We start from the raw sequence: 59,155 nt of genomic DNA, 5'->3' as shown, positions 1-59,155 counted from the left end.
CTCCACACGTGGCATCGGCCCAGCCGCCCGCGAGCAGAGACCCGGGGCCCGGGCATCCCGGAGACGCGCGCGCGCTCCCCGGGCCCGGCAGGTGCCCGCGCCCGCGCCCGCGTAGGGAGGGGTCGCGGGGAGCCCCGCCCAGGTGCCGAGACCCGCGGTGGGGGTGGGGGGTGGGGCGGCGCGCGGTAACCCGGAAGTGGCGGCGGCGGCGGGCGCGCGGGGGCGGGGGCGGCGCGCTGGAGCCATGGCCGCCGCCGCCGCCGCCGCCGCCGCCGCCGCCGGCTTTGTGTGCCGCGCGCGGGCCCCGGCCGCCCGCCCCTCGCCCCGGCCGCGGGGCCGCCGCTGACCCGCCCCGGCTCCGAGCGCCGCGCCCCGCCCCCTCCCGCCCCCTCCCGCCCCCGCCTCCTGCCGCCGGGCGGGCGGGCCGCAGCCGCCCTCCGCGCTCGCTCGCCCGCGCCCTCGCCCGCGCCCGCGCCCGCGCCCGCCCGCCCGCCTGCCCGGCCGCCGCCGCCGCCGCCGCCGCCGGCGGGCTCCCGGCCGCCCCGATGCCCGAGCCCGGCCCCAGGATGAACGGCTTCTCGCTGGGCGAGCTGTGCTGGCTCTTCTGCTGCCCGCCCTGCCCGAGCCGCATCGCCGCCAAGCTGGCCTTCCTGCCGCCCGAGCCCACCTACACGGTGCTGGCGCCCGAGCAGCGCGGCCCCGGCGCCCCGGCCCCGGCCTCCTCCTCCGCCTCCGCCGCCGCCGCCGCCGCCGCCGGGGCCCAGCCCGCGCCGCCGCCGCCCGAGGACGGCGCGGGCCCCGGCGCCTGCAGCCTGCACCTGAGCGAGCGCGCCGACTGGCAGTACTCGCAGCGCGAGCTGGACGCCGTCGAGGTCTTCTTCTCGCGCACCGCCCGGGACAACCGGCTGGGCTGCATGTTCGTGCGCTGCGCGCCCTCCAGCCGCTACACGCTGCTGTTCTCGCACGGCAACGCCGTGGACCTGGGCCAGATGTGCAGCTTCTACATCGGCCTGGGCTCGCGCATCAACTGCAACATCTTCTCCTACGACTACTCCGGCTACGGCGTCAGCTCGGGCAAGCCCTCCGAGAAGAACCTGTACGCCGACATCGACGCCGCCTGGCAGGCGCTGCGCACCCGGTGAGCCCGCGGGGGGGCGGGGGAGGAGGCGGGCGGGGGGGTCCCCCGGCCCCCCACCCCCCCCGCACCTCTCCGGGGTCCCCACCCTCGCCGGCCGCGCGGGGGGGGGGGGGTGGTGGGGCCGGGTGGGTTCGCCTGCCCCCTCCGCTCCTGGCCTTCCCGCTCCCCAAACGCCGCCGGGAGCGCGGATCCCGGGGCTTTGCCCGCTCAGGCACGCCTGGGTGCCGCCGGCCCGGGGCCCTCGTGGCTCCGGTCACCGCCCGCGGCGGCCTGGGGACGCCGCGGGGCCCGGGCAGGAACAACTTGGTTCGTTCGCGCCGAGTTTGTGCGAGCTGGCGGCCGGGGACCGAAGGTCGTCTCACTGCAGTGACCTTGGGCCAGGCGCGGGGGCCGCCAGACCCCGGTCTCAGGCCGGGAACCATCCGGGGGCGACACGGGATGGCTTCCAAAGACTTTCCCGTCGTCAGGTGCTCCGAGGGGCCACGTGTGGGCAGCCCTGGAGGTGGCCAGCCCTGGAGGTGGCCGGAGGGGCGGAGTGGGAAGTTAGTGGGAAGTTAGCCTCCTGGCCAGGAGCTTAGCTGGCGGCCTGTGGGCCTCGCACCTCACAGAGCCTCAGGAACAGGCCCAAGGTGAGTTTGAATCTTCTGGGATGGGGTTTGGGAATCACTTGACCTTGAGTTAGCATTCACAGAAGGACTGGGAAGTAGGTATGGAGGCGGGGCCTTTGGTGGACCAGGCCCAAACCCGGGTCGTGGTGCTCTGGTGAGACAGCACTCAGAAAACTTGAGGTCTGTTCTCCGCGTGGGCACGTGTCTGGCAGGCGGGCCAGTCACGTCGCCCGCTGTGCTCTAGCTGTGGTGTGTGTGACTTTTCGCCCACCCACCCCGGAGCCATGATGGTGACAATACTTGGGATCCTGTCTATCATGTCACCTGGTTTCCTCCCCCGGAAAGAGTCCCCAGGGTACATGCAGTTGGCCCTGTTACGGCGATGGGCACTTGATCTAAAATGTCTTTGCTTGGCTTATGCAGGTGGCCGACAGGAATGAGTTCTGTCTCCTTTCCTGTTCCTGCCATGTTCATAAATTACCCTCTGCCTTTCTGGGAAAACAGCTTGTCCGACAGAAGAACATTTCAGATGCTAATTTGTGTTCCCCTGGAGTCTTGAAGGACTTCTCTTGGCTGATAGTTTTTCGAAAATGACTTGGGCGGAGGAGACTGTATCGTACGTAGATACACTTGAGTCGGGGATCCGCGGTAGATACACTGAGTTGGGATCTGCGGTGGTTGAGAGCCACCTGTTCCTGGAAGGGGTTGCAAAACAGCGTGTCCTACACAGGCAATACATTGCTACAGTGTGCTGTTGGTAAAGGTAGTAAGCATAAGGGTTGGCCTGAAGTCCGTACGTAGATACACTGAGTCGGGGGTCCGCGGTAGATACACTGAGTTGGGATCTGCGGTGGTTGAGAGCCACCTGTTCCTGGAAGGGGTTGCAAAACAGCGTGTCCTACACAGGCAATACATTGCTACAGTGTGCTGTTGGTAAAGGTAGTAAGCATAAGGGTTGGCCTGAAGTCCGTAACAAACGAACCATTAAAGTCCTCCCTTGAGTATCAAGATGTTAGGAGCCCCTGTCCCAGCTTGTGCCAAACTGCATTAGAACTAAAGCCCGTCAGATTCAAGGCTAGCCCTTTGCCCTGAGTATACAGGTGTGGCCGTGTTACCACATAGGCGACGTGTAGTTATTTCCTGGAGACTTTTGCCACATTTAGTTTAATTAAAGGCACGGTTTCTGGATAAACAGTCCGATGCGGTTTTGGATTATCTGACGATGGATCTACATTTTTCCCATGATTTATGTAATTTCATGCCACAATTCACGTCTGGATCGATTCACACTCCTGTAAAACGGGTTAGAATTTATTTTATTTTTTTAATGTTCATTTATTTATGGAGAAAGAGAGGGAGCAAGGGAGGGACAGAGAGAGAGGAGAGAGAGGATCCCAAGCAGGCTCCGCACTGTCAGCACAGAGCCTGATGTGGGGCTTGATGTCACAACCCTGTGATCATGACCAAGAGTCGGACGCTTAACCGACCGAGCCCCCCAGGCGTCCCCAAAGTGGGTTAGAATTTAAAGGCTACAATGAGCGTCTCAGAGGTTGAAGAAACTTCCAAATGATCTTGCCCTGGGCTTTTCAAGCCTCTTCGACAGCGGCCCCCCAGTAACAAATACTACACGTCAGGTCTCTATCGAGCGCACACAGGTAACGTCGGTACCTGTCTGTATCCGTTTACACCCCAAGTGTTTCACAAACCCCTGTTTTTTTCTGTGGGCGACGTACTTGGTATAATGTCTTCCATTCGATTTCATAGTGAAACAATAGCAACAAACGAACAAGAAAAGAGTGCAGGTTGCTGGCCCCTGAATTTGTTTCCTCACTTCTGGCCATTGGTCTTGTGCCCACCTCGTCTGACGGAGGCCAGGGAAGGCCGTCGGACAGGGGACCAGTCTCTTGGCTGCTGGTTTAGTGCCCTACCCACGATGCCATGCGGGCCTATTTATCAGGTTTCTCAAGAGGGGCGTGTATGTGTCTCACTTACTCTGACAACTTAGGAGTCGCCCGATGCGGAAGCTGTTCGGCCCCTTAACGGCCTCCCGTCAGCGGCTCTCCCGTCCTCTGTGCTTCTTGGGCCCCAGGTGGGTTCCCGCAGGAGGACTGTAAGCCTGTAAGTCAGGTGTGCGCATCCCGCTTGCTTCCCCTCAGTACCCGGCCCGGTGCTGGCCTCCCTTCTCCCTCCTGATGCTCGCCTCCGGCCTCTCGAGTGTGCCCTCCTCCTGTGCCGGGAACACTCCATCCTGACCGGGTCCTGATTGGATCCGGAGACCCTTTGTGTCCCTGGGCACCTGGTACCCAGCCCTGCCCTTCCTGTACTTTCTTACCACATCCTGTTACTTAACTGTATTCCCACCAAATTGGAAGTCTCTTGAGGGCAGGAGCTCTGTGTCCTCCTTATGCCCCACAATGCCTTAAAATAATGGCATACATTAAATATTTGTTTAACGACGGGGCGCCTGGGTGGCTCAGTCGGTTGAGCGACTTCAGCTGAGGTCATGATCTCATGGTTTATGAGTTCACGCCCTGCGTCGGGCTCTGTGCTGACGGCTCAGAGCCTGGAGCTTGCTTCAGGTTCTGTCTGTCTGCCTGTCTCTCTCTCTCTGCCCTTCCCCGACTCACACTGTCTCTCCCCATCTCTCAAAAAGATGAATAAATGTTAAAAAAAAATTTTTTTAAAAAATATTTGGTTAGTGAATGGCACATATGGGTGCCCCATAAATAGATAAATGGGGTGAATTCAGTTTTTCCTAGGTTGGGCTCTTAGGAGAAGGAGTTGGGTTTAATTTTCCCTCCAAAGTTTTCACATCCAAGGGTACCACCGTAGGGGGTCATACGACGTACACGCACTGTGTCCGTGACGTGGATGTCCTCGGGATGGCGAAGCGTCTGTGCGTTTTCTTCACCTGTATCTGCCCCCCGTGTGCGCTGTCCCGGGCTGCCTAGTGCTGGGCTGGGGACTTCCCGCGTGGACACTGCCTGGGGCTCACGTGCCTGGGGTAGGTTAGCGGGGCCTCTAAGTGAGGAGCCGTGCGGCGGGCGGGCGAGTCTTCCAGAATAAAGGCTTCCGGAGGAAGGAAACTTGAAGCAAGCAGGGTGTTCGTTGCTGTTGGGCCAGCAGACGATTATTTTAAGCATTTGAACCTCGCTAGCCAAGGTGTGGAAGAGAAGCAGGTTCGCAGGATCCAGGAAGGGTGTGGACACAGTGTGGAGGAAGTCACGTGGCGTCCTGGTCCGTGGGCTGCTCTGAGGAGATGCCACAGCCTGGGTGGTCCTCGGGACCTCACGGTTTGTTCCTCACGCTTCTAGGGGCCGCGGGTCTGTGATCAGGGTGCCAGCGTGGTCGGGGTCCGGTGAGGACCCTCTTCCTGGTTGCAGGCTGCTGGCTTATGTATTTTCACTCGGCTCAAGGGACAAGGGGCCGTTCGCCGCACAACCTCGCCAGAGGGCTCCACGCTCGTGACCCGACCGCCTTCCGGAGGCCCCACCTCCTGACAGTATCACTTTGGGGGTGTGGTTTCAACTTAGGAGTTTTGGGGAGGGGACTCGTGACTGTCTAGCCCCCCCTCCCCGGCAGCCGGTGTGGGAACAGGGAGGCAAGGTGAGAACCTTCTACGAGTGAGGACCTGAGCGTGATCAACGGCTTGACGGTTAGGACGCGCGTGACGTTCGTGTTTTGAGGACGCGCGGTTGGGGGGAACGCGTCGGGACCCCCTGGGGATATTCGCAGACGGGACACTGGAAGCCGGGTGGCCTCCTTGGAAGGCGGTGTGTAACGATCTGGGGGGTGGCTCCTCCGTTGGCTCAGGTGGGCGGAGACGGAGAAGCCCCCTCGACACACGTCCCCGGGGGGGGGGGAGTCCTCGCGGACGTCGGCGTCGTAGGCTGTGCAGAAGTGCGACCCAGGGCTCAGGAAGGTGAGTCAAGCAGATAAGCCAGAGGATGGAGTGTGAGGCAGCCGGGAGCGTCTTCATCCGGAAGAACAGGAGGGGCACCCGCGCTCACCGTCGTCATTCACAGAAGTTGTGGGAACATCCGTCCGACGCGGAGCCTGTGGCGGAGCGAGGCATTTGGTGACAGAAACGCCGACCCAATCAGAGAAAGCCAGTGCAGACAGAGAGAGGTGACGTCCGGTGAGTGCGTGCAAATGGCTAATTAGGAAAGATAACGTTGCAGCCACACTCACTTCCTCTGCCGGCACACCATTAGCCGTTAAACGCACGTGTCGATGCGGGGCTCCGTAGGGTTCGCTCCCCTTGAGCATCCCTACCCGCAGACGCGTTCTTGTTTGCTTTTTTCTCCTTCTTTTTTTGGTGAAAGGTGGGATAGAGTTTAGAGGCATTTCTAAAAAATTTTGTAAGTGTTTTATTTTTGAGCCAGAGACAGAGCATGAACAGGGGACGGTCAGAGAGAGGGAGGCACAGAATCAGAAGCAGGCTCCAGGCTCCGAGCCATCAGCACAGAGCCCGACACGGGGCTCGAACTCACGGACCGCGAGCTCGTGACCTGAGCTGAAGTCAGACTCTACCCACTGAGCCACCCAGGCGCCCCTAGAGGCGTTTTGGATATGTAACCAAGTGTTGCTTTTTGTAACTTCTGTGTCTCTGATTCATAGGATCCGTAATTAGGAAACTGGTAGGTCCCGGGAAGGCTGTAGTGAGTGCCCTCGGGTGGTGGGACCCTTCCAGAGCCCTGTCTGCTGGTTGTGAATGCTGCGTATCGTTTGGCCTCTCCAGATGGGTCTCCCCTGGGAGCAGCAAAGCAGGCCCTTCCCGGGCTGGGGAAATTGCGGACCTGACTTCTCTGTTCTTAAGCCTTGTCAGAGGGGATACTACGGTGCCATTCGGGAAGGATGCTTCGGGTTTCTAGCTGGGCTTGACCGGGGACGAGGAGAACAGATGCGTTAGGGACGGTGTGTGACGTACGGGGAAAGTGCAGTGGTATTTCTAGAAAGGGAGCAGAGTATGGGCAGAGTATGGCTGAAGGCAGCCAGCGTGGGAATATCCCTCTCGGAAGACCGTGACTCTTAATAGATGCGTTGAAAAGTGCGTTTTGGGGTTTGCACAGCGCCTCTCACCTTGCTGTCTCGTCCCCTCTCCCTCCAAGTGCACCTGTTCCACGCCCGGCCGTCCACGCCACCTTCCCCACGCACCCGGCAGGGACGGTTTCTCTCCAGCCCAACGGGATTCGGAGCTTTGGGTCCGTGATTCACGATTATTCTCCACGGTTCTGTTTCACGGGCCTCACTTCCCCCTGGTGATCCCCTTGCGGAAGTCGTGACCAGCGACCCAGTGGGCAGTCAGTCCTGGGCGTGTTCTCTCGGCCAAACGTGTTGGTTTGTACGTAGGGTGCCCTTGGAGGCTCGGGCCGGAAACTGTGATCTGTGTCTTTCCGTAAGGGCAGAAAAGGCCTTTCTGGAGAAGTCACTTGCAGGATACACCCCGAGGGCACTTACGGTGCAGCCTTGGGGCGCCTGGGGGGCTCAGTTGGTTGAACATCTGACTCTTGATTTCAGCTCAGGTCATGACCTCACGGTTCGTGGGATCGAGTCCCGCGTCGGGCTCTGCGTCGGGTGTGGAGCCTGCTTGGGGTTCTCTCCCTCTCTGTCCCGTCACTGCCTCCTCTCTGTCTCTCTCAAAATAAATAAGAATAAACTTAGAAGAAGCCTTCCCTCCCGCTGCTCTCCTCCTCTCCGGATGCAGGACTTCTCCACCCTGTTCCGTGTCGGTAATCCCGCGTAAGACTCGGAGTCTGGCGTTCGGAACGGCGGCGAGAATTCTGGCCGCGTTCTGCTTGGCACTGCGCGGAACCTGTAAATCTCCAGGTGAAGAGGAAGGCTGGTGTGCAGGATGCAGAGTCTCAGCACAGATCCACTTAGGGCGTCACTAATCGGCTGTTCGGAAGACTGCTTTCTTTTTCCACATTGTTCTAAATAGCAGGCTTCCCGGTTTGTCTGAGAGATTTAATTTACAAATGTTAGATAAGCACAGAACCTTTTGAGCCGGGGAGATTCGTCCTGATCCCAGCTGTCCTTCTGGCCCATTATGTCACCTTGAACAAGGCGCCACACGCTTGGGTTTCCTGTTCCGAGAGAGAGAGAGAGAGAGAGAGAGCGGGCCCTGGGACTCTGCCAGCCAAGCTCCCGCCCCTCTGGTTGTGGGGCTGGTGAGGCCCGGTCTCCACGGAGCCCCGGCCTCCACAGGGCTCACTCTCACAAAAGAGCACAGGCCTTGAAAAATAGCCCACAATTCACTTCTTAAAGTGGGTCCGTAGATCAGCGACGTCTTTGCCTTTCTGTGACCACGCGTGTGGGCTCCCACGGCAGGTGACGGGCAGCAGGAAGAGGGCCTCCCCTCCCTCCTGCCCTGCAGCTGATGGCCCCCCCTGGGCTGCTGGGGACAAGTGGCCGGTAGCATGGACTAGGTTCTGAGCAGCCCCCGGGGCAGAGGAGAGTGGGCGGGCGTGGGTAGAGGAGGCAGGAGACACGGGCGAGCCTGTGTCGGCGTGGCTTGTGTGCGGCTGTCAGAGGCCCCCGGCTTGAGGTGACTTCGTGATTTGTGTCTTCATTTAGGCGATTTACAGCCGCACCGATCCCTGGCTCCTTACATCAGAGTAACGCAGCAAGGTTGTCTCAAGGGTGACCTGGAAAGGAATGTTCTCGCGAGTCTGAGCTCTCTCTGGGGCTTTTATGGTTAAGGGCAGAGGCTTTGGAGTCCAGCGGACCTGAGTCTGGCTCCCGCTGGTGCCACCCTTAGCTGCGTGGCCTCGGGCAGGTTTCCCAAGTGAGCCTCCGTGACAGGTGCAGTGGTAACAGTAACAGTAATAGCAAAGTAACAGCATAACCAGCACGTGTTCTAGCACGGCGCCTTCCACGAGGGGAGGGCGCCACGAGTGGGCCGTTTTTATCGTTTACGCTCATCAATACGGTTATTAGAGCCGTAACGACCGCATGTTCAGATCTTGCTGAAGGCCAGGCACTCAGATCAGAAAGACCATTAAAGAAATTGCTTCCTTCCCCGCTCTCCGTAGACGTAAGGCCAACCCTGGCCGGGCCGGCGCGGACGCAGAGAAGGGCAGAGATGTTTCAGTTTGACGCTTTTCCGCCCTTGTCCGTGGGAGACCGCGGGCACGGTGCAAACCCCCAGAGCACCAGACGCCCTCCCCCCCATCCCCCGTGTGCGGTGCTCTTTCGTCTGCACGCATACCCGCGATCAAGGTCACGTATGCGCTCGGCACACGAAGACGTGAGCAACACGAGAGCAGCGCGGTCAGATCCCGTCACGAAAGTTACGTGCACGTGGCCTGTCGGCATCTGTCATTGTGCCGCACCCCCCTTTCTCGCGCCGACGGGAGACGACGCGCGCCCACGCGAGGAGACCCGGTGAGGCGGGTGACGTGGCGTCAGGCCGCTGGTGACCTCCTGGCGATGCGTCGTGGGAGGGAGGGTCGTCTGCCTCCGGATCGCGTTTGCCTGCCGGGATCCGGGGGCATCACTGGGCTCGGTGCCCAGGAGGAGGGCTCTTCGAACGCGCTCGTCTGGGCTCCGGGTGTCCTGTCGTAGCTCTGGGGGGGGGGGTGTGCGTTGGGGTTCCGAATCCGACAGCACCCCCCACCCCCCTCCCCGGGCGTCTGGGTGCCCGCAGGAGGACCGAACAGGAGAGGAAACTTTGCCTGTAACCCGGCACCCTGCGGTCCCTTGGCAAACCCTTCCTCTTCTCCCTCCCCCAGGCCGCTGGCAGGCCGCACTCGCGGGGTGTATGTTCCGGCTGGAACCGGAGACTTCTTGGGGCTTAGAGTGAGGGGTGGGGAGGAGGAGAAGGTGAAAGCCAGCCCCCGCCACCCCCCAGGACGGTCCGGTGGCTCTACACGAACAGGACGACCTCAGCAGGCAGTTGGCCTTCCCTTTCCCTCAAGCTTCCGCGGGACCCGAATCGCACACTTCCTTCGAAAATCCGAGCGCTCCCACGGTGCCTCGTAGGTCTGATTCCTGTTGAGTCTTCGAGGCTCTGTCTTGGAGCTCACACCATTGGCTTGCTTGAGAGCGCTCGAGGACCCCGGCACCGTGGTGAACCTGTTTCCAGAAAGTCCAGGTCATGGCGCTTCGGCCCCCAGCCTGATAGTTGACTGTCGCGTATCAGTGATTTGCTGAGTCACCGGGAAGAGCGTGGCCACAAGATTACCTTTTAACGCAGTGCTGCTTCAGTTGTCCTGGGGGGGAAAAAGGAGCACAGAGAATCCCGTGGTGATCGTTAGTTTGTTTCTTTCGGCTCCATTTCTCAGTGGTTAAAAATGAAGTCGGGGCGGGGCGCCTGGGTGGCTCGGTCGGTTGAGCGGAGCTGAGCTGAGCGTCTGACTTCGGCTCAGGTCACGATCTCGCGGTTCGTGAGTTCGAGCTCCACGTCGGGCTCTGTGCTGACAGCTCGGAGCCTGGAGCCTGCTTCCGATTCTGTACCTCCCTCTCTCTCTGCCCCTCCCCTGCTCACATTCTGTCTCTCTCTCTCTCTCTCTCTCTCTCTCTCAAAAATAAATAAGGATTAAAAAAATTAAAAAAAAAAAAGAAATCTGGGCAGTTCGGTTGCGGGAGGAGTGCGAAGGGAGCCTGTATTCAGTGGGTTTCCAGACGTTAATTATAACTGCGAGCTAAGTCCTCTGCTAGTGTGGTTAGTAATCAAGTGAGAGTTCCTACTTACCCAACACTATTTCTGGCGATTGTCGCGGACAGAACCAGACCATGTGTCGTGAGGATTATAGTGCTGCAAAGGTCTGTGTACAGGAGTTGTATATGCCGGTTTAACTTCAGTATTTTGATTTATCCCTCTTGTCATAAATAACCCAGAGATATTTAAAATTCCCTGTTTTTGGTTGCTGGGTTTTTTTTTGAGTTTTTGAGTTTTATTTATTTTGGGGGGAGGGTGCAGAGAGAGAGAGAGGGAGAGGGAGAGAGAGAACCCCAAGCAGGCTCCACGCTGTCGGCACTGAGCCTGACTTGGGGCTTGATCTCATGAACCTCAAGCTCATGACCTGAGCCGAAATCCAGAGTCAGATGCTTAACCGACTGAGCCACCCGGGCGCCCCTGAAATAGTTTTTTGAGTGAACGTGCTGTCATGTATTTAATTGGATGAAATTAGTTTTTCTCACTCAAACTTCGAGAAAACCCCAGAAAGGACGTCATGATGAGAGGGCCGAAGATGGCAGGAATGTCACCGTGAAGGCTTTCCCCGTGTCTGCCTCTGTCCCTGACGCCCAGCGGGAGCTGGCTGGCCTGGGGTCCCTCCGCCCCTGGGCTGCACCCCCGGGGGGCCCCGCCACCCCTCAGAGTCACGTACTGTAAACACAGCTCGTCACCACTCCGACCTTGTGTCGCCCTGTGTTTTCCGGGTCCCCTCGGGTGCCTCGCTGTCCGTCGCACGTCTGGCCAGCCACACCTTGCTGCTGAGTCATCAGAGCTCGCTCGCCGGATCACAGTTGTCTGGGTCCCACCCACGGGGACGTCCCTGGAGCCTGCTCTCAGCACCCCCGCTTCCTCGTCGCTGGGCCCGTCCCTCGCCCTCCCTGCCCTTCGCCACCGGCTGGGCTCCACAGCCCCCACCGCGGCCGCACCTTGTACGTATCGTGTCGCCTCCCGCGGCGCTCCGCCATCGGGATCTGGAATCAGGAAACATCCCTTTCTGACTCAGTCTCGTGTTCTCTTGCATATGCTTGTTCAGCGAATGTACTAAGGGCCTGTCGTGGAGCAGACATTGTCCCAGAGCAAAACAAGCACAAAACCTCTGGTGCTTGCCTTGCAAGGGGCAGAAACCAAGGAAAAGCAGCCAACCCCGTGATTCTGTAAACAGTATTTGATGAGAACACGGTCCGTGTTGGGGAAAAGGGCGGAGAATGTAGAACGGAGTAGGGTGATGGGCGTCCCGGAGAGTGGGCGCCCACAGTGCGGTTTTCAAAGGTGAGAACGTGCTTCATGCGGAGAGCGACACGTGGCCTGAACTGCCAAGGGGTCAGCCCCGTGGCTCCGTGCAGGTGCAGGAAAGGCCAGGGGACGGAGGCCCTAAGGTTCGTGGAACATCAGGGAAGCCAGTGTGGCCGGAGCAGGGCCACGAGGCGTGCACAGTGGGGGCCGTGAGAACGGGGACACAGTGAAGGGGGGCGGTGGGGGTCCTACGGCGTGTAACGGGGGCCTCGGGGACAGAAGGGACCGGATTTGACGGGTGTCAGTGGTTCTGGGTGATTGTGTTGGTGACGAACAGAGGGCCCGGGTACCGGGGAGGGAGGAAGACGGGTTGGGACTCCCCTGGGGGATCGCGGGTTAGAGGCCATGGTGGCAGCAGACATGATGAGAAGGGCTCGGATCCGGGGTGCTCTTGTGCAGACAGACCACCGGCATTCGCCGAGCCCAGTGGGGACGGGAGGGGCATGGACGAGTCCGAGGGTCTTGGCTGAGCAGCAGGAGGCCGGAGTCGCTCCTCACTGAGGTGGCTGGGGGCTGGCGTGGCTCCCAAGTGCCAAGGCTGGGCCGGGACTCCGGCTGGGGCATTGTCGCCTTTGAGATGCCCATCAGACGTCCAGGGGGTCAAGTGGAGGGGCGACAGGGTGCGAGCCTGGACTTTGGGATGAATTTGGGAATTGTCCCTTCAAAGGAGGAGAGGCCACGAAACCAAAAGCAAATCGGAGAGATTGGGCGTTTGCCTAGAAGAACCCTGCCTGTGTCCCTTGGCCCTCGAGGGAGCCCCACGTGGCAAGGTCAGGGGCTCCCCCGAGTGACGGGTGTCTCCTTGGGGGACAGCACCATGCCGTCTGGTGACATGTGCTCTGCTTGGTGGCTGGTGGCTCCCAGGTCACGCTCTGTGCCTGGAGGGCTGGACCCCCTTGGTCTGTTCCCAGCGCCTGTGTGGTTCCCCGCGGAAGGCACTGCCCACTCCTGGGTCCGGCCATCACCCCCGGGTCCCTTTGGTGCTGCGAGCCTCCTGGCTTCCCCAACTAGCTTCTGGAAAGCCTGACGCTGCTCCCCGGGGACCAGCGTTTCACAGCGTGTAGGGTGTGAGAGCATCTCCGCTACCTTTGCACGATCAGGTGTGGCAAAGACTGTGGTTTTAATTGCCGTGATCCCTGCTGCCCGCCTGTTGTCCCCACGTGTCCCCTCTGAGCTGAACGGGGGACGAGAGCTCCTTGGGGGCCTCCGTAGCCCCCGCTCGCTCTGTGGCCCCTGCTTCCGTTGTCTGCGTTTTCCTCTTGTGTCCACGTTTACCAGGAGCTGCAAAGGTGATTCCTTAACACCCGGGACGGTTGGAACCTGAGGGTGTCGGGAGTGGCCTCTTCCACCCACAGTGTTTTCTGGCCAGGCTCGTTGAAAGGGCCGCCGCCTGTGTGCCTGTGGAGATTGGACAGCCAGGCTCCCCGAGCTCTCTGCCCAGACCGCCCTTCTCCAGCCCGCACACCCCGCTGACCATCCCCCCTGCGCCTGCGGACCGGACCCGTGGTCCCCACAAAGCCCGGGTCCCTTTCTCTGCTCCCACAGCTCTGACCATAGCTCGCTGGCTCTCGTCACTGCTAGTGAGAGCTCCTGGCTGGTTCTGACCACAGCTGACTCGTCTGCAGGAGCACAGTGTCCCTGGGGTGTCCAGGTGGCTCAGTCAGTTAAGCATCCAACTTCGGCTCGGGCGATGATCTCGTGGTTTGTGGGTTCGAGCCCCGTGTCGAGCTCTGTGCTGACAGCTTGGAGCTCGGGACCTGCTTCGGATTCTGTGTCTCCCTCTCCCTCTGCCCCTCCCCCACTCAGGCTCTGTCTCTCTCTCTCTCTCTCTCTTTCAAACATAAATAAACATTAAAAAAAAAAACCCACGTCCTTATCCCCCACCTTCAATGGTTATCAATATTCTGCCATACCTGTGACATGCTTCTGCCCACACCCCTCCCCCATGCGATTATCACCTTCCTGTAGGTCGTCTTTATTGCGAGGAAAAATCCACACCATCGACATGCACAAATCCTATCCTAGCTGTCTGATTTCCCGGCAACCTCTTGCTGTCTGTATCAGCATTCAGACGTGGTGATGAGCCAGCTGCAGAACCAGGCTTACCTGGGTGCGTTGTGGGAGGCGTCCTGGCATTATTGGAGTATGGGTTGCAATACGAGAGTGGATCTCAGGGGGATATTAAATAGATTTAATACCAAATACGTATCAAAGGAAAGGTGCCGGAGTCTCGGCTACTGATTTTCAACATCAGCGTCGTAAAGATTAGATAGATAGACAGACAGACAGGCAGGCAGGCAGAGGTATGGCCCATCTATTTGTAACGAGTGGGGTGCAGTGGAAAGATCACGGGTGGTCCGGAGCTCGGAGACGTGGTCCTGCTTAGGCACTGAGATGCACAGGCACGCGGCGCCTGGTCCTGTCCTGTCTTCGGGCCCCATTTTCTCTCTTCATAAACCAGAGGTTTGCTTGGATGTCAGTTTGGGTTTCGCCATGACTCCCGGAACCTCTTCTTTGTGTGGAGCAAATGTCATACGTTACGTAGTTCTAATCATCGCATCTGTAGGGCAGGGACTGTTGTTGTCTCCAGTTTAGCGATTGGAAGACCAAGGACCAGGAAAAGAGGGACGACTTGACCAGGGTCCCATGGAGTCGAGAGGTGAGCCGGGATTTGGACCCAGGCAGCCTGCTCCTGGAGCTCACGTTCTAAAATCAGATAGTGTTCTCTCCATCAGTGGGCTCCCAGGGTGATGGGCACTGAGCGTCTTGGAAGGTACTCAAGGCTGCACACTGCACACGTGGAAACAGCAGAACTTCTATTTCTGTTCATTATTATTTTTCAGTGTCTGCTTTTTTGCTTTAAATGTTCATAAGGTTTCATACAAAGTTTTAAAAATTTTTTAATGTTTATTTTTGACAGAGAGAGAGAGAGAGAGAATGAGTAGGGGAGGGGCAGAGATAGAGGGAGACACAGAATCGGAAGCAGCCTCCAGGCTCCGAGTTGCCAGCCCAGAGCCCGGCGCGGGGCTCGAACTCGTGGACCGTGAGATCATGACCCGAGCTGAAGTCGGATGCCCAACCGACCGAGGTACCCAGTCACCCCAGGTTTCATACGATGCTTTAAAACACTCATATGTATATATCTATATTTGTACATGCATCGGATACGTGTGCTCATTTTTATTAAAAGACATTTTTTTATTTTTGAGAGAGAGACAGAGAGCAAGGGAGAGAGAGAATCCCCAGCAGGCTCCACGCTCTCACCACGGAGCCTGATGTGGGGCTCAAACCCACAAACTGAGATCACGACCTGAGCTGAAACCAAGAGTCGGACACATAACCGACTGAGCCATCCAGGCGCCCCCTATATGTGCTCATTTTTAGGAAGGAGGAAGCGTGGTGAAAAGTTTGGACACCGGTGGTCTAGACGCATACTGTTACTTAGTGTTTCTTGGACTTCTTCTCTTAGAATCACAGGATCTGAGCAGGCTGAGAAATTTAAATTTTTAGAATTTTCAACCTTACAATTTGCCTGACGTGTGTCAGGTGCTGGGCCAGATGCTTGGTACAATCTTTCATTGTTATTAGGCCTTTTATAGTACAGAAAAAAAAAAAAAACCCTTCCATTTGCATTTAAAAGATGACTTTGAATACCCTTGGAGAGACTTCCCCCCGTGGAATTCTGTATTTTTGTCTAGCAGTATTCTGAAGACACAAAATGTCTCCTGAACCTTTGGAAATCAGCTGAAAAGAAGGAAAGAAAAAAGGACTTGAAAAAGAGGGGCGCCTGGGGGGCTCAGTCAGTCAAGCGTTCAACTTCGGCTCAGGTCGTGATCTCGCGGTTGGTGAGTTCGAGCCCCGGGTTGGGCTCTGTGCCGACAGCGCAGAGCCCAGGACCTGCTTCGGATCCTGTGTCTCCCCCTCTCTCTGCCCGTCCCCGGCTCCTGCTCTGTCTCTCCCCTTCCCTCAAAAATAAACAAACGTGAGAAAATTTTATTAGAAAAAGATTTTCAGAATAGCACCCTGCCTTTCTGAAGGGTGGTGTACCCTCCAGGGCACTTTCCTGTGTGCCCTCTCTGGTCCCGAGAAGCGTTTGGGGAGAAAGGGACTGTCATTTGCACTCGGGACGCTAATACAAGGAGGTTTAGGGAGAGTGAGTGGTCGGCAGTAGCCCGGGGGCTGCGAAGCGGCCGAGGGCCAGGCGTCAGTGTCTTTGTCTGGATGATCAGATTCCTTCCGGCGCGGCCTCTCTGAATGTGCTGCGGCCTGGACACTCTTACAGCTTGCTCTCCGGCGATGTTGTCCGTCGTCCTGTACGGATGGTCCAGCAATGCGGGCTTTCCACATTTTACCTTTTTTTTTTTTTTTTTTTTAGCACATTGGCTTCTATCTCTCGTTCCTGTGTTTATTGTCCTTCCTGAGACTGGCTCTGAAGAGCCATCATGACCTATTTTAATAACACGGAACAGCGTTTTATTCCTGAGCCTTTCAAGGCAGACCCGTTTCCCCTACTGAGCTGCAGGGCTTGTGTTTGCGGACGGGGAGTGAAAAGTCCTTGCGAATCCACCTTGCGAAGCACCTTGGCGTGCTCTAGGCTCGACAGAGCACCTCAGAAAGGCGTCTGGAGTGGAGCCCACCCCGAGGATACAGGGTGGTCCTCGTCCCCGGCTGCCCGAAGCCTAGTACTTGGCATTTCTCAGCAAGGGCTCTTCTGCCTAATCCCAGACGACCCTCTTGACGTGTCCCTGTCCCAACGGGCAGGGGACAGCAAGTGGCGTAAGTCCTTGGAAACCTCTCCACTTTGCGGGTTCTTACCAAGGCGCGAAAGCGACAGGGTCTTTGCAAGCCGACAGCGAGAGGGGCGCAGGCAGCGGAAGGCTGAGGTTTGGAACGGCTGCAGGTGTCTTGCCAGAGTGGACCCCGATGTCAGGTGCCATTCGTAAGGGAAATCGTCTCTCCCCCCCTCCCCCAGCCCCTCGCCCCACAGGAGTTTAGTTTTCCGGAATTGTAGCCGGAGACGTTAAGGGGCAAGGTTGTTCATCTAGTTAACTGTGCCGTGCCCGATGAAGCCCGTGGTGTCTATCGGTGGATTTGAAGGCTCCAGCCCTTCTCTTGCCAGGGAAGCCACTCGAGCGTGTGGTCGCACGATCCTTGGGAGGGACGTGAGGACTGGGGGACTCCAGCGGGTCCCCGTGCCAGTCCATGGTGCCGGGAGACACATTTGCTCATCCACAGCAAGGGAAGAACAATAAGGACAGCGGCGGTGTCTCAGAGCCAGGCGTCTTTAGTGGGTCCAATATTGCTGAGATTTGTGCCGCTCCTGCGTTTTGTTGTCAAAATCACCTTTCACGCCATTTTACTTGGCAGACTGAATCGTCTCCCTGTCTCATTGGAGGAGGGAAGGAAGGGGCAGCCTGGCCGGTGTGTGAAAGCTGGAAAAGTCCAGATCTACTCAGTTAGTCTAGGTCATGCTTGATTCAAGAATTTCTTTATTCTTGAAAAAAAAAAAACTTGGCTACCATCAAGTGCAAAATTTGATCACCGTCGTAGGTTCTCGGTATATTTTCGCGACCCGCTACTAATTATTTAGCTTTTGTGTTTGCTTTAGTAATATAAAGTAAACCTCCGAAAGCTTTCCCTCAGAGAAGAGCTGGGGAGGTGATAGGACTTCCTATCATAGGACTGGGGAAACCTCGGACTGTGTGGTCCTGTCTGTCTCCCCCTTAACTCCCGCCAACCCCCTCCAATCCCCAGGTGGCCGACCACCTGAATCCTGGATTTATCTTTGCCGGTGGTTCCTTGACTACTGGTAGCCATTCAGGCTCAAATGTTGTCTGGATGAATAACTGAATTCACACCTGGAAATCACCAGTTGAATCCTTCTAAGAAGGACAACTTTTTTCTGTGGTTAAGCTCAACTCTTTTACGTTTTCTCTTCCCTGTCCTAATTCTTGGTTCGCTGTTGTGTTGAACCACCGTGCACTTGGAAACCACTATCCTCAGGTACGCTCCCTCAGGGCAAAGCTCGTCTCGGACTTCCCTACAGAATGGAACGCCAGGGGGAGCCTCAGCGAGTGCTGGTACCTAATCATCTCTTTTCGCAGGCTCAGTACCCCCGGTTCTTTCGACCCCTCACGGTTGTGGTGGTCCTCCCTGAATGCGCTCTGGTTTAGCGACATCTCTGAGACTTTTTTTTTTTTTTTATTTTTTTTTTCAACGTTTATTTATTTTTTTGGGGACAGAGAGAGACAGAGCATGAACGGGGGAGGGGCAGAGAGAGAGGGAGACACAGAATCAGAAACAGGCTCCAGGCTCCGGGCCATCAGCTCAGAGCCTGACGCGGGGCTCGAACTCACGGACCGCGAGATCGTGACCTGGCTGAAGTCGGACGCTTAACCGACTGCGCCACCCAGGCGCCCCTACATCTCAGTTTTCAAGGAGTCTTTTTTTTTGGTCCATCGAGGCCTTTTATTTGTATGTACGTGTTACCTCCCTAGAGGAGGAATCCCAGGATTTTCCCTCCTGCGTGTTTTCGTCCGGCTTCTTCATGGTCCGTGATGCCAGCTGAGGCTGTCAGTCCGACGAAACCAGACCGGTGGAACGGGACCAGACGATTACGCGGTTTTTCTAGGTCCTGGAGTCGTACGGCAGACCGGGGGCGGCTCACCCCATACGTGTTTCACCTGCTGCCTGTGGGGTTCCCAGCGGTTTTCCCAGCTCTGTGAGCATCAGTGACCCCAAGCTCCCCAGTGTAACCGTGCTCCATCACCAGGGCCGGAAACCGGACGCTGACTTCGGAGCACGACCTGGTAAGAACCTGGCGTCTGCCTCTCTTTTCGGCGTCGGTGATGCTCCTGAGAGCGTCTGCCGGGACCGTCATGCGCACCCTCACGGGGCCCCCGAAGGATGGCGGGAAGAGCAAACGGTCTTTAAAACACATTTATTTGTAGCTTTTCATACATATTCTTGAACATAGCCTCTGTCGGCCGGAGGCCGGTGAGCATTTGATGGTGGAAAACACCAAAAACAAAACCAAGAGCCCTCCCAAAGCCCTGGTACCTCTGACACTTTTCATCTTTGCCTTGACCGCGGGGCTTAGTTTTAGTACTTCTGTTTTTCCCGTCGTCCGTTCGCTTGGTAAACTAAGAGCGAGACGCACTTAAACAGTGACTTTAAAATCTTTGTCGTCCCGAAGAGCTTAGGATGCCCTCGAGCCGAGTTCCCACACGGTTGCAGTGACACAGTCGGGGGGTTTCACGAGTCTGCTGAGCCGCTGGCCCGACTGGGCGCTCCGGTGGCACATCACCGTCGTGTGGTGCGTGCACTGTGACGCCGGCTCGTCCGGAAGGTGGGCTGGGCTGGGAGAGCAGGGGTTTCTGGAGTCGGCTGATGCTACCGTCCCGACAGCCCCCTCAGAATTGCGCCTCACTCGAAGCTTTGGACCGCTCCCAGCGCCCTCCCCTCAAGTCAGCTGGTTTGCTGTGCACGCGGACTCTTTCCACGTGAGGCCTCAGGCCTGCGCTGCGGCAGTCTTTGAGACCGGCTTTGGAGATTCTAAACGTCGTCTCGTAATTTCAGGCCCCGCGCTTGGCCCGCCAGTATCTCCTTGCCGCTGACCTTATTAATATTCAGTCTTGGTTTTGAGATCAGATTCTGAAATGTAATTACCGTAGATTAGCAGCTGGTGACTTGGAGGACGGTGGCTTCGTTCCAGGGCGATGGTGTCACCCTGCATCCGCCGGAGGCGCGGCCGGTTTGTGAAGGGCGCGGTGAGGGCAGAGAAACTTCGCCGGTCGGTCCCGGGTGTGCCTGCGTTTCGTCCCGCCGACGGCTGTGACCAGCCCCCCTCCTCGTCTTTGTGAAGGAAGGGTGTGTTTGGGGAAGTCCCGGAGAACGTGTCCCGGTAACAAATACGGCGAGGGTCACTGCCGGCACCGGGTCCTACCGACGCGCCAGCGAGAAACGTAGACAGGACGACGTGAGACGTGAGTGACATCCTAGCGACGGAACTTAACGTTTTGACTCAAGCGATACGTGTGTGTAGAGTGATAATAAACAGGGGAGATTATGACAAAAGCCACGGACTCCCCAGCACCCAGGAACGACCTTGGACAGCACTTTGATTTTCTGCTGTGAAACACAAGGATTCTTCTCCATCATCCACTCCTGCTGACTTCCTTTTGCCGTTTCCAGCGTTTGCTGGTTCTTTGGCCTCCATTGGCCGTGTTTGTGATCGCGGGTAAGAAGCTTCTGTTCCAGCCCAGCCCCGTCCGCTCAGTGAGCCCGTGAGCCGGCCCGTCTCCACATGCCCCCTGCCAGCCAGGCTTTCACCGAGGGCCGGGGTCCGCTTGCGTAGTGCCCTCCTGGCATGGCCTCTGGTACCCCGGCCTGCAGGCCCCCCTCTGCCTCTCGAGGTCCCCGTCTCTTTGTCTAGTTCGTTTGACATCCCGGGACATCTCTTTGGCTTGGTGCTGTAGCCTCTGAGTTAGATTTTCTGTGTTAGCATTATGTGTCTTTTGTCTGTCAGTTCATGGTTAGCCTTTGACTTTCCTTTTTCAGAGCACCCTGTTCTTGTTTTATGGATGTGTGTTCTCAGATCCATCAGTATCCCTGCTCTTTTGGTATCCCTTTTTTTTTCTTTTAAGTCCTAAGAGCTGGCCCCTCACTTGTCTGTTCGTGTGAGGCTCGCACTTGGGGCTCCAGTGCCCCCCGTTTTCCTGGTGTGTTGGGTAGTGTCTGTCAGTGATTAGGAGCTTGGTCTCTGCCTCAGACTCAGGTTGAATCCTCGCCGTACCTTTTCCTGCATGGAAAGCACTTTCGTCATGACGACGGCAGCTGCCAGCCAGACGTGTTGAGGTTAGATGAGTCTGTAGCCGCCAAGGTGTTAGAATTATGCCGGATCAGCAGGAGATGCTCAGCACGTGTCTGCTGCCCTGACGGCTGTGTCTGGTGCTCTGTGAGAACTGGGTCGTCGGGTTGGGTGTCCTCATGTGGCATGAGCAGATCTGTCCCTCCCTCCCATGGCCTCTCCCCGAGAGGGAAGGCAGCCTGGGCGTGTTCCCTGAGATGCACATTCTGTTCGCGGGTGGAAGGAGGCCCCGGGGTCAGGATGGGGATGAGTTCACTCAAGGGCAGGAACCAGAAGTCCTCGCTCACCCCAGGGGGCCTTAGGGTCTGGGGGGGGGGGGGAGGGGCGGATCTGTGCGATTCCCTATTTTTAGCTCTGTGCCAGTTTTGAGCCTGAAGCCGTCTGGTGATCCCCGCGGTTCCCAGTTTCCCCGCAGTGTCCTGTCTCCCGGACAACTTTATGCACTCGCTTTCATCCGTCAACAATCGCCACTCCCCTTCTGTGCCCTGGAAAGGCGCCGAAATCTCTTGTGCTCTGATTCTGCCCCATCCTCCCGTCCTCTCTGCCCTGGTGGGCTTGGTCCTTTCTGGACTCAGTGTTTCTTCTTCAGTGGGGTTTGAGGGCAGGCGGCTGGGAAGCAAGTATCAAATGGACTGGGCCCTCATTTTGACCTAGTGGTCAGACGGATCTTAAATTACTGCTTCATAAACCAGTGTTTCTTCTTCTTTTTTTAAACTTTATTTTCTAATGTTTATTTTTTATTTTTGAGAGAGAGAGACAGAGCACAAGCAGGGGAGGTCAGAGAGAGAGGGAGGCACAGAATCCGAAGCAGGCCCCAGGCTCTGAGCTGTCAGCACAGAGCCCGACGCGGGGGCTTGAACTCACGAACCATAAAATCATGACCTGAGCCAAAGTCGGATGCTCAACCGACTGAGCCTCCCCGGTCGCCCCGCGAACCAGTATTTCGCTGTGAACTGTCGAGGTCATCATGTGTGCTGGTGACCAGGGCCGCCCTGGGCACGGCCTGCACTCCGTATGGGGAGACCTTCCTGGGTTTCGTAGGGCGGAATCCCTTGCAGTCTGACTTGCTGTCCAATGATGCAGGGATGGGCAGGATCCTGCCGTTAGGGCCTCCGCTCCTCGTGTCTTTAGGAATGCCGCAATCCAGCGAGAATTCACCACGGGTCGCCTTGGGGACCCCACATCCCCCTCTTGATGGGGGTCCAGAGTGGAGCACACGGAGCCAGACGCACCAAATGACTGTCAAGAGACACTTCGTTAACGTTCAGTGAGAAATCTTAGGGGAGGCGGGTATTTGCACGGTCTCTGTAGGCAAAACCCCAGAGAAGCCGGGTCGCCGAAGGTTCCTCAGGGCGTCGGGAGCCCCCACAGAGGAGATGCTGTTACTTCGAGTGGTGGATAACACGAGTTCCTTCTGATCCTAAAAGCGGGCCAGCTGGAGAGTCACCGGTCAGGGAGGCCCGTCCCCTCGGCGCTGCTCGGGCCTTCGAGCAAAGTTCGTTTTACCTGATTTTTAAAATAAGGCGTTGGAAAGTATTCTGTGTATTGTGCTCTAAGGGAGCTTAAACTATAACAAAAGTCAAGGGCTTAAAATAGGGTAACGCTGGGGGCTTTTGGGAAACCGAGGGGCCCAGGGAGGTGGGCATCTGGCATTTGTGGGGCGCTCACGGTGCAGTGCGGGGAACCTGGTCTCCTGTCCCTCAGCCTCTCTGAGCTCAGGTGGGCCAGGGGGCCGGGGGGCCAGACCGCCCACGGGCAGTGAGCCCAGCCGCCGAGTGTGGGCCCCGCGTTGGGCTCCTGGGCTGGCCCTCCCGGCCACATCTGTGGATGCTGGTTCTGGAGGACATCGCTCGTGGGGACCGTCAGCTGGCAGGGCCCCTCCTCCAGCCCAGACTGCAGGGGCAGGTCCTGAGCCGAGGAAGAGAAGCCAGCAGCCCACGGGACAGACGGCGGGCCGCGCGAGCTTGACCCACGTCGGGGTTCAAGGCAGGAGGTCGGTGGACATTCACCTGCGGCGGGTGGTTCTGAGAAGCAGTTCTTGCTCCACAGTTATTGGGAGTTTTCCCAGCCAGATGGACATTCGGGATAAGTTTGACTTGTCACAGAGTCAAGCGATAGGCCTGAAGTGAGGTCAGGTTTCGATTATCTGGGACTCTCGGGGGCTCCATTCACTCGGAAGGCCTTTGGTTGGCGCGTTAAGGCGCTGTTTAGACAGAAGCCCTGCAGGAAGCCACAGCCCGGGGCCAGCGCGGCCTGGCGTGTGTTACCTCAAGTACCAAAGCCGATAACCATTTGCGATGAAGTCTTTCTCAACGTTTTATGTAATCCTTTTCTGTCCTAGGCAGAAAATACATTGAGGAGCCGGGGTCATCACTATGGAAGTTGGGTTTCGGACCACGTGGTGATTTTTGACCGACCGATTTGTGTCTCGCCGTGAATCATCCGTGAAACAAAGGGAGATACGTTACAGTGAGGGAAAGATAAAAACATGGCCGGAAACATAAAACGGAGCCAGAAGCGGGGTTTAGAAGTGCCTTCCACAGGGACGGCGTGGCCCCCGCTCCGTGGGTCCGTGGGGGTCATGGACGCCCTGCCCTAGGCTCGCTGGAGTGCTTGCTTTATTTTCGTCATCTCATTATTCCTTCACGTGGTTTTCTTCTTGTTTTGAGTGGAATTTGAGGGGGAGGATAGAGACACAGGCCTTCCCCTTCCCCATTTGCGTTATGAGTGCCGTTACGGGTCTTTTTAATCCCGTGCCGAGCAGTCTTCCCTTGTTAGCTGAGTTATGCAACCCCCCACGACGATGTTTTTGTCCTCCGGTTTCTTGGAGGATGACCAGAGTCAGCCACGGCACCGGCAGGAGGAGGCGCCCAGCTACAAAGGGCACGTGTCTCGGCCGCGCCTGGGACGCGTGGGGGTTTCGCTCAGAGGTGTGGGTGCCCGCTGGGTACCAGGCTCTGTCCGGCGGGGGACACAAGAAGGAACAGAGCGTAGCCGACCGAAACCTGCCCCCGGTACTCCCCGTATCTGTCCAGGAAGACTTCTCTGCAGTTTCCGAGAATTAACAGACCCTCGGAAGAGAGGGGGTCTGCGGGCTTTTCCCCCTTGGGCGCCGAGAGTGTGGGGCTCTGGCCGACGTGGCAGGTGGAGAATTCCGCTGCCCGCTATTAGCAGGTGGGGGCGTCTGCCTGTGCGTTAGGCTCTGGCGCCTTGTATTCTAGGTTAACGTCAGTGTCGACTTGGATATTTTGACGGCCATGATGATGCTGATGGTGATGGTGATGATTCTATTATCGTTTTGCCTTTCAACACCCACGCACTTGTCATTTTTACCTGGCCTGTCGTTGGGGTTTTGACTTCTCCTTGATTTAGGAGTTGTATGGAAAGTTTTTTCTGTTTTTTTTTTTTTTTAATTTTAAGATTGTCCCTCCTCTCTTGGTTAACTGCTGCCTTTTCAGAATTTGTAGGATCTTTCTATATGTCTTGTGATTTTTCTCTGATCACCTGTTCTGGTGCTTTGCTGTTTATAGACGGGAGTGTGGAGTGAGGGGTGGGGTCGGCAGGCCTCCCGTGCTCCGGACTCACCCTGGCCGCCAAGGGACAGAGGGGCTGTTGGGGGAGACGTGGAGACGGGGGGGCTCAGGGCCGAGGGGCTCAGCTTTGGAGGCAGGCATCTGATGTGGCTTCAGAGCCGGGCTGTGGCCCCTGCCAGATCGGTGGCCTCGTGTAATTCACCTAGCTGCCGGGAACTTGAAAGAAATGGCTAGTAGCTCCTGGCAGGTTGTTAGGATCAGAGACAAGGTAGGTGGAGTGGAAGTGTGTCTTCCTCTTCGGGAGCTGCCCCCCCCCCCCAGGGGTTCCTTGCTGTTGTGCATAAGCAGGGGAGACCCAGCCTTCCCCAGAGGGAACACCTCTGATCTGGGAGGGTTGAGCCTGTGGGAGCAAGTGCCCCGGAGGAGGGGGGGGGGGGGCAGTGGAGGCAGGTGTGGGCCTCATCCCCTTGGAAAGTGAGTCCACAGGCTTTGAGCCCACGAATCACAAATCCTGGCTCCGATGCCCCATGAACGTGGCTGCAGGCATTGAACACGACGGGACGTCGGCGCTGGGGTGATTTACTGGTCTCCAGATTTCAGGTCCGTTGAGTGAGGGGAGCGTGTTAGGCCCGGGTCTGCCTCTGCCAGACCTCACAGTCAGGCATTCCTATTTTGGCATAAAACCAGCCTATATAACCAGACCACGAGCGTGTAACCCCACGAGGACAAAACCCAACCCCTCCTTGTTCATGCTTGCACGCTGGGAAATATGTGATTCCTTTCTCTCTCTCCCTGATGCCTGGGAAGCCCCCAGAGAGAAAGCGGTCAGCATGTGTGTGTGCAACCAGCAGGGCAAAAAAAGGAAAAAAAAGAGAAAAAAAAAAAGCTTAGCTGAGATACTTCCTCTGTAATACTTGGTTCCGATACTCAGAGTTACGGGAACGTGTAACCTTGCTCATCAATCTTTATGCCAAAGAAGCGAGGTTTAGATTATAATGAGTATTCATGTTTTCATAAACATTTTGGCCATATTGTTTCACTTTTTTTTAATTTGAAGAATTCTAATACGTTGTAGAGGAAGGTGACAATAGGCTTTTTTTTCAAGGTAGAAATACAAATAGACCTTTGGTATTGAAGACATTTAACGTTAGTACTTTATAGAAGATTTTGTTATCGTTTTGATTTCTTTCAAGTTTTGATGAAAAACACAATTCTTTTTAAAAAAAAAATTTTTTTTTTGACAGAGAGACAAAGCATGAGTGGGGGAGGGGCAGAGAGAGAGAGGGGGACACAGAATCGGAAACAGGCTCCAGGCCCCGAGCCGTCAGCACAGAGCCCGAAGTGGGGCTTGAAACCACGCACCGCGAGATCATGACCTGAGCCGAAGTCAGACGCTCAACCGACGGAGCCACCCAGGCGCCCCTTTTTAAATTTTTTTTTTTTTTGAAAAACACCATTCTTGACTAACTTTGAAACTCTGCAGTGAAAATCTCCCTTTTCTGAATTGACTTGCTCTGAGGGAAATTCACAAACCGCGGGTCAGTTGTGAGCAGGCAGTTGGATGAATTAGGAATATTCAGGCAGGAACGTCCTAGGGTGTAAGAAAGGGATTAGGAAGTTCAGCAGGTTCCGGTGCCGGTTGGCGTCCTGGAGCGAGTCTGCGAGACGGGGACTGAGGTCCCAGGGGCTCCAGAGGAAGGGCAAGCCAGCAGGCCAGCCGGCCGCAGCGCTGGTAACAGCTGGGGTGGGGGAGAGCCAGGTGAGCGCCCCGCAGCCGACACGGGAGGTTCTAGATCGGCCTCGGGCCGACGCGGCAGGTTCTAGATCAGCCTCGCCTAGCAGAGCAGAATCCACTTGCACTCAGAACAAAGAAGAGAGCTCAGTCCAGCAGCGGAGTCCCGGGAGCGTGGCCCGAGTTAGCGGGACCCCCAGTGCGTCTGACCCACTACTGTGCTTGGCAAAAGCCTTCCTGTCTCTCAGCATCTCGACCCCGGCCTCCGCGGTGGCCCCAAAGTCCCCCGTGCCACAGAACGCGTGGGTTCCCCCGCCGCGGCCCGGCCTGCTCCCCGAGTGCCCGCTGGGCGGATGGAGAGGGAGGTGTCCACCGCAGGCCCCGGGGTGCGTGTGACACACGCGCCTGGGAGTGTCGCCGTCTGACGTGTCGGCAGCGGCACGGCGGTTTCATTCCAGAGCGAGCACCTGCTCCCTGTCCGTCACCGGCGTTGCACCTTGCACGAGACCCCTCGCTGTCCGAAGGGTGGCGCGTCCTGCCGGAGAAGAGCCACGGCCACGGTAGGGAACACGTGAGGCGCCCACGGGCCGAGAGCAGGGACGCGAACCCGGGCCTGAGGGCTCGCGGGCTCCTTCTCTCAGCTCAGGGCACACGTCTCCGGCCCGTGTTGTCTGCGGGAGGAGCCGGGTCCCCTGCGTCTCCGACCGCGTCTCTGGTGCCTGTGGGACGCGCCAGGGACGGGGCCGTGGCGAGACGGAGACACGGCCCGCGAAGCATGTGGGTGGGACGCGGCGAGCTGGGCGCTTCTGAATTACTCGTGTCCTGGCACACAGTGTTCTTAGCGGCCAAATAAAGGCTTCCGGCTTACGATAAACGGGACGTAGCTTTTGCTTCCTTGTGTTTGTGTGCCGCGTAGTATTTTAATTAAAATATCCCGTGGAAGTTACCTCGAGGCCTTATTTTAGCCTGACTTGGGTAGGAAGTGAGGGCCCCACGTGGGCGACGCCTCGGAGTCACGCAGCTGGGGGTGCTGCCGGCAGTCTGGGTGGCTGGGCCCGGCCCCAGGGTCCCCAGGCCCCCGTCCTCGACGGGCCGGGGCGTGTTTTGGAGTGCGGCCGACCTCTTTCACAACTGCCCTTGAGTGGCCAAATACGGAAATTGGAATTCCGTCACGGTTTTAGTCGCGTGATGGGTGCTGCAGAAGAAAGCTGTCTCTGCCTTTCCACGCTCTCCTCTGCCTTCTGTGATGATCCTGGGGGACTCCTTTTATCTCCAGAAGAACAAGAGGACAGTGGAGTCCTTGAACTGTACTAGGGAGTGGTTTTCCTTTGTTTTTGCTCGGGGAAAAAAAAAAAAAAATCCAGGCAGAGTGGAGAGCTGGTGGGAAGGAGAACACGGTCTTGGGGGGGCAATGAGGTCAAAATTATGTTTAAATAAAATAGAGTTGTGACGTAGATCACCCCTGGACTTCCCTGAAGTCCGTACCTGCCCTCTGAGAAAGATCGCGGGTAGAAGACGTTGCTAGATCTGTAGAACACCGCCTTGGTGACGTGCCTGTCTTCGTGGTCCTCCTCCTTCACATCGCTGGCACATTTTAATGCCTTTGGGTTTTAGACATTTTGCAGGTAAAAAAAAAACAAGTTTTAGGGGCGCCTGGGTGGCTCGGTCAGTTGGGCATCCGACTTCGGCTCAGCTCATGATCTCACGGGTTGTGAGTTCAAGCCCCGCGTCAGGCTCTGTGCCGACAGCTCGGAGCCTGGAGCCTGCTTCGGATTCTGTGTCTCCCTCTCTCTCTCTGCCCCTCTTCTACTCGTGCTCTGTCTCCCTCTCTCTTAAAAATAAATAAACACTGAAAATTTGTTTTAATTTTAAGGGGCTCCTGGGTGGCTCAGTTGATTAAGCGTCTGACATTGGCTCAGGTCATGATCTATGGTTCGTGAGTTTGAGCCCCACATCGGGCTCTGTGCCGATGGCTCGGAGCCTGGAGCTGCTTCGGAATCTGTGCCTCCCTCTCTCTCTGCCCCTCCCCCGCTTACGCTCCGTCTCTCTCCATCAAAAAAAGAATAAACGTTAAAAAAAATTTAAAAAAACCAAGTTTTACCCTTTATTACTCTGTTATTTACTATTTATCGTTTCTACTCTCACAGTAAAAAGTCACTTGGAATCCCAGGAGGGCCGGAGTATTCCTTTGTACTCTTTCAAAAGGGAATAATTGGTCAGATTTAAGAAGAACGTTCCCCCCTTTTTTCTTCCTTTTATTATGATAAAACATACCTGAGTTAAATTTACCATTTCAGCCACTTCCAAGTGTACATTTTTGTGGCTTTGAGAACATTCACACGGTTGTGCAGTTGTCCCCACCATCCGTCTCCAGAACTGTTCGTGACCCCCGACGGAAACTGTTTCCATTAAACAGAATGTTCACTCTGTTTTAAGTTTATTTATTTTGAGAGTGAGAGAAAACGCATGTGGGAGGGGAGGGGGCAGAGAGAAAGAGGGTGAATTCTAAGCAGGCTCCTCACTGTCTGCACAGAGCCCGACACGGTGCTCGAACCCACGAAGCGATCGTGGCCTGAGCCAAGTCAAGAGTCGGACACTTCACCAACTGAGCCACCCAGGTGCCCCAGAATGTTCACTTCTAAAGCACCATTTGCTGGGCCGTCTGGGTGGCCCTGTCGGTTAGGCACTCGACCCTTGGTTTCAGCTCAGGTCATGATCTCACGGTGAGTTCAAGCCCCACGTGTGGCTCTGTGCTGACAGCACAGAGCCTGCTTGGGATTCTCTGTCTCTCTCTCCCTCTCCTTGCCTCTGCCCCACTCATGCTGTCTCTCTCTCTATCTCAAAATAAATAAACTTAAAATAACATAGGACAAAATGCCATTCGCTGCAACTGAAACTCCCAGGTCAGTGCTGTGGATGCCCTGATTCCAGCCTCTGCGCTGAAGGGGGTGGTAACTAACACCACGGGGCGGCCGTGTCCCAGCCCCGTCGGGCAGGCGCCCCGTCACACATGGCGGGGGGGGGGGGGGCGGGGGGGGGGGGGCGGGGCGGGGGGGTGCGGGGGAAGGCGATCCCTGAACAGGTTGGCAGACACGGAGCAGACTGACCCGTCACACAGGCCTGCCCCCTCCGAACCGAACCCATGCCACACCCACGACTGGATGATTCTGCCAGCCTGGGTGCAGTTCCCGGGCACCCTCCTCCTCCCTTCACCTACGCCCATGTTCCGGAGCCGTAAGGTGGCCGCTGCCTTGATAATTACGACTGGGAGTTAAGTCGGTAACCACTCAAAGCTTTAGTTCCATGATCTGTAAAATAAAGCCATCCGTCTGTACCGTCTCCAGGGGCCTTTCCATCCCTGTCCTGTGGCTTGCGATATTTCCGTAATTGACGCTGTGAGCTTTCTGTGTTCTTAAGAGGGATGAAGGGGCAGGTGGAAGGTTCTGGAAGAAGAGTAGGGACACAAAGAGGAAGGACACAGACGGGGTTAGACCCGAGAGAGAGGAAGCAGAGATGCCATCGAGGAGGGACAGGGGGCTTCCTCACTGGGTCTGCCCCAGCAGTGTTGACTTAACAGACCTGTGTTTTTTGTTGGGTTTTTTTTTTTTAATTTTTTTTAAATGTTTATTTACTTTTGAGAGAGAGGCAGAGCATGAGCAGGGGAGGGGCAGAGAGAGAGGGAGACACAGAATCGGAGGCAGGCTCCAGGCTCCGAGCTGTCAGCACAGAGCCAGACCCGGGGCTCGAACTCACGAACGGCGAGATCATGACCTGAGCCGAAGTCGGACGCTCAACCGACTGAGCCACCCGGGCGCCCCTACAGACCCACGTTTTGAGTGGACACAAAGTGCCCTGAAGGGCATCCCCAGTGTGAGTTGGGGGTACCAAGGCGGAGGCGGCCGAGCGATCACAGCAGGTGCAGGGGCCACGTTAGATCCCCGCTCCAGCCATGTCTGGCCGAGGAAACTGGAGAGCCGCCTGGAGAGGGCAGGGAGGAACCTCCGTGGGGTTTCTCTCATCACCTCGTTTAATTCCCGCCTCAGACCTGGGAGGGGGACTCAGGAAGGGGGGCGCAGAGAGGTCGGGCAGTCGGTGCAGGGCAGGGCCAGGATTTCAAGTCCGTTCTTCCCCCTAGCCTGCTGTGCACGTGCTCACCCCCACACCTTCACGTGGCCATGACCTTGTACTGAGCTGCTCATGAAAGTCTGGTTTGAGCCCAGCGTCCAGAGACAGGAACGAACCCCAGGTCTACCCCGGGTCAGACCTCCGGGACACCCAGGACTGAGCGCCGGCTTGAACCGCTCGCCGACCCCTCCCTCAGCTTTGCTTTCGTCCCTGTGATTAAGGAGGGCCTTTCTGTGTGGTGACACAGGTGACCCAGGAGAGGGCACGGATGTCCAGGAGGACGCCGATTGACCATCCGGTTCGGGCTCTGCCCGTCCCTGCGGGAGTGACCCTGGGCGTGGGTTCACACCGCCAGCCGCAGGGCGGGGAGGTGAGGGGGGGGCGCCCTGAAAAGACACAGCGGGTCGGGAACGCCCCGGCCCCGGGATGTGACCGTCTGGCTATACCTGGTGCACAGCAGCCTGTGGGGTGCAGCACCCCAGACCCGGCGCTCGCAGCCCGTGTCGGGCAGGGCAGACTCACCGACTGGATCCAGTGTGTGGACCGCAGCCAGTGTGAGCGCTCGCCTTACACCTCCCCTGCAGTGACGTTGAATAATCGGGACTTGGATTCTGGAGTGTCTCGTTTTAAGAAACCACATTCAGCCTTGGCGACCGGTAGATAACGGAATGAGAGGTTTTAGGTTTCTCTCCCCGCCCGCGGGGATTTCACGAGACGCGCACGTCCCCCTTGGCTGTGCTTCTTGGGCAGGGAACGCGGAACCTGTCAGGCTGTACGTGGCCGAGTGTCCGTCTCTGTATTTGGTGGGACGGGAGTGCTGTTTATTAAATGGCTTTTTTGATCGGATGCCTGTGCAAGATGTTTTACATAAGCCCGCTCTGTAATCCCCTCGCGAAAGTAGGGTAGGTGGGAGTCCAACCGTTTCACGGGTACTTGTGCAGCGGTGGAGGGGCGGGGGGTGGCGGGGACAGCCTCTCCTGGCCTTTCCAGCGCATCAGGTGGTCAGAGAGCACCAGAAGAGTCTGTTATTATGAGAGCAGTTTCATGCACAATTATACTCAAACACGTCCAAGCAAATTATTCCATTTTCATTGTAGCTCATCGAAAAGAGTTCATTTTATGTTCTTTAGGACTCTACCTTTTCCTCTGAAAAATGATTTTTTTAAAAATTAAAATGAAGTCATGCTAGATCTTATTATTATTTATTTAAGTGTAGTTTTATTTATTTTGAGAGAGAGAGAGCGCGTGCACACAGAGGAGGGGCAGAGGGCGAGAATCCACACTGTCAGTGCAGAGCCCCGTCTGGGGCTCGATCTCACGAACCGATCGTGACCTGAGCCAAAACTGAGCGTCGGACCCTCAAGCAACTGAGCCGCCCCGGTGCTCCGGGTCTTAACGTATTTTTGCTTTGACCCAGAGTCAAGAACAAAGTTGTTCCGAGCGTGGGCTTAGGCCTGACGCCCTTTCCTGCACCGCCCTCTGGAAGGAAATGTCATACCCCCATGTGGGTGCACCTTACAGAACTCGGATAACATGTGTCCCGATGTGTTTCGAGACCCGCGAGGAGGTTTTGGAAGGGCTGCGCTGACGGGGCACGCACGTCACCGTGCAAGCCTGCCTGTGACGCCCTCGTGGTCCGTCCCATCGTATTATCGTCATGCTGTCTGTTCAAGAAAAGGACACCTTGTCTTTGAGTTTACAGATTTCAGGTTGGGTCTGTCCGTCTCCACGGGGCCTGGGCCGTGTGCTCCCACCTGCGGCCTCTGCCGACCGCTGTGCTCCCGTGGCTCCGGTGGACCGTGGTCCCGGCCTCCTCTGTGCCCCCGGCAGGAGGGAGAGTGAGGCGCGTCCAGGGCCTGGTCCGTCGAGCACAGACATCCAAACAATTTCAGGAAGATGTTTCTGTGTCTTTTTCTAAAGATTTTATTCTTAAGTGATCTCTCCAGCCAAGGTGGGGCTCGAACTCACAACCCCACGATCAAGAATCACCTGCTGTACCAACTGAGCTGGCCAGGCCCCCCGGGAGATTTTTCCCATAATGACCTTGAGAGTCTGACTTTTACCCTCCCTCGGCTGCTCCACAGTGACTTGAGACTCCGTATCTTCCCAAACTTCTTTTTTTCTTTTTCCTTTTATTGATTTATTTTTTTGTAGGGGGAGAAGGGTGGAGGCAGAGGGAGAGAGGGAGGGAGAGAGAATCCCGATCAAGTTCCATGCTCAGTGCTGAGCCAGACATGGTGCTCGGTCCCACGTCCCTGGGATCGTGACCTGAGTCGAAATCAAGAGCCGGTGTTCGACCAACTGAACCCCCACAAGTGCCTTTTCCCAAACTTTTTTTTTTTTAATTTTTTAACATGTATTTATTTTTGAGAGAGAGCACAAGCGGGGGAGGGGCACACAGAATCCGAAGCAGGCTCCAGGCTCTGAGCTGTCAGCACACAGCCTGATGTGGGGCTCGAACCCATGAGCCGTGAGGTCATGACCTGAGCCGAAGTCGGACACTCAACCGACTGAGCCCCCCAGCTGCCCTGTGTGTTGTTCTTTCTTTCCCCAAAGACTCATAACCGGGGAGCAGTGGTTCGCCCCCAGATCACCGTGCCGTCCAGTGAATGAGGCTGCTTCTAATGTTGCGTTTGGCACATTTTATTTTGCAGCCAGTGTTGGGAGAATACCCTGAGTGAGCATGCCCCAATTGTCAACACTTCCAGAGGCTGTAATCATCTCGTGTATCAATGTCCCTTTTCCCCAAATTCCCTCGATCGGATGAAAAGAAACAGATACGCAGCCGACCTCACTGGCCTCTAAACTTACTAATTTTTTCAAGCAGCGTGAACGCAGCAGCCACTTTAAAACGCGTTTCCTTGCTCTTCACCGTTGGAGTGAACGTGCGAGCGGGTTCGCGAAACATCGTGTGAACGTTAAAGCAAAAGTCTAAACCGACACTGTACTTTTAAAGAGGAAAAGAAACGTGTTTCAGGTGATCGTGCTTTTTTCATCTTTATGACAATTAAACGATGAGGCCTGTGGTTCGGCTTGGGCCACAGAGCGTGAGAGACGGGCTTACCGTTCCCGTGTCCGTGGACGGAGGGTGCCGTGAGCGGTGGTGGTTTTCGGCGGGTCCTGGCGACGCACTCGCTTTCCCCAGTCCTCTTACTTCGAGGCTTTGCCCTGAAGTTTGTTGGGGCTTCTCGGCATCCCCGACCTCGCCTTCCGTTCACGTTCATGTTACCTTGTGTATTTAGCTTTGTCCTATGTCCGAAGGTATTTCCACCAGGAATCCTGGCTCTGAAATATTTAAAATACTGACTTCAAAGGCAGTGGCACCGTGCCAAGCATGCTTCTTGAGGAGATAAGGGGACACACTCTTGACCCAGGGCGAAGTCCAGGTCCCTTAACTTAAACAGGACGCAGGTGTCGTGGGGAGGCTCGGCTTGTCCGTGTTTGTAGACGGATGAGAGAACCCCACGTTAGAACGAAAACAAGCGGCCTTTACGTTCTCGGCGGAGTGATGGTTCCCACAGGACGACCTGCCCGGCTGACCCTGGGTGCGGGGGCTCCTGGGGGCCGACGGGAGCAGAGAAGTGGGCACCCCAAAGCCACTCGTGATGCAGGGAAGGTGGTAGACATTTGGGGAGGTCGGAGGGGGGAGCCTTGTAGGTTCCTGGGGGGCTACTGTGCACATGGCGTTGCCTGCTTCAGTCAGGGTGCCGCCATTTGGGGCCGAGGCTCGCCCCTGGCAAAACGCGGGGGACTTGAGTTCCCTGGGTCGTGTCCGAAGTAACTCTTACCTGACGCCTAGGAAACGATGCTTGCTCTCAGCCTTGACGGATGGACTCCTTCCTCTTTGCTAGTTTGCAGACAGGAGATTCCAGAAGCTCGTACCCAGATCCCCAAGAAGATGCCGATGCCGAACTTTGAGGGCGTGATCTATCCATTGGCATGATAACCACGTATGGAATTGACTTGCGATTTGTGTGAAGACGGTCTTTGGCTAGAACCACGTTCCCTTCCCGGGAAGAAGCGACTCAGGGGTACGATCCCCCCCTCCCCCCGCCGCCCTGAGTGTGGGTATCGTTCCCCTTCCCTTGTGGGACTTCAAGTCTCATTGCCGGTGTGGGACCTGCCACAGAGCGGCCGATCGCACACCCCATCGTGCTGGTGCGTGCTCGGTGAGTGGCTCAGGAGGGAAAAGACCCCACGCAGACCCGTGTTCGGGAGACGTGTGTGAAGGAGGTGGGACCGGAGGGACCCCGAGTTTTCTCGCCGGAGGGAAGGCGTGAGCACGTTCCAGGCAGAAGGTGTTTATGAGACAGGGAGGAGTCTGACTGCCGGAGAAGGTTCGTTCGGAGAGAAAATAAAAGGTTGGTGTGGTAAGGTGGGGCCAGATTATAGAGGTTAATCTGAAGACGTGGGTTTTACCCGAAGGCTAGTGATTTGCTGAAGGGGTGTGATTAGCAAAGGAACATAATACAGGTTTCTTCTTGTCTCTCTGTCTCTCTTTCATTATTGTTGGGTGTTTTTTTAAGATTTTATTTTTAAGTCCTCTCTGCACCCAACGTAGGGCTTGAGCTCACAACCCTGAGATCGAGAGTCGCACGCCCCACCGACTGAGCCGGCCAGGTGCCCTGCTCTGTCTCTCTTTTATTTAGTTAGTTAGTTAATTAACCTATTTATTTATTTTAAAGTTTATTTACTATTGAGAGACAGAGAGAGACAGAGCATGAGCAGGGGAGGGGCAGAGAGAGAGGGAGACACAGACTCCGAAGCAGGCTCCAGGCCCCGAGCCGTCAGCACAGAGCCCGATGCGGGGCTCGAACTCACGAACCGCGAGATCGTGACCTGAGCCGAAGTGGGACGCTCAACCGACTGAGCCACCCGGGCCCCCCTCTCTGTCTCTCTTTTAAAGGAGGGGGTCTGTGGTAGTGGGATGGATGGGGGAGGGGTGGCGTGGAAGTCGTGGTGTGGTGGCTCCTGTGCTGCATCGGGGCGAGGGCGGATCTGAGAGGGGAGAGGCGAGGTCAGAAATGGAGGGGGGGCCCGGCCTGGGGATTCCCAGGCTCCGTGATGTGCAAGTGTGTGCAGTCAGCACGAGTCCGAGTAAGGCCGTGGATGGAAACCAGGTCAGCAGTCAGGAACTAGGACACCTGCCCCTTCACCGGCCCTAGAAGGAGATGCGCAAACCAGAAAGATGGGGCAGACCGGGTGGGTGGTTTGAGTGGTCAGGGGCCCTCTGGACAGCGTGAGCCTCGGGGGGGGGGGGCAGGTAGAGGTGATGATGATGAGCCTTCTAGAAAGACCTCTGAGTAGCAGACCCGCGGCAGGGTGCCCGTGCTGATGTCCCCGCTCACTCATGCGCTGAACAGACAGGCAGGTCCTGTTAGATCGACCACGATGCAACCACAGAGCAGAAGCGGGGTCAGGAAAGCGGCCGTCGGGCCAGCGTCTCCGCGCAGACACGGCGGGACTCAGCGGCTGACGGTGTGTGAGAGGCAGAGGGGAGACCAGAGAGAGACGTGCATCGTCCTTCTCCGGCGCGTGCGGTCAAGGCTCTGGTGATGAGCGAGGGAAAGACTGGGGGAGGGGCTACACGGAGTCCATCTGGGAGTGTGAAGTTCAGGGGGAAGTGCCACGGAAGGGGGAGGGGCGGGGCTGAGCCGAGATGTCAGGAGGGCATCAACGCGTCAGGAACCCCGGCCGCGCGTCTCTCCGTTAACGGACGCTCGTGTGAGGTGGCCGCGTGTCGGGTGCCGTGCAAGGCTGTGGCGCTGCACGGGGTCCACAGGGACAGACGCCAAGAGAAGAGGCTCCAGGAGAGGGAGCTCTGAGGGAGGCCCCGCTCAAGGGTGGGACGCGAGGCCGAGCGGAAGGAAGGAGGCGACAGCAGACGTGGCTCCGGGGAGGCCAGGGAGGCGCACGCCCCAGCGAACGGACGCTCAGCCAGCACCTGTCGCTCGCGCCCACGTCCTGCCCTCCTCGTACTGGGGGAGCGGTCTCTCGTCCTGACCCCAGGGTCCCCGCGTGACAGCGCGGTGTCCGATCTCAACGAGCGCACGCGGTGGACTTTCCCGGGTGTCAGAGCGCCCTCCGCTCCGCCCCATCCGCGTTCCGGGGCTCGGCCGGTGAGCAGGTGCCCACTTCTCCCCATGTCACGTCTTCTCCTCCGTGGGCGTTTTCTTCTCCCCTGCTGGTCGTTGCCCTTTACCTGTCTGTGCCGAAGCCGGGGCTGGGGCTGGATGACAGTAGAACGGTGAAGAAGTCCGAGGATTCTGGGGTTTGTAACCCTGGGGATCGAAGGAGGGCTGGGGTTGATAGGGGACCCAGGGGATCAGAATTCCGGCCTCAGGAGAACGATGGGGTCAAAGAGGGATTGGTGGGGCCGTGGGAGAACAGGAGCGTCAGGAGGGGGCGCTCAGAGATGGACAGCTTAGTTGGGTGTGGTGCTCATACTTAAGATGGGGTGACACTAAGCCCTCTTGATGGTTCCTTGACGGTCCTGGGGTTCATCACGAATATCAGGGCCTCCTGGCCGCCTTCCAGTCTTTGTACAAACATAACTCTGAGCTGTTCGGTATATCCACCGGCCGGGCTCAGATTTCAGTGACGTGCTGGGGGTCGTGGGACCCCCGGGTCGGTCCCAGACTCCCCCATCAAGGAATGGTGGTGCTCCAGCGTGAGGCTGTCCTGTCGCGAGTGCATTTCCTCTCGCCTCTCCCTGGAGATCAGTGTGCAGGAAATACCAGCTTATGTCTTTGACTCAGGGCCACGGATTTTATGAGGACGCCCGGGGGGGAGTCTAGAAAAATGTGTCTCAGTTTGACATGCAGAGGGGCACGTGGTCGACCAAGAGCTCAAGAGGCCCTTGGCCCTCCCAGCGGTCACCTGGGCTGATCTTGAATTTCTTGCCTCGTCGACTATGATGTCCCGAGTCCTAACTACTCGTCTTAAGTTTACACCTCATCCGCTTGGCCCCCCCATACTTCTGTGTGCATCTGTGTCACCAGCAGGCTGCACACTCCTCGAGTCCTCTTATATCCAGTTTTCTATCCCCAGACCAAAGGAGGTGCTCAGAAACTATTTTTTGAACCCGTTAAAAAAAAAAAAATTGGCAGTATTTTCCAGGCATAGCAGCAAATCCGCGGATTAATCGCCGTGTAACCAGGTCAGTGTCAGAACCGGGTTCAGACCTTTAGCTGAGTGCGTGACTTCACGACCCACTACTCTTTTTTTTTTTTTTTTTTTTTTTAATTTTTTTTTTTTCAACGTTTATTTATTTTTGGGACAGAGAGAGACAGAGCATGAACGGGGGAGGGGCAGAGAGAGAGGGAGACACAGAATGGGAAACAGGCTCCAGGCTCTGAGCCATCAGCCCAGAGCCCGACGCGGGGCTCGAACTCACGGACCGCGAGATCATGACCTGGCTGAAGTCGGACGCTTAACCGACTGCGCCACCCAGGCGCCCCTACCCACTACTCTTCATAACGTACTCGCCCCTGCCTTCATCCTGACTTGGGATCCTGGACTGGCAACAAAGGGGAAGATGACCTGATGACCGAGCCACTGACAAGGTTTCAAGGACAGAAAGTGATGAGTGTGGTTACGGACACGTTGAGTTTGAAATTACGCGTAACCGACAACCCATGCGTTCAGAGCCCCGCCGGTCACTGGCTGTAGGGCCTCGGACAAGTCACTGCACTGTTGAGTTCCTCCTGGATCCAAGGAGGACGAGGAGGACCCCTTGAAAGGTCATGTGACAATTCCGCTCCCTGGGGCCGGGGACCTCCTGCTCCCGGGGACTCAGGAGAAAGACCGGGGCTGCAAGTGAGAACTGGTTGTCAGAGTCACGGGGGTCAGTGAAGTCATCCCGAGAGAAGATGTAGGAGTGTAGGCAGACCACAGCAGGGGACACGAGGGAAGGTCCGGGACCGGGCTGGTTTGTGGTGGGGCTGGGGGAGGAACCTCCGTGTCCCCGAGGCCCAGGAGTGGATTCCAAGAAGGACGTCCTTGGTAGCGCAGACCGCCAAGGAGACATGGAACGGATAGCGTCCTCGGATAGCGGCCTGCAGGGCGTTGTGGGAGCAGAGGTTCCGCTCAGGGGCCCCCGGGTCAGGACGGGCTGGGGAGTGGCCGTGGGCATCGGGACTGCGGCCTGGAGAGGGAGGCACCGGGGAGGCTGGCCCGGTCTTAGATTCAGAGACCAGTTCGGTGTGGGTGGGGCCGAGGCTCCTGAGTCCCCAGAGGCTGGGGATCCCCACGCCCCCCCCCTCCCCGCCCCCGCCCGGGGTGGCAGGTGGGCCTGGTGTGCAGACAGGCACCTTCCAAAACGCTCGGGAGCACGGCCCAGCAGGCGGGGGAGGACCGTGTCGGGTGCAGACGCCTGGCCTCCCCGGCCTCCCGACTTGGAGTCCCCCACCCAGCGCCTGTGTCTGTGTCTGTGTCTGTGCCCGGGCAGCAGGGGGTGGGAGGTCTCCTTGTGAAGGACCTCCCGGCGTGGGGGGGCCCGGAGATCGCGCTCCTGTCCCCACACCTGCCTGCGGAGGAGGGGCGCTCGCTGGAAGACAGCACGTCTCATGTTTTGCCGGTGGACGTTCCTTCTGTTTTGCATGTGCTGTTTCCGCCTGCCGCCTGGTCCCCGGCCGGCAGGGCGTGACTTCTGGTTTATTTTGCGGTGAAGGTTTAGGACTTGGTGATTATTGATGTTTTTGAATGCTTTTCACTCGATCCTGCCGTGTTTTCTTTTTCAAGTTATGAACTTAAAATGCCCCATATCTCACACAGGCTTTGTAAGCGGATTGCATTTACTGGCTCTGTTTTCCCTCTGTCTTTTTATTTAATTCGAGAGCTGAAAGGGATTTAGGATCTGGGCTGACCCTTGGTACTTAGTATCAGTGAGCATTTAGTCTGAGGAATCCACAAGCCCACTGGAATTTCTGAGTATGGAAAATTTCTAAGGAAGGGAATTTACATTTTTTTTTTTGTTAAATTCTCAAGAAAATCAGGGGCGCCTGGGTGGCTCAGTCAGTTAAGTGGCCGACTTCAGCTCAGGTCATGATCTCACGGTTTGTGAATTCGCGTCCCATGTTGGGCCCTGTGCTGACAGCTCAGAGCCTGGAGCCTGCTTCCCATTCTGTGTCTCCCTCTCTCTCTGCCCCTACCCCTGCTCACTCTGTCTCTCTGTCTCTCTCTCTCTCAAAAATAAATACACATAAAAAAATTCGCGAAAAATTCAGATGCGTCTCAGTTTGGAACCATTGGTAGTATAGAGGTTATTCATCTCTACCTTTTTTCCCACGGAAAACAAAACCCTGGTGGTACGGTGAAAAAGACACACTTCAGTGGCCTCATCTGCACAGGGCAGCGTGGGCGCTGAGGCCCCTTACGAGTCCCTCCGAATATCTTTGATCCCTTCAAAGAATTACTTGCCCCCCCTGCCCCACCCGTTCTCCAGCTCATCCTTTGTCGTCAGGCAGTATAGTAAAGACCGGACACAGCGGTGGGAAAGTCCCGAACGTGACACAAATCAGAGCGTTGGCCCAGCGCTTCACGGTTGGCAAAGCCCTCCCCCGCACAGGAGCATCGGCGTTGGACACAGTGCTCCCCGAGTCCTTGCAGAAAGACCTCACAGTATTGCTTCCGTTATTTATTTTCTTAAACAAGTCAGTACCTGATAACGAAAGGAAACGAGAAGAGAGGGGCGCCCAGCGGGCTCAGTCGGTAGAGCGCGCGACTCCCGATCTCGGGGTTGTGAGTTCACGCCCTCAGGCCCCACACTGGGCATAGAGATCACTTCAAAAAAAGAAAGAAAGAAATGAAAGTTCTGACTACCTGAAGATTAGCATCATGCCTTCTTTAATATGTTGATTTCCAGTCCCTTTTCCATTTATCGTTTCTGTTCTACGGAACATAATTGTGACCTCGTGTCTGTAGGGTGCTTTTTTCTGAACACGGTAGCTTGATTTCTCCCCACACTAAGTCTTTACGAGACGTAATTTTTAATGGTGTCGCGTTTCCTCATGGGCTTTATTTTAGCGCAAAGTCTACCGTGAGTCGTGACGGTTTTTCGGGGGGGCCGTCTCCATATCAGAACTATCTGGTGAACTTTTAAATCATAGTTTTGGTTGTAAAACGTAGCAGCCAGATAGAAATGTCCCTAACACGTAAGCGTCCAGCCTCGTGGACGGGAGAAGGTCACAGTGACCAGACGTATCCTGTAAGCCACATCCCACGAGGGTCACGGGCAACTTCAGGCACGTCTCTTCCCAGTCTGAGCGCCTCCCTTCCCCGTCCGCAGCCACTGCCCTCACTCGTAAGGCTTCTGGGCCCCGCTTTGCCTTAGGAGCTTTCTGCCCTGTTACGTATCCCCAACCGGTGAAGCTGAATCTGGGCGGGAGGGCGTCTCTGTAAATGGCGCCACGTAGCGCATCCTCTGCGTCTGCCCCTTTTCCTTACCGGTGTGTCCTTGGGTGCACGGGCGTGATGTGCACTCTGGCGTGGCCGCACCCCGGTTTCTGCACCGACCCGGCTGCTGACGCTCAGGGTTGTCTCCAGCCGTGCAGACACACGCCCGCACACCGTCTCGTGTGTGTTTCTTGGCGCACTTGCGCACGTCTGGCCGTGGCCCGTGTGCCTGGGAGTAGTTACCAGGTCGCAGGTGCGTGTCGGTACGTCTCTCAGCGAGTATCGCCAGCGTCTCCAAAGTGGTTCTGTGCACCTGTACGTTTGGTCGGTATCACATGCTGGTTTTGAATATTTTTCACGTTTGTTCATTTATCTTGAGAGGGAGAGACAGAGCACGAGCAGGGGAGAGGCAGAGAGAGGGAGAGACAGGGGATCCCAAGCAGGCCCCATGCTGTCAGCCGGACGCAGGGCTCGAACCCACGAGACTTGAGATCGTAACCAGAGGCGAAGTCAAGAGTCTGTCCCTCCCTGCCGTTTAGATTTCTTCTTTTATTGTAGAAAATGCTGTATTTTTTTTGTTGGGTTGTCTTTTCTCGCCGCCCTGTAGTAATTCTCTATACATCCCAGGTACGAGCCCTCTGGTGGTCACGTGCTGAGGCCGGGGGCTTTTCCCCTTTGGTGGCTTTGCCTTTTCGCTTGCTCACCGGTGAGTTCTGATGACCGGATGTTCTTGACTTTGATTCAATATAATCGTCAGTGTTTCCCCGTTACGGCGAGTGCTTTGTGTTTTACCTGGTGACGTTTCCGAGTGGAAGCTCTGGGTCCGAAGCGTCGGTGGTCAGCGGGGATGTGAGTCCGGATGTGGCAGGTGAAGCTTGCAGGGACTATCCTGGGCGTCGGATGCTGGCCGAAGGGAAGCCAGGAGCTAATGGGTCTCGCGGGGAAGTGGCTCCGGCCTCTGTGCAGCGCTTGGGGGAGGTCACCGTGGAGGTCACGTTCCCTGACGTTGGACGGGTTCTGTCTCCCACCCCCCAGCAGCGGGCCGTGCCCCTTGAGGCTCGGCCCGTTTCTGCCGTGTTTGTTCAGGGTGGCCCCGAGGTCCAGGGGGCACCGTGTGCGGGACGAGACCCCGAAAACACAGGTGGGGCCATGACGATAGAAAGCGGTTGCGGCGGAAGGCTGCCCTGCGTCACCCCCGCCTTTCTGCGCACCTGCCGGGGCCGGCGTCCCGCTGTGGTGCCCCGCCGACCTGTGGGCTCTCGCTTTCCGTTTCCAGCCCTGCTGGTCTGAGTCCTCAGCCCTGCGTTTGCTGCCTTCAGTTTGCATTTTCCTCCTCCTCTTCTCTTTTTCTGTGATTTAGGGCTCGTTGGTTTGTAATCCACAGCGGAGGGAGGGGCCCACGCTCTAAATGTGGGACTTCTTCTCTCTCCGGGCGTCTGCAGACCCCCCACCTCCCCATCCCGTGAAGTGTCCCCTGGCCGCTATGCTTGGGGGAGGGGTCACAGTTCTGGAATCTGATGCACATCGTGCAGGGCGGAGGGGGCCCCAGTCTTATGTCTGCTCCCCTCACGGGTCCCTGAGCCCTCGGTTAAACGCTCCTGCTGCGGTGGAAGGACCCTGCGGTGGCCTCCCTCAATAGAGCGTTTCCCCGCGAGGTGGTCTGCTGGAACACTACGACGGGTTCCTCTCTGGCACCCCCGTCCTTTGGGCCTCATCGAGGGGCTCTGTGTTCTAGAATCCTCGGTCTCTGCCTTAGATTCGGGACAGGATGCCGCGGCCATCAGTTCCTTCCTGAAACCTCTCCATAAAACTCCTCCTGCTGACCGTTTTCTACTAACCTGTCCTTCCGACTGACGTGAAGCCCCAGGCACGACCCCCCAAGACCTTTATCCCGGGACCCTCTTCTGCAGGCACAGGTGCCCTGGGTGGTGTTAGGTGCCAGGGGCTGGGGCCGCACAGGCTCTTCGCTTTAGTGAGAGAGGGCAGATCGGGTCCGGGCACGTGTTTTTCTGCGGGAGGACAGAGCAGCTCCTACGTTGTGGTTTCTTAGTTTGTTGTACTCTTCTCCGCCCCCGCCCCCGTGTGATTCTGAATAGCCCCATAACTGTCTCCCTGTCCCCTTGCACACATCTGTCACCGTCCTGCACACCCCCGAAGGGTGAGTCTTCCCAGAGCATTCACTCTGTCCCCATCACCTTGCCCTTGGACATCTCCCGCTCCCCTCATCATCTGCGGGACAAGCGCTAACCCTTTAGCCGGCCCGCCCGCCTCTGGCTCTGCCCTCAGCCACCCCGAGCCGCGCGCCTGCCCCGCGCCTGCCCGCGCTTTCCCACGAGGCACTGTGTTTCCCGGTGCTGCTCATGGAGAAAGTCCTTTTTATCCCCGCGTGTGCAAGTCCCGTCTGTCCCCGTGGCGCAGCTCAGGTGCCGGCTGCTCACAGACCACGTCCCTGCACACACCCGTGGAAATGCGGCCATTCCCTCCCCGAAGACCTTCTCGAGATCCCCCGTTTTCCCGTGGAGTTCGGGGGAGCTTGAGGGGGAGCAGGCCGGCCTGAAGTCCCGACCGTCCGTGTCACCGAAGGCCGTTATCAGAAAGCGTCGCGCTCTGCGTGAGTTGCAGGAGGAGGGAGACTGTTGGGTCGCGGGCTTCAGCTCCACCAGCCGATGCCAGAGTATCTCCCAGGTGCCTGTGCCGATCGGGACTCGCACAGCGGTGTGTCGGAGCCCCGTCCTCGTCCTTGCTCGCCCTTGACGTTGGACGTTGTCTCCCATCCCAGCCTTCACGGCGTGCTCCCGCCAGGCCGGGGCCTCGCCAGGACGTCCGCCTGCTTCCCACCGGGACGGGCACGGCGCACCCTTCTCTCTAGAGCCGCGACCCGCAGGCTGCACTTGGGATTCTTCTCGGTTCCGCCGGCCGGAGCCGAGTCCTCTGGGGGACCGGGGAGTGTGGCCGCGTGCCCCGTGTCCCTTCTCCCAACGAAACGCCGGGAAGGAGTGGCTCGGGAGACCATTGGCGGGTGGAGAAGCTGAGATTAGCCTGCAGGAGACACTGAAGAAAATACAGGCGTCTTCAAATTAATCATCTCTCTGTACCTTCCTCTGATAGACATGAATTCCTTTCATGTTTTATTAAAACCTCACTTGAAGGGCTCTTAATAACAACAGTATAATTTGCCAAACGTGCGTTCGCTTCTATTTCAGAAATACGTTTGTGATTATCGGAGAAACCGTAAAGAGGGAGGAATAAGAAACGAGACGCCCGTGAATACCAAAAGGGAATTTATAACGCGTTCATTTCGTTCGTCCCTCCCGCTCCCAAAAATGTCACGTCCGTTATTTTTGCGAAATGTTACAGAAGGGGGAATCCCAGTCCCTTAGGGCAGAGATAGCTCCTAACATCTGTCTCTGTGACGTTCACGTTCGTTTGAAGCTAAAGTGTGTAAGTCAGATGATGTCATCTTAAACCGGTAGCCGCGGGGGTTTCGCGAGTTTAAGCGAGCAGGGCTTTGCGTCTCTGTCCTCCCCCGTACGTGAGCTAACGGCATGCGCCCTCTGGTCTCTGCAGGTACGGCGTGAGTCCTGAGAACATCATCCTGTACGGCCAGAGCATCGGGACCGTCCCCACGGTGGACCTGGCCTCGCGTTACGAGTGTGCCGCAGTCATCCTCCACTCGCCTCTGATGTCAGGCTTGCGCGTGGCTTTTCCGGACACCAGGAAAACGTACTGCTTCGATGCGTTCCCCAGGTAAGCTCGCACCTGTGCCAGTGCTGGGGCGTCCGACGACCCGAGTTGAGCCGCCACCGTTAGCTGTGGGCACCGATAAATACTTCCTGAATGTGCCCAGGGCTCAGACCCTGCGCCGGGCACGTTGGGGGTGTGGCGGCCACGGGGACGCATCCGTCCGCCAGAGACTTTGTCCTCTGGGCCTCGCTCACCTGGAGAACTCTCCCAGACGATGTGCGAGGACCTTGCTGGGACTGACATCCAGGATTAGCTGGCTCGGCTGTGAATGCAAAGATAGAAAGAGCCGTGTCCACGTATCCTAAAAACACCTCCTGTTCAGTATTCGCTCGTTCACGGAGACGGGCACGCATGGTTGGACTGCAAAGAGCTCGATGCAAAATGCACGATGGGGCCATTAGCGGTCTCCACGCTGACATGCAAACCGCGAGCACCGTCAGGTTTGAAATCAGACGGGACGGGCGAGGGAACAGGTGAGGTGAGCCGCTGGCGGGCCAGTGACTTCCGTGCTGGGCTGACGGGCCGCTGTCCTGACATAAGTGAGCAAAACCAGCCCGGCCCCAGACCCCTGCGAGCTGCCCATGTTGTCCTGCTGTTCCGCCCCCACCCCCTTGCCCGGGCACATGGACGAGAGCCCCGGGCCGGGTCCTCCCCGGCCGGCTTCCGGGAGGCAGCACATTTGCCACCTGCCCGTCCTTGCTGTTTCCTCGTCCCGCTAATGGGAGGAGCAGGAATGGCCGAATCCACCCCACTCCAAACTCAGAAACCGCGAGCCGGTGGCTTCTTGAATACCTCTGTTGGAAAATTTCACTTGTTTTTTCTTTTTTTTACAACCCGAGTCGAGAAGGGGCGCCTGGGCGGCTCGGTCGCTGGAGCGTGCGACTCACGGTCTTGGGGTTGTGAGTTCGAGCCCCACGTTGGGCAGAGATTACTTAAAAAAAAAATCTTTAAAAGAAAAAAACAGAAAAAGAAAAATCTGGGCTTGAGGAAAGTACTTTTCCTAAAAACGATTTGCCCGCTCAACTTGTCCCGTCGCACGTTGCCCAAGCGGCCTGGGATTGTCACGGCGGGACTGGCCGGCGGGAGAAGCCTCGGCAGAAATAAAGCCCAGTTTTAGGGTTTTGATCGGCCCGCTCGTGGCTGTCATTCTGCTCCTGCCGGAGGGGAAAGGACACCATTCGGTTACACGAACGTCCGCCCAGACTGTCTCCTCTATACAGAACGAGGTCCTCTGATAGCACCTTGGGTGAACTTGAGTTCCGTGCGGTTTGCACCAGGGCTTAATGAGATGCAGCTTCATGGGAAGCCTGACCCAGCTGCAGATTCCTAGCGGCGTGGCCGGGAATGCTAAGTGGGGCGAGTGCCCCTCAGACGTGGCCTTATTTGTGCCGAATTGGTAACGAGAGGCCAGTTTGTTGAAAGGGAGATGTTTGGCGTGTTTTGTGGGAAGCGATGTTAGGAGTTACCGGGGCAACAAAATGAATAGGTTGCTTCCTGACTCAAATTAGCATATACCTTAAAATATAGCCATGGCAACTAATTGCAGCTTATTAATTAACAGTGAACCCAGCAACTAATCCTTGCTGGCTGTGTCTGGTCCGTCAGGCACCGGGCTGAACACTCCGCCGAGAGCCTCCCTCACTTAACTCTTCGCCACGGCCTTAAGTCGGTCAAGTTACAAATCTCATTTTACAGATTAGGAAACTGAGGCTGAGCCAGGTGAGCTGTTTGCCGAATTAAAGTAGGGGCGTGGGGACTGCCAGAAAGTGCCCTGGACGATTAATATGATGGATTCCAAACCACGGGCAGTCATGCAGATGTTCTCTTAGAGCTCTGTTGGTGCTTCTGTCTTTCAAAAAGGTATTGCCGGGGCGCCTGGGTGGCCGGGGCGCCTGGGTGGCGCAGTCAGTTAAGCGTCCGACTTCAGCCAGGTCACGATCTCGCGGTCCGTGAGTTCGAGCCCCGCGTCAGGCTCCGGGCTGATGGCTCGGAGCCTGGAGCCTGTTTCCGATTGTGTGTCTCCCTCTCTCTCTGCCCCTCCCCCGTTCATGCTCTGTCTCTCTCTGTCCCAAAAATAAATAAACATTGAAAAAAAAAAATTAAAAAAAAAAAAAGGTATTTCCTGTTTCCTTTTTCTATTACAAAAAAAGAAAGAAAGAAGGAAGGAAGGGAGAAAGAGAGAGAGAAAGAAAAAGAAAGAAGGAAGGAAGAAAAAGAAAAGGAAAGAGAAAGAAAGAAAAAGAAAGGAAGGAAAGAAAGAAAGAGAAAGGAAGAAAAAGAAAGGAAAAGAAAGAGAGAGAGAGAGACAAAGAAAAAAGAAAGAAAGAAAAAGAAAAAGAGAAAGAAAGAAAAGAAAGGAAGGAAGGAAGGAAAGAAAGAAAGAGAAGGAAGGAAGAAAGGAAGAAACAGGGCTCCGGGGTGGCTCAGTCGGTTGAGGGTCCAACTCTTGATTTCGACTCAGGTCGTGATCTCACGGTTCGTGGGCTGGAGCCCCGTGTTGGGCTCTGCACTGACAGTGTGGATGGAACCTGCTTGGGATTCTCGCTCTCTCTCCCTCCTGCTTGCACTGTCTCTTTCTCAAAATAAATAAGAAAACTTAAAAAAGAAAAGAAAAGAAAAAGCTTCAAGTTAAAAAAAAAAAAGGAGTCGTGATCATTATTTGGTCTGTAGCTTATTTTCTTTTCCATTTAGACTCAGACATCTAACTGGAGACACTGTCCAGGCCGTAGAGATTCTCCTGAATTGTGCAGAACAGCCCCAAGTCTGTTCCGTCAGTAAATATCTTTCTAAGTGAATATAACTGGACTCCCAGATTCTCAGAAGAAGGAGTCTCGTTAAAATTAAATAGGAGAAATGGGGCGGCTCCTGGGGGGCTCAGTCGGTTCAGCGTCCGACTTCAGCTCAGGTCGTGATCTCGCGGTCCGTAAGTTCGAGCCCCGTGTCGGGCTCTGTGCTGACCGCTCGGAGCCTGGAGCCTGCTTCGGATTCTGTGTCTCCCTCGTTCTCTCTGCCCTTCCCCCGCTCGCGCTCTGTTTTCTCTCAAAAATAAATAAACATTAAAAAAACAATTAAACAGGAGAAAAGCAGGTTGGGGATCTGCGAGATTGCATGCTGGCACCCCTGGCCCTGGTCTTGGCAAATCCCTGGCACGTCCTGAAACCATCGGAGGCGTCACGAGTCACTCGTAGAGGTTGTGTGCGGTTGTCTCGAGAGCTCTGTTACCTGCACAGGCTCAGGCCTGCGGTAGTGATGCCTCCCTGGGGTGAGCGCCCTCCGTCGTTACCGGGAGGTGGGCTTTCCCGTCTCCTCCTTTCTCGTTGGAGAGTGAGGCAGGTATTGTACAGAAAGGGCAAAGCGCCTGGCTGTGGAAGACGTTTACTCTTTCGGCAGCGGGGTCCCCGAAGACGGTAACACCTTGTCTCCTCGGTAGCTGTGGCTGGGACCAAACACAGAAAGAAGTCACGGGCGGGGGACTCTGGGGAGGACACCCGGCCAGATCCGCCTCTCTTGCCGCGTCCACAAGTTAAGTGGGGGTCCGTCCGTGGGCGAAGTCGCCTGGCCAGCCGGCCAACGAGGCTTAAGGTCTTGAGCTTCTCTTCGGGAAACGTCTTCGGACCCTGCAGCACATTCCTTTGGAGATCCTCAAATATCCATCCTTTGGGGGTAGATTTGATTCTTGTCAACCGTCCGAAATCATTCGGACTCAAAGCTAGGCGCTGCATTGTGTTTATAATGCTAAGTAGCACAGTGTTTATGGAAAGCGAGGCATCAGCACTTAGGAAGTGAGGTTTGTGGGGATCTTGTCCGTCGATTCTGAAGCCGTCTCGCCAAGAAGACGGAGACCCTGGGCCGTGTGGATTAGGTGTTCAGCTTTCCGAAGAGACGCTCTGGCGGACATGCTAAGTTCTGACCTATTTATTTTTTTAAAGAAACCCTCTCTCCAAAACATGAATATGTCCGAAATATTAGTTACTGGATGGTTAGTCCGGAGGCTTTTAGCCGTTCTGTTTGTAATGAAATACTTTAACGAAAACACAGTGACCAAATGCGGTATGGTGTTCTTGACCGGATCCTGGAACAGAAAAAGGGCATCAGTGGAAAAACTAAGAAAAACCCAAGCAAGGTCTGGAGTTTAGGTTACGGTGACATGCTGACGTTGGTTTCTTGGTTCTGACAATCTTGCCGTGGCAATGTATGGTGTGAGCCTTACGGGAGACGGGCTGGGGCGCACAGGAACTCTGTTATCTTTGCACCTTTTGTGGAAATCCAAGATTATCGCAAAATGAGAAGTTTTTTTTGTTTTTTCAGTTTATTTATTTATTTTGAGAGAGAGCAGGGGAGGGGCAGAGAGGGAGAGGAGAGAGAGGATCCCAAGCAGGCTCCATGCTGTCAGCACAGAGCCTAGCGCGGGGCTCAGACTCACCTACCGCGAGATCACGACCTGAGCTGAAACCCAGAATCGGACGCCCACCCAACCGAGCCACCCGGGCACCCCCGAAAAGTTTACTTAAAAAAAAAAAATGAGTTACGAGGAAGGTATTACCCTTCCTCACCTGGGATTGCTGATCCGGTTACATTAGGTGCAACGTATCTTCCCCGGGGCGTCACTAACGGAGCCCTTTTTCTCCCCGCCCCGTTCTCTTTTGCAGCATTGACAAGATCTCTAAAGTCACCTCTCCTGTGTTGGTCATCCACGGCACGGAGGACGAGGTCATCGACTTCTCCCACGGCCTGGCCATGTACGAGCGCTGTCCCCGAGCCGTGGAGCCCCTCTGGGTGGAAGGGGCCGGACACAATGACATAGAACTTTACGCACAATACCTGGACAGACTAAAACAGTTCATATCTCACGAACTGCCTAATTCCTGAAGAAGGCGCCTTGATCGTACCTCATTTACTGTGAACACACGAGTCCTCTGTTTCGCACGTGCTTGAACTGGGCAGCGGTGACGGTGTGACAGCCACGGGGGAAGCGCCCGCCCTTCGGTGTTCCAATCAAATTGCTGAGGAGGTCCCAGCCTTCTGTATCTGGAGGCGGCTCTCCTCGTTCACACAGCACGCTAAACCGAACATTTGTGGCAGCCAGCGTCCCCCGCCTGGCGGGAAGGGGGGAATGGGAGCTGGGTGCCCGACGGTCGGTTTTCCCGTGCTGTGTGGGGAATGCTCACGTCTGTCGCCCCGCTGTCCCCACCGGTCATGGTTCCCTTAACACAGGACTCCGCCCTCTCCCCACCAGTGTTCTCAGTATTTGACACGCAGCTCTTTTTCCGGCCACTGGATTCATGGGTTCGATCCATTTGTGAAGCTGTGATTAGAATACAACCGGAAAACTCGGGTGATGAGAATTCATTCCTTTGCTAAGTTTCGTTCACAGGCTGATCTCTTACCCCAAACAAACCAGCCCAAGGGTGATTTACTGGAACGATCATGAACAGGTTCATCCACTGGAACCATGTAAACATAACTGGAATATTCTTAATCAAAAGGAAACTGGGGTTTTTTTAAGCATAAATTTATTACTAGTCCACAGAGTTTTAATATTTTGATGGTCCGGTTGGTCTAACACAGAGCCTAGCCGACTTTTCCTTCTGTGAAGCCCTCCTGGTAGGACTTTTTTAAAGTACTGTACATATTTGCAATTGCATTGTGCATATAGATTCTTAATGGGTAATTTCCTTTTGTCGGGCTACAAGGCAAACTGCAGATCCCTCGTTTGTAATGTAAATGATTGAATACATTTTGTTAATATGTTTTTATTCCTATGTTTTGCTATTAAAAAAATTTTATAACATTTCCAAGACAAAAAAAAAAAAATTACAAGTTGATGCTTTGAACAACTTACGTAATGGAAATTTCACTAAACTAATCCTTTTAGTTTAGGAGTTACTTGGGTTTTGACACTGGAGCTGCACCGAGTAAGCATCAGAAATGGAAGATGCTTAAAAATTGCTACATTGCTCATCTTGGTTGGGGGTTTGGGTTGGGGGGGGGGTTCCTCGGTTTTGATTTCATTTTTCTTTTCAAATTTAAAAGCCTTAAATGTACTGTAAGCCTCAGATTGTTGTACAGCTGGATCGCGAGCGATTGCCAGTCTGTGTACTGTGGTGTGGAGACAGCACGGCGGTTGGCCACGGAATAAAGAATGCATGGATCAGAGCGTGACTCCCGCCGTACTTTCCTTCCTCTCCGCGTCAGAGACAGTCACGAGTGAGAAAACGCTATGTTGTTCAAGAAGAAACCCTCGGGGCTTTCCGATTTCACTGCCTCCCGCAGGGCGTGTGCCTCTGTCCCGCCAGAGACCCGAGCGGACTCTGGAAGAAGCCAGGGTGTCCGGCGAGTGGCAGTAAAGTGCAGCCGGGACCCCGGCAGAGTCTGCGTTGGGTCCTGGGCACGAAACAGGTGATGAAGGCACCACGGCCGGGGGGTGCGGGGGGGGGGGGAGAATGGTGCCTGCTTTTTGGAAAACCCAAATCAACTGTGGTCCATAGTCGTTTCAGCCCTTTGACCACTGACCGGAAAAAGAGCAAGTGACAGAGGCTCGTCTTCAGCTCTGGGGACAGACCGCCTGAGCGTGCGGAAAGAGGGAGCGCTGGCAAAATGGAGGTGGAAGGGGACAGGGCGAGCTCACGTGAATGTGTGTTCCAGCACAGGGCAGGCTACTTCCTGGTCTTAGGTGGGTACCTGTAAGGGGGCGCCTTGAGACGTCCGGTGTTAGGTCAGTACCTATAAGGGGGAGCCTTGATGTGACTTGTTTGTGTCCACTCAAAGTAGCTTATGTTTTCTGACTCCTGACTCCTTTCCCAAAACCAAGGGGACAGTTTTGCCCGAGTTCCACATGGGGACAGCCTTCCCCTGAGGATGGTGTGCGCGGTTACCGTGGGGACCCCGAGAGAGACCCCATTCACGAGAGTAACACGTGCAAGTAATGAACCTAGGAGGCGTGGTCCCTTGTGTTTTCTGCCGTAAGATGGCCTTGGGATGCGGACCAAGCCTCCCAGTAGAAAAAAGCGCACATTACTGAATAATGTGGAAGAAATCTCCGCAAGCAGATGGCGTGAACTGGTAAGGAGATAAAGACCATGCGGGTGATTTGCCGGGTGCAAAGGAGAACAGACAGGGAAGAGGGCATCGACCCCAGTGTTGTCTTGGGTGGGATTTGCTGGACTGGGTTCGCCTGAGCCTTGCCTGCCCAGTCAGGTAGAGCTCGAGGGACAGGAAGCAGAACTCTTACCAACCCAAGAATAGGAGGGAACATACACAGAGATTCTCTCAAAACAAAACAGCAGGTGTTTACTGAGCAGTAAGACAACAGAAGCATTATTTTGCTTTAGATTGGGAATTAGCCATAGTAGGCATCACCCTCACTGCTGAAAATTACACAAAAGACTGTAGCGAAAGGCGGGAGGGAGAGACAGAGAAAGAAAAGAGAACAAAAGAGAAGGAAGGAAAGGAAGGAAGGAAGGAAAAAAGAAAGAAAAAAGGACAGGAGAAAAAGAAGAAAGAGAAAGAAAGAAAGAAAAAGAAAAAGGAAGGAAGAAAGAAAAGGAAGAAAAAGGAAAAGAAAGAAAAAAAAACAGATGCAAAGAAAGAATGAAAAAGGTAGAAAACATGGCAAAAACAGCTGAAGATGTTCTAAAGCCAGACTATTGTGGGGTGTGCATGCGTGTGTGCGTGTGTGTGTGTGTGTGTGTGTGTGTGTGTGTGCTGGCTTTATTAGTACTTTAGTCAGTAGACTCAAAATGCATCAAAACATTGTTTCTCTAAAGCACAAGAAGAAATCGATAAATCCGTAAATTCCGACAGCAGCAAATATCCAGGCGGTCTCCGTATCCCGCTCTTTGCACAGAAATCAGTCTGCCTGCACCCCTCACCCGGGAAAGCTTTCAGTCCGGCGGTAGCGGGACAGCGGTATCATGCGCCCATAAATGTATAACACGCCGAGTAGTAGCAGGTGCCGCGAAGCAAAATCCAGCAGGACAAGGGTCATCGGTCTGCCGTCCGGCCAGAAGCCAAGTCCCCCCCCTCCAACTGACGCACGCCCCGTCAGATATGCGAGCAGACGTTGCGTTCCTGGAAAGGATAGGGAAGGGTGGTTTTGCTTTGGAGCCGGAGTTGCTTTATGGTTCCTGCCTATGCTCAGAACAGAGCCTGGAAGCTGCTGGACCCGCTAACACGACAGAAGGTGGGTGCCTCCCTCGTGGGCACAAAGAGCCTGGTTCTGTGAACTGCTTCACTGCGCCTCGTTTCTGTCGGGGGACACCTGTAAGAAATGTATACTAAATGGCTTTATTTTTTTTTCATGTTTGTTTATTTCTGAGAGAGAGACAGAGACAGAGAGAGCCTGAGGCAGGGCGGGGGGTTGCGGACAGAGAGAGAGGGAGACACGGAACCCAAAGCAGGCTCCAGGCTCCGAGCTGTCGGCACAGAGCCCGACGCAGGGCTGGAACCCCCAAAGCGTCTTAAACATTAGCCTCTCGGGTAATTCCAACTGTGAGATCATGACTTTAGATCAGAGGTCACACAATGTTTCCCTTCTAGGGTCACATAGCGCATGTTTGCGGCTTCCGGGGCCACATGGTCCCCACACTCAGCCTCCCAATGTGTCACGGCTGCACCGTAGACATTGAAATGAGGGCACGTGCCGTGCTCCAATGACCTGACGGATAAAACCAGGCGGTGGGCCAGATTTGGCTCGCGGGCTCTCATTCGCCAGTCCCTGTCTTACAGATTCTCCTCTTAATGCTGCTTGTCGGCTGTGTTTTACTCCAAAAATAACGCACGCTCACGGGGGAGAGTACAGCTCTACGGGATGCGAAGTGAAAAGCCGGGGGTCTCTCTCGCCTCGTCGCTCCCCCGTCACTACCCCACTCCTCAGAGGGGACCCCGCGACGTACCGGCCTCCATCTGGGAGGGAACCTCGGGCCTCCCACCTGCGTCCACGCCCGTGCCATCAAGTTCTCGGAGTCATTCGAGGAAAGGCAAACAAACAAAAGGGCAGACCGACCGGGCTGGGGAATGCTTCTCCTTCTGCACAGCCCGCTGGCTGGCTCCTTAATGACGGACCCTCGTCCCTCCCAGGGCAAGACGCAGGGGGGCTTCTCCTTAAAAACAAGACCACTCGGTGCATAATTAGCGGCCGCTAGAAAAAACAAAATGTAATATTCTTTCAATCGGAGCTCGTCTATCAAGCCAAACGACGCGCGGAATTCATTCGTTCGTTCATTCATTCTTCATCCAACCATATTTATGACCCCAAACTCTACTTTGCTCGGTTCTGGGGATGAGGCAGTCATGAAGTCAAAGCCCCCGTCCTCTGGGAGCTTATATTCTGGGAGGGGAAACAGACAAGACACAGGGAAACAAATAAAATAAGCCGATCATGGTGTGTGTCGTAAAGGAAACGATAAACACGGGGAGGAGGTGAGAAAGCATTTAGCCTTCGGAGAGGGTGAGTGGTTCAGCATTCCACCTGTGGAATCCACCTGTCGACCTGAGCTTGAACTTGAGTGCCACCGGCTATTAGCTGCCTGTCTCAGGGACACCGCTGCACCTCTCCGTGCCTCGGTTTCCTCACCCATAAAATAATAAGGACGGTTGAGTACTTCTCTCATAACGTTAACGTGAGGATCGCATGAGCCTAGGATGCACTGGGCTCCGCGAGACCACTAGCGATCAGCGTCTGGAGAAACAGAACATTAGCGAGGGGCCTCTTGGGAGCGTGTGGGTAGAGGACACCCTTTCCTGCCCCGCGTCCTCGAACTCACGCTTCCTCACTGTTATCTGTAGGAGTAACTGCTACGTTTCTCTTCTCCACTCACCGTGCGTTTCTCGCACGTGGCTGTGGCTGACGGCCATTGTACAAATCCACGCACGTCGTTCTCAGACTCCCTGGTATTTTATTGCGAAGCCTTTTTTTAACCGGCCAATAATTTACGCTCAAGTCCTGTCACGGTGGTGGGCCGGTGGTTCTCAAAGTGGGGGTCCCTGGACCAGCAGCCTCAGCATCGCCTGAGAGCTCACTCCCAGGGCAGATTCTCGGGGCCACACAAGCCGCGCTCGATCAGAACCCCTGGTGGGGACGGCGGGGCTGGTGGGGGGCTCAGGGGTCCGTTTGAACAAGCCCCGTGGGCGTTCGGATTCGGTTCGTGTTAAAATTTGAAAATCTCTGAGCCAGGTTATTGGACGTTGAAATGAAAAAGGGGTCCTACCGAGAACAGCTCCTGTACTCCCCTGCTCAAGGCAACACTACGGTTTGTGGCCATAGTAACAGGTGACCAAGAGAACAGGATTTAAAGCTGTCCATCAGTGACGCCTTCCTTCAGTGGGTTCCCAGCTCCTGAAGGCCGGCCAGTCGGCCGCAGCCTGGCTCCAGGGACCAAGCCTCCTTGGCAAAGGGTCCCTCGGTCCCTAAAATCTCCCGCTGGTGAGAGTCCACGAGTCCCTGAGCCCCGCCCTGCCCGCTCGGCAGGAGACCATCATTGTGCTGGGCTCACTGCTTGGCCAGGGACGGATCCAGATGCACTGTGCTCCAGATGCACTGTGGTGATGTCTTCCTTCGACACCCCAGGCAAGCCGGTGGCTTTAGCCCACGGGCGCCCACGCCCCTTGACAGGTACGGGGTAGACAGCATCGTGAGTGCATGGGGTGGGGCGCCGTGAGGAGCCAGGAAGTGGCGTCCTGGAGAGGCACTCACATTGTTTTTTAATGCTTATTCATTTATTTTGAGAGAGAGGGAGAGAGAGCAGCACGGGGGCAGAGGGAGAGGGAGGGAGATTCCCAAGCAGGCTCCGCACCGCCAGCACAGAGCCCAATGCGGGGCTTGAACTCACAAACCGTGAGATCATGACCTGAGTCAAAATCAAGAGTCGGATGCTTAATTGACTGAGCCACCCAGGTGCCCCCTCCCCCCCTTTAAAAATGTTTATTTATTTATTTTGAGAGAGAGAGAGAGAGAATGAGCAGGGTAGGGGCAGAGAGAGAAAGGGAGAAAGAGTACACTTTTATCACACACACACACACACACACACACACACACCTGTGGGCAGCTGGGGCTCGCCTGGGGTCTTCGGGCTTTCCGTCTGCACGTCCAGGTTAGTCCCGCCCCTTCGCTGTTGTACAAGAGGTGACACGAGGGGGGAGAATTGCCTCAGAGGAGAGATTGATTTGGCGACAGTTTAAGCACAGTCCGTGCCTACGGGGTGCACTTGTGCACTTCTGGAAAGAAGGCGGAAGGTTTCGGGGCATCACAGGAAAAGATCAATGCCTGTGTCATGTTGCCGCTGAAGCCACGGAGGACACTTGGAGCTGAGAGCATCCGCTAATGTGCTCCTTGGTTGTCTGGGAATTACTTAGAGTATTTAACCAGCGTGGTTCGTATTTATTGTTCGTGCTGGGAAATTTCTCTTCGGGCGTATCGTGTAAATCTCAGTGGAGAGGTGGTTATTTGTTGGCTTCCGCGTCTGCTGAGCATTCATTCGCTCAGTCTGTGGTCGTGCCAGCCCGGGGACAGAGAGACGGGGGAGACGCGTCTCTGCCACGGAGCTCGCGGCTGGAGGTGGGGGGCGGGACGGGGGTGCACGCGCTGCTGGGGTTCCAACACAGAATCCCCTGCGAGCTTGCATGAGAGCTCAGGGTGGGGAGAGGCCAGAAAAGATACCCTCCCCCCCAACCCGGGCAGCAACGTCTGGTGTCCTGAAGGGTGGCCTGGGGCTTTCCGTTAGGAAATCGGTGCGGAGGCCTCTTTGGAGCAGGGCCCCGATTTTCCTCAAATATGGTCACGGGGGCTTCCAACGAAACACACTGTCTCCCAACGACGTTATGGAGTTGAAAGTGAGTTAGTTGATCTTTGGAGAAAGATCAAAGACAAATCGTGTTTACTGGATCCGCCTTCTGCCGTGGGCGCTTGTACGACTGATGCTGTAATTCAGTAATCCAGATGTATTCAGTCAGTGCACACATACGCACGCAGTGTCTGCTCTCCTGTGGAGACACTGTTCCAGGCGCGGGGGCGGAGGGGGCACGGCGGTTAATAAAACGACTCTATTCCTGATCCTTTAGCATTCACACTGCCCCAGTGGTAGTGGGACAATTAAGAAAGGAAAAAGAGGGGTGCCTGGGGGGCGGGGCTTAGTCGGTTAAACATCGACGTCGGGCTCAGGTCGTGATCTCGCTGTTCGTGAGTTCGAGCCCCGCGTCGGGCTCTGTGCGGATGGCTCAGAGCCTGGAGCCTGCTTCGGATTCTGTGTCTCCCTCTCTCTCTCTGCCCCTCCCCTGCTTGCATTTTCTCTCTCTCTCTCTCTCTCTCTCTCTCTCTCTTTCTCTCAAAAGTAGACATAAAAAATTTTTTAAAAAAAGGAAAAAGAAAAGGAAAATAAATCGGGGTAAGGGGATGGGCTGGGAGTGATGGTGTTGGAGACTCGGTGTGCAGGAGGATGGAAAAGAACTGTCTTACATGTGATTTTGGAGTAGACGCCTGAATGAAGTCGGGGAAGGGGTCGCGCAGAATTCCAGAGAGGGGCAGGGTGTGGGAAGGGCGTTTCCGGCAGAAGGAACAGCCAGGACAAAGGGCCTCAGGCTGGAGCGTGTCTGGTGTGCAAGAAACAGGGAGGGGCAGGAGAGCCGGGGAGCGGGGTGGTGACGGAGGCCGCTCGCAGTAGACTTTGTTCCAAGTGAGAAGTAAACTGGAGGGTTTTGGAGAAGCATCGTCCATTCTGGAAGGAAACCTCCAGCCATAATTTCTTTGTAATTCCTTTCTTTTTCCTTTTGAAATTGTGGTAAAATCCAGATAGCACAAAATTTTTCAACTTAACCGTTTTAAAGGATACAGTTGATAGTGTTGCGTATATTCTGGGCAAACCGTCTCCAGAAGTTTTTAATCTTGCAGAACGGGAACTCTCTATTAAACACCAGCTCCCACTGCCGTCCCCCGGCCCCTGGCCGCTGCATTCCGCCTCCCACCCTTGAACTCGGGCACTCTGGGAGCCTCGTAAAAGAGGAGACGTAAAGGTTTTGTCTGTCTGTGACTGGCTCATGTCACTGAGAATAATGTCCTCAAGGTTCATCCACACGGTGGCCTGAGTCAGGATTTCCTTCCTTTTAAGGCTGAATAACATTCCATCGTAGGTATAGACCGCATCTCGTTTATCCGTTCTTCCGTCGACGGGCCCTTGTTATTTCCGGCTTTGGGCTACTGTGGATAATGCGACGACAAAGACCAGAGTACAGATCTCTCCTCAGTACCCTGCTTTCAGTTCATTTGGCTGTGTCCCCACTTGCGGGATTGCTGGATGGCGTGGTAGTTTGGGTTTTCATTTTTTTAAGGGTGCCGTATTATTTTCCATGGTACCTGAATCGTTTTCTTTTCTCACCCGTAGTGCCCGGTCCCCCCACATCCCCGTCAACACTTGCTATTTTCTGTGTTTGTTAAAATGGCAGCATCCTGGCGAGTGTGATGTGGCCTATTTATATTTATATTTATAAATACATATATTTATTGCCATATTGGCAATGAGTCAAAGAACAGCAATTCTGGGCATCGGGACTCAGGGAAACAGGCCCTCTCCTGTGTGGATCGGGGGAGTGGAGGTTGGTCTGACTTTCCTAGTGGGTAACTTGGCTGCGAGCTGCTGCAAACGTAAATTTCTCCCAAGGAAATAACGAAAGAGAAATGCAAGTCTATTCAAAATCCCAGCCTTATTTCGAATGCTGGAGTCAGGGGTATCTGGCTGGCTCAGGCAGTAGGCCACATGACTCTCGATCTTGGGGTCATGAGTTGGAGCCCCAAATTGGGTGTGGAGACTACTTAAAAGTAAAATTAAAAAAAAAAAAGAAACAAAAAATACAATACTGGAATCAGGAACAGGGGCTTGATTATATAAATTATGTCCATATTAGGAAATGGTATACACCACCTAAAATTAATGTTGAAAGAGACTTAGGACTTAGGGAAGTGGGGGCACCTGGATGGCTCCGTCTGTAGGGCATGTGAGTCTTGATCTTAGAGTCATGAGTTCGAGCCCCATGTCGGGGATAGAGATTACTTTAAAAAAAAAAAAGATTTGGGGAAATGTTTATGGTATATTATTACGTGAAAAGAGGCTTAGGACTATATATGACGTGATTGTTTTTCCCATTTCAAAGATTATTTGCTTTTTTTCCCCTCTGGGGCGCCTGGGGGTGCTCAGTCGGGTAAGCGTCCGACTTCGGCTCAGGTCATGATCTCACGGCTTGTGAGTTCGAGCCCCGCGTCGGGCTCTGTGCTGACAGCTCAGAGCCTGGAGCCTGCTTCGGATTCTGTGTCCCTCTCTCGCTCTGCCCCTCCTCTGCTCATGCTCTAAGAATAAATGAAACTTTAAAAAAAATTAAACAAATTTTAAGGTTATCTGTTTATTTCAGTGATGTCTACACCCAACGTGGGGCTTGAACTCATGACCCCGAGATCAAGAGTCACATGCCCTTCTGATTGAGCCAGCCAGGCACCCCTAATTTTTTATTTTAGTACATAAAATTTATCCTTACTCTTTATTTTTTTTAAGGTATTCTAATTTCTTTTTTTTAAAGCAATGAACTTGAGGGACTCGGGCTCCTCTTCCGCAGGACGTGCAGGCTGGTGAAGAAAGGCTTTGAGCTACACAGTGAACTACGCACGGAAAATTTACGTGTGTGTTCGCATACGTGTCTGTGTATGTAACTTGCACGCGAAAGAAGGCTGTCTACTCCAAGTTCACAGTGATGATCTCTGAGCCGCAGTGATATTTTCCCTTCGTGCTGTTGTACATTCTGCAAAGTTCTTGTAATATACGCCCCTTAGGTTTGCAACTAGGTGGTCTCTCCTTGGTCCATTTTCTGAACTTCCCAAGTTTTTTTTTTTCCCCCCTGCAAGAAACACACATCATCTTTGCAGTTAGGGAAAAGAAATACGTGACGTGAACACATTGCATGCACACAGGAGTCTGTGCAAAATACCAGATATTAAAAAACCACAGGGGAGGATGTTCTTTCTCTCTGGCGGTGATGAGTTTGAAGAGGGAGATGTGGAA

General features: G+C 55.5%; 1 protein-coding gene across 1 annotated transcript; it reads left to right on the top strand.

Moving 5' to 3' along the window:
* The first annotated feature begins 489 nt into the window (after window positions 1-489).
* On the top strand, window positions 490-50,273 carry ABHD17C (abhydrolase domain containing 17C, depalmitoylase). The gene is made up of 3 exons (XM_047846759.1): window positions 490-1,138; window positions 43,941-44,120; window positions 48,767-50,273. Exons 1-3 carry the CDS (start codon window positions 546-548, stop codon window positions 48,984-48,986), a joined length of 993 nt encoding a protein of 330 aa, XP_047702715.1. The 5' UTR covers window positions 490-545; the 3' UTR covers window positions 48,987-50,273.
* The last annotated feature ends 8,882 nt before the right edge of the window (window positions 50,274-59,155 follow it).

The sequence above is a fragment of the Prionailurus viverrinus genome, unplaced genomic scaffold (genome assembly GCF_022837055.1).
Source record: "Prionailurus viverrinus isolate Anna unplaced genomic scaffold, UM_Priviv_1.0 scaffold_40, whole genome shotgun sequence".
Lineage (NCBI taxonomy): Eukaryota > Metazoa > Chordata > Mammalia > Carnivora > Felidae > Prionailurus > Prionailurus viverrinus.
The sequence above is the reverse complement of the archived record's forward strand: the minus strand, read 5'-3'. Positions and strand labels throughout refer to the sequence as shown.

Coding starts and splice junctions, on each gene's coding strand:
- ABHD17C (XM_047846759.1), top strand. CDS start 546: ATGCCCGAGCCCGGCCCCAGGATGAACGGCTTCTCGCTGGGCGAGCTG. Junction 1,139..43,940: donor TGGCAGGCGCTGCGCACCCG/GTGAGCCCGCGG, acceptor TGGTCTCTGCAG/GTACGGCGTGAGTCCTGAGA. Junction 44,121..48,766: donor TGCTTCGATGCGTTCCCCAG/GTAAGCTCGCAC, acceptor TCTCTTTTGCAG/CATTGACAAGATCTCTAAAG.